At 32.5% G+C, this 60,948-nt stretch overlaps 4 protein-coding genes across 4 annotated transcripts; 1 reads left to right on the top strand and 3 right to left on the bottom strand.

Annotated features, from left to right (window-relative positions):
• Window positions 1-13,212: 13,212 nt before the first annotated feature.
• LOC135963794 (enhancer of split m8 protein-like) lies at window positions 13,213-14,049 on the bottom strand. The gene has a single exon (XM_065515779.1). It carries the CDS (start codon window positions 13,976-13,978, stop codon window positions 13,439-13,441), a length of 540 nt encoding a protein of 179 aa, XP_065371851.1. The 5' UTR covers window positions 13,979-14,049; the 3' UTR covers window positions 13,213-13,438.
• Window positions 14,050-25,091: 11,042 nt separating this feature from the next.
• Window positions 25,092-26,030, bottom strand: E(spl)m7-HLH (Enhancer of split m7, helix-loop-helix). Its single transcript, XM_065515776.1, is given in 2 exon segments — window positions 25,092-25,731; window positions 25,734-26,030. Coding segments are annotated over 2 exon segments (591 nt in total). The 3' UTR covers window positions 25,092-25,437.
• A 15,284-nt stretch (window positions 26,031-41,314) lies between these two features.
• LOC135963789 (enhancer of split m5 protein-like) lies at window positions 41,315-42,055 on the bottom strand. Its single transcript, XM_065515774.1, has one exon. The coding sequence runs from the start codon at window positions 42,053-42,055 to the stop codon at window positions 41,525-41,527; it is 531 nt and encodes a 176-aa protein (XP_065371846.1). The 3' UTR covers window positions 41,315-41,524.
• Window positions 42,056-43,710: 1,655 nt separating this feature from the next.
• Window positions 43,711-44,261, top strand: E(spl)m5-HLH (Enhancer of split m5, helix-loop-helix). The gene has a single exon (XM_065515773.1). It carries the CDS (start codon window positions 43,721-43,723, stop codon window positions 44,258-44,260), a length of 540 nt encoding a protein of 179 aa, XP_065371845.1. The 5' UTR covers window positions 43,711-43,720; the 3' UTR covers window position 44,261.
• The last annotated feature ends 16,687 nt before the right edge of the window (window positions 44,262-60,948 follow it).

Below are 60,948 nucleotides of genomic sequence, written 5' to 3'. Positions count from 1 at the left end.
GGTTTAGAGCGAAAATAATGAAAATCTGTGATCACTGATATTTCCCAACAAAAATCAATTTTTTAGTGCACAATTCCAAAATAACTAAAATTGCTTATATTTCGTTAATTAAGAGGTTTAGAGCGAAAATAATGAAAATCTGTGATCACTGATATTTCCCAACAAAAATCAATTTTTTAGTGCACAATTCCAAAATAACTAAAATTGCTTATATTTCGTTAATTAAGAGGTTTAGAGCGAAAATAATGAAAATCTGTGATCACTGATATTTCCCAACCAAAATCAATTTTTTAGTGCACAATTCCAAAATAACTAAAATTGCTTATATTTCGTTAATTAAGAGGTTTAGAGCGAAAATAATGAAAATCTGTGATCACTGATATTTCCCAACAAAAATCAATTTTTTAGTGCACAATTCCAAAATAACTAAAATTGCTTATATTTCGTTAATTAAGAGGTTTAGAGCGAAAATAATGAAAATCTGTGATCACTGATATTTCCCAACCAAAATCAATTTTTTAGTGCACAATTCCAAAATAACTAAAAATAATGAAAATCTGTGATCACTGATATTTCCCAACAAAAATCAATTTTTTAGTGCACAATTCCAAAATAACTAAAAATAATGAAAATCTGTGATCACTGATATTTCCCAACAAAAATCAATTTTTTAGTGCACAATTCCAAAATAACTAAAATTGCTTATATTTCGTTAATTAAGAGGTTTAGAGCGAAAATAATGAAAATCTGTGATCACTGATATTTCCCAACCAAAATCAATTTTTTAGTGCACAATTCCAAAATAACTAAAATTGCGTATATTTCGTTAATTAAGAGGTTTAGAGCGAAAATAATGAAAATCTGTGAGCAACCAAAATCAATTTTTTAGTGCACAATTCCAAAATAACTAAAATTGCTTATATTTCGTTAATTAAGAGGTTTAGAGCGAAAATAATGAAAATCTGTGATCACTGATATTTCCCAACAAAAATCAATTTTTTAGTGCACAATTCCAAAATAACTAAAATTGCTTATATTTCGTTAATTAAGAGGTTTAGAGCGAAAATAATGAAAATCTGTGATCACTGATATTTCCCAACCAAAATCAATTTTTTAGTGCACAATTCCAAAATAACTAAAATTGCTCACTGATTTCCCAACAAAAATCAATTTTTTAGTGCACAATTCCAAAATAACTAAAATTGCTTATATTTCGTTAATTAAGAGGTTTAGAGCGAAAATAATGAAAATCTGTGATCACTGATATTTCCCAACCAAAATCAATTTTTTAGTGCACAATTCCAAAATAACTAAAAATAATGAAAATCTGTGATCACTGATATTTCCCAACAAAAATCAATTTTTTAGTGCACAATTCCAAAATAACTAAAAATAATGAAAATCTGTGATCACTGATATTTCCCAACAAAAATCAATTTTTTAGTGCACAATTCTAAAATAACTAAAATTGCTTATATTTCGTTAATTAAGAGGTTTAGAGCGAAAATAATGAAAATCTGTGATCACTGATATTTCCCAACAAAAATCAATTTTTTAGTGCACAATTCCAAAATAACTAAAATTGCTTATATTTCGTTAATTAAGAGGTTTAGAGCGAAAATAATGAAAATCTGTGATCACTGATATTTCCCAACAAAAATCAATTTTTTAGTGCACAATTCCAAAATAACTAAAATTGCTTATATTTCGTTAATTAAGAGGTTTAGAGCGAAAATAATGAAAATCTGTGATCACTGATATTTCCCAACCAAAATCAATTTTTTAGTGCACAATTCCAAAATAACTAAAAATAATGAAAATCTGTGATCACTGATATTTCCCAACAAAAATCAATTTTTTAGTGCACAATTCCAAAATAACTAAAAATAATGAAAATCTGTGATCACTGATATTTCCCAACAAAAATCAATTTTTTAGTGCACAATTCTAAAATAACTAAAATTGCTTATATTTCGTTAATTAAGAGGTTTAGAGCGAAAATAATGAAAATCTGTGATCACTGATATTTCCCAACAAAAATCAATTTTTTAGTGCACAATTCCAAAATAACTAAAATTGCTTATATTTCGTTAATTAAGAGGTTTAGAGCGAAAATAATGAAAATCTGTGATCACTGATATTTCCCAACCAAAATCAATTTTTTAGTGCACAATTCCAAAATAACTAAAATTGCTTATATTTCGTTAATTAAGAGGTTTAGAGCGAAAATAATGAAAATCTGTGATCACTGATATTTCCCAACCAAAATCAATTTTTTAGTGCACAATTCCAAAATAACTAAAAATAATGAAAATCTGTGATCACTGATATTTCCCAACAAAAATCAATTTTTTAGTGCACAATTCCAAAATAACTAAAAATAATGAAAATCTGTGATCACTGATATTTCCCAACAAAAATCAATTTTTTAGTGCACAATTCTAAAATAACTAAAATTGCTTATATTTCGTTAATTAAGAGGTTTAGAGCGAAAATAATGAAAATCTGTGATCACTGATATTTCCCAACAAAAATCAATTTTTTAGTGCACAATTCCAAAATAACTAAAATTGCTTATATTTCGTTAATTAAGAGGTTTAGAGCGAAAATAATGAAAATCTGTGATCACTGATATTTCCCAACCAAAATCAATTTTTTAGTGCACAATTCCAAAATAACTAAAATTGCTTATATTTCGTTAATTAAGAGGTTTAGAGCGAAAATAATGAAAATCTGTGATCACTGATATTTCCCAACCAAAATCAATTTTTTAGTGCACAATTCCAAAATAACTAAAAATAATGAAAATCTGTGATCACTGATATTTCCCAACAAAAATCAATTTTTTAGTGCACAATTCCAAAATAACTAAAAATAATGAAAATCTGTGATCACTGATATTTCCCAACAAAAATCAATTTTTTAGTGCACAATTCTAAAATAACTAAAATTGCTTATATTTCGTTAATTAAGAGGTTTAGAGCGAAAATAATGAAAATCTGTGATCACTGATATTTCCCAACAAAAATCAATTTTTTAGTGCACAATTCCAAAATAACTAAAATTGCTTATATTTCGTTAATTAAGAGGTTTAGAGCGAAAATAATGAAAATCTGTGATCACTGATATTTCCCAACCAAAATCAATTTTTTAGTGCACAATTCCAAAATAACTAAAATTGCTTATATTTCGTTAATTAAGAGGTTTAGAGCGAAAATAATGAAAATCTGTGATCACTGATATTTCCCAACCAAAATCAATTTTTTAGTGCACAATTCCAAAATAACTAAAAATAATGAAAATCTGTGATCACTGATATTTCCCAACAAAAATCAATTTTTTAGTGCACAATTCCAAAATAACTAAAAATAATGAAAATCTGTGATCACTGATATTTCCCAACAAAAATCAATTTTTTAGTGCACAATTCTAAAATAACTAAAATTGCTTATATTTCGTTAATTAAGAGGTTTAGAGCGAAAATAATGAAAATCTGTGATCACTGATATTTCCCAACAAAAATCAATTTTTTAGTGCACAATTCCAAAATAACTAAAATTGCTTATATTTCGTTAATTAAGAGGTTTAGAGCGAAAATAATGAAAATCTGTGATCACTGATATTTCCCAACAAAAATCAATTTTTTAGTGCACAATTCCAAAATAACTAAAATTGCTTATATTTCGTTAATTAAGAGGTTTAGAGCGAAAATAATGAAAATCTGTGATCACCGATATTTCCCAACAAAAATCAATTTTTTAGTGCACAATTCCAAAATAACTAAAATTGCTTATATTTCGTTAATTAAGAGGTTTAGAGCGAAAATAATGAAAATCTGTGATCACTGATATTTCCCAACCAAAATCAATTTTTTAGTGCACAATTCCAAAATAACTAAAATTGCTTATATTTCGTTAATTAAGAGGTTTAGAGCGAAAATAATGAAAATCTGTGATCACTGATATTTCCCAACAAAAATCAATTTTTTAGTGCACAATTCCAAAATAACTAAAATTGCTTATATTTCGTTAATTAAGAGGTTTAGAGCGAAAATAATGAAAATCTGTGATCACTGATATTTCCCAACCAAAATCAATTTTTTAGTGCACAATTCCAAAATAACTAAAATTGCGTATATTTCGTTAATTAAGAGGTTTAGAGCGAAAATAATGAAAATCTGTGATCACTGATATTTCCCAACAAAAATCAATTTTTTAGTGCACAATTCCAAAATAACTAAAATTGCGTATATTTCGTTAATTAAGAGGTTTAGAGCGAAAATAATGAAAATCTGTGATCACTGATATTTCCCAACAAAAATCAATTTTTTAGTGCACAATTCCAAAATAACTAAAATTGCTTATATTTCGTTAATTAAGAGGTTTAGAGCGAAAATAATGAAAATCTGTGATCACTGATATTTCCCAACAAAAATCAATTTTTTAGTGCACAATTCCAAAATAACTAAAATTGCTTATATTTCGTTAATTAAGAGGTTTAGAGCGAAAATAATGAAAATCTGTGATTACTGATATTTCCCAACAAAAATCAATTTTTTAGTGCACAATTCCAAAATAACTAAAATTGCTTATATTTCGTTAATTAAGAGGTTTAGAGCGAAAATAATGAAAATCTGTGATCACTGATATTTCCCAACAAAAATCAATTTTTTAGTGCACAATTCCAAAATAACTAAAATTGCTTATATTTCGTTAATTAAGAGGTTTAGAGCGAAAATAATGAAAATCTGTGATCACTGATATTTCCCAACAAAAATCAATTTTTTAGTGCACAATTCCAAAATAACTAAAATTGCTTATATTTCGTTAATTAAGAGGTTTAGAGCGAAAATAATGAAAATCTGTGATCACTGATATTTCCCAACAAAAATCAATTTTTTAGTGCACAATTCCAAAATAACTAAAATTGCTTATATTTCGTTAATTAAGAGGTTTAGAGCGAAAATAATGAAAATCTGTGATCACCGATATTTCCCAACCAAAATCAATTTTTTAAAAAATCAATTTTTTAGTGCACAATTCCAAAATAACTAAAATTGCTTATATTTCGTTAATTAAGAGGTTTAGAGCGAAAATAATGAAAATCTGTGATCACTGATATTTCCCAACAAAAATCAATTTTTTAGTGCACAATTCCAAAATAACTAAAATTGCTTATATTTCGTTAATTAAGAGGTTTAGAGCGAAAATAATGAAAATCTGTGATCACTGATATTTCCCAACAAAAATCAATTTTTTAGTGCACAATTCCAAAATAACTAAAATTGCTTATATTTCGTTAATTAAGAGGTTTAGAGCGAAAATAATGAAAATCTGTGATCACTGATATTTCCCAACAAAAATCAATTTTTTAGTGCACTAAATGCACTAAAATTGCTTATATTTCGTTAATTAAGAGGTTTAGAGCGAAAATAATGAAAATCTGTGATCACTGATATTTCCCAACAAAAATCAATTTTTTAGTGCAAAATTCCAAAATAACTAAAATTGCTTATATTTCGTTAATTAAGAGGTTTAGAGCGAAAATAATGAAAATCTGTGATCACTGATATTTCCCAACAAAAATCAATTTTTTAGTGCACAATTCTAAAATAACTAAAATTGCTTATATTTCGTTAATTAAGAGGTTTAGAGCGAAAATAATGAAAATCTGTGATCACTGATATTTCCCAACAAAAATCAATTTTTTAGTGCACAATTCCAAAATAACTAAAATTGCTTATATTTCGTTAATTAAGAGGTTTAGAGCGAAAATAATGAAAATCTGTGATCACTGATATTTCCCAACAAAAATCAATTTTTTAGTGCACAATTCTAAAATAACTAAAATTGCTTATATTTCGTTAATTAAGAGGTTTAGAGCGAAAATAATGAAAATCTGTGATCACTGATATTTCCCAACAAAAATCAATTTTTTAGTGCACAATTCCAAAATAACTAAAATTGCTTATATTTCGTTAATTAAGAGGTTTAGAGCGAAAATAATGAAAATCTGTGATCACTGATATTTCCCAACAAAAATCAATTTTTTAGTGCACAATTCCAAAATAACTAAAATTGCTTATATTTCGTTAATTAAGAGGTTTAGAGCGAAAATAATGAAAATCTGTGATCACTGATATTTCCCAACAAAAATCAATTTTTTAGTGCACAATTCCAAAATAACTAAAATTGCTTATATTTCGTTAATTAAGAGGTTTAGAGCGAAAATAATGAAAATCTGTGATCACTGATATTTCCCAACAAAAATCAATTTTTTAGTGCACAATTCCAAAATAACTAAAATTGCTTATATTTCGTTAATTAAGAGGTTTAGAGCGAAAATAATGAAAATCTGTGATCACTGATATTTCCCAACAAAAATCAATTTTTTAGTGCACAATTCTAAAATAACTAAAATTGCTTATATTTCGTTAATTAAGAGGTTTAGAGCGAAAATAATGAAAATCTGTGATCACTGATATTTCCCAACAAAAATCAATTTTTTAGTGCACAATTCCAAAATAACTAAAATTGCTTATATTTCGTTAATTAAGAGGTTTAGAGCGAAAATAATGAAAATCTGTGATCACTGATATTTCCCAACAAAAATCAATTTTTTAGTGCACAATTCTAAAATAACTAAAATTGCTTATATTTCGTTAATTAAGAGGTTTAGAGCGAAAATAATGAAAATCTGTGATCACTGATATTTCCCAACCAAAATCAATTTTTTAGTGCACAATTCCAAAATAACTAAAATTGCGTATATTTCGTTAATTAAGAGGTTTAGAGCGAAAATAATGAAAATCTGTGATCACTGATATTTCCCAACAAAAATCAATTTTTTAGTGCACTAAATGCACTAAAATTGCTTATATTTCGTTAATTAAGAGGTTTAGAGCGAAAATAATGAAAATCTGTGATCACTGATATTTCCCAACAAAAATCAATTTTTTAGTGCACAATTCTAAAATAACTAAAATTGCTTATATTTCGTTAATTAAGAGGTTTAGAGCGAAAATAATGAAAATCTGTGATCACTGATATTTCCCAACAAAAATCAATTTTTTAGTGCACAATTCCAAAATAACTAAAATTGCTTATATTTCGTTAATTAAGAGGTTTAGAGCGAAAATAATGAAAATCTGTGATCACTGATATTTCCCAACAAAAATCAATTTTTTAGTGCACAATTCCAAAATAACTAAAATTGCTTATATTTCGTTAATTAAGAGGTTTAGAGCGAAAATAATGAAAATCTGTGATCACTGATATTTCCCAACAAAAATCAATTTTTTAGTGCACAATTCCAAAATAACTAAAATTGCTTATATTTCGTTAATTAAGAGGTTTAGAGCGAAAATAATGAAAATCTGTGATCACTGATATTTCCCAACAAAAATCAATTTTTTTGTGCACAATTCCAAAATAACTAAAATTGCGTATATTTCGTTAATTAAGAGGTTTAGAGCGAAAATAATGAAAATCTGTGATCACTGATATTTCCCAACAAAAATCAATTTTTTAGTGCACAATTCCAAAATAACTAAAATTGCTTATATTTCGTTAATTAAGAGGTTTAGAGCGAAAATAATGAAAATCTGTGATCACTGATATTTCCCAACAAAAATCAATTTTTTAGTGCACAATTCTAAAATAACTAAAATTGCTTATATTTCGTTAATTAAGAGGTTTAGAGCGAAAATAATGAAAATCTGTGATCACTGATATTTCCCAACAAAAATCAATTTTTTAGTGCACAATTCCAAAATAACTAAAATTGCTTATATTTCGTTAATTAAGAGGTTTAGAGCGAAAATAATGAAAATCTGTGATCACTGATATTTCCCAACAAAAATCAATTTTTTAGTGCACAATTCTAAAATAACTAAAATTGCTTATATTTCGTTAATTAAGAGGTTTAGAGCGAAAATAATGAAAATCTGTGATCACTGATATTTCCCAACAAAAATCAATTTTTTAGTGCACAATTCTAAAATAACTAAAATTGCTTATATTTCGTTAATTAAGAGGTTTAGAGCGAAAATAATGAAAATCTGTGATCACTGATATTTCCCAACCAAAATCAATTTTTTAGTGCACAATTCCAAAATAACTAAAATTGCTTATATTTCGTTAATTAAGAGGTTTAGAGCGAAAATAATGAAAATCTGTGATCACTGATATTTCCCAACCAAAATCAATTTTTTAGTGCACAATTCCAAAATAACTAAAATTGCTTATATTTCGTTAATTAAGAGGTTTAGAGCGAAAATAATGAAAATCTGTGATCACTGATATTTCCCAACCAAAATCAATTTTTTAGTGCACAATTCCAAAATAACTAAAATTGCTTATATTTCGTTAATTAAGAGGTTTAGAGCGAAAATAATGAAAATCTGTGATCACTGATATTTCCCAACAAAAATCAATTTTTTAGTGCACAATTCTAAAATAACTAAAATTGCTTATATTTCGTTAATTAAGAGGTTTAGAGCGAAAATAATGAAAATCTGTGATCACTGATATTATTTCCCAACAAAAATCAATTTTTTAGTGCAAAATAACTAAAATTGCTTATATTTCGTTAATTAAGAGGTTTAGAGCGAAAATAATGAAAATCTGTGATCACTGATATTTCCCAACAAAAATCAATTTTTTAGTGCACAATTCTAAAATAACTAAAATTGCTTATATTTCGTTAATTAAGAGGTTTAGAGCGAAAATAATGAAAATCTGTGATCACTGATATTTCCCAACAAAAATCAATTTTTTAGTGCACAATTCTAAAATAACTAAAATTGCTTATATTTCGTTAATTAAGAGGTTTAGAGCGAAAATAATGAAAATCTGTGATCACTGATATTTCCCAACCAAAATCAATTTTTTAGTGCACAATTCTAAAATAACTAAAATTGCTTATATTTCGTTAATTAAGAGGTTTAGAGCGAAAATAATGAAAATCTGTGATCACTGATATTTCCCAACAAAAATCAATTTTTTAGTGCACAATTCCAAAATAACTAAAATTGCTTATATTTCGTTAATTAAGAGGTTTAGAGCGAAAATAATGAAAATCTGTGATCACTGATATTTCCCAACAAAAATCAATTTTTTAGTGCACAATTCTAAAATAACTAAAATTGCTTATATTTCGTTAATTAAGAGGTTTAGAGCGAAAATAATGAAAATCTGTGATCACTGATATTTCCCAACAAAAATCAATTTTTTAGTGCACAATTCTAAAATAACTAAAATTGCTTATATTTCGTTAATTAAGAGGTTTAGAGCGAAAATAATGAAAATCTGTGATCACTGATATTTCCCAACCAAAATCAATTTTTTAGTGCACAATTCTAAAATAACTAAAATTGCTTATATTTCGTTAATTAAGAGGTTTAGAGCGAAAATAATGAAAATCTGTGATCACTGATATTTCCCAACAAAAATCAATTTTTTAGTGCACAATTCCAAAATAACTAAAATTGCTTATATTTCGTTAATTAAGAGGTTTAGAGCGAAAATAATGAAAATCTGTGATCACTGATATTTCCCAACAAAAATCAATTTTTTAGTGCACAATTCTAAAATAACTAAAATTGCTTATATTTCGTTAATTAAGAGGTTTAGAGCGAAAATAATGAAAATCTGTGATCACTGATATTTCCCAACAAAAATCAATTTTTTAGTGCACAATTCCAAAATAACTAAAATTGCTTATATTTCGTTAATTAAGAGGTTTAGAGCGAAAATAATGAAAATCTGTGATCACTGATATTTCCCAACCAAAATCAATTTTTTAGTGCACAATTCCAAAATAACTAAAATTGCGTATATTTCGTTAATTAAGAGGTTTAGAGCGAAAATAATGAAAATCTGTGATCACTGATATTTCCCAACCAAAATCAGTTTTTTAGTGCACAATTCCAAAATAACTAAAATTGCGTATATTTCGTTAATTAAGAGGTTTAGAGCGAAAATAATGAAAATCTGTGATCACTGATATTTCCCAACCAAAATCAGTTTTTTAGTGCACAATTCCAAAATAACTAAAATTGCGTATATTTCGTTAATTAAGAGGTTTAGAGCGAAAATAATGAAAATCTGTGATCACTGATATTTCCCAACCAAAATCAATTTTTTAGTGCACAATTCCAAAATAACTAAAATTGCTTATATTTCGTTAATTAAGAGGTTTAGAGCGAAAATAATGAAAATAATGAAAATCTGTGATCACTGATATTTCCCAACAAAAATCAATTTTTTAGTGCACAATTCCAAAATAACTAAAATTGCGTATATTTCGTTAATTAAGAGGTTTAGAGCGAAAATAATGAAAATCTGTGATCACTGATATTTCCCAACCAAAATCAGTTTTTTAGTGCACAATTCCAAAATAACTAAAATTGCGTATATTTCGTTAATTAAGAGGTTTAGAGCGAAAATAATGAAAATCTGTGATCACTGATATTTCCCAACCAAAATCAGTTTTTTAGTGCACAATTCCAAAATAACTAAAATTGCGTATATTTCGTTAATTAAGAGGTTTAGAGCGAAAATAATGAAAATCTGTGATCACTGATATTTCCCAACCAAAATCAGTTTTTTAGTGCACAATTCCAAAATAACTAAAATTGCGTATATTTCGTTAATTAAGAGGTTTAGAGCGAAAATAATGAAAATCTGTGATCACTGATATTTCCCAACCAAAATCAATTTTTTAGTGCACAATTCCAAAATAACTAAAATTGCTTATATTTCGTTAATTAAGAGGTTTAGAGCGAAAATAATGAAAATAATGAAAATCTGTGATCACTGATATTTCCCAACAAAAATCAATTTTTTAGTGCACAATTCCAAAATAACTAAAATTGCGTATATTTCGTTAATTAAGAGGTTTAGAGCGAAAATAATGAAAATCTGTGATCACTGATATTTCCCAACCAAAATCAGTTTTTTAGTGCACAATTCCAAAATAACTAAAATTGCGTATATTTCGTTAATTAAGAGGTTTAGAGCGAAAATAATGAAAATCTGTGATCACTGATATTTCCCAACCAAAATCAGTTTTTTAGTGCACAATTCCAAAATAACTAAAATTGCGTATATTTCGTTAATTAAGAGGTTTAGAGCGAAAATAATGAAAATCTGTGATCACTGATATTTCCCAACCAAAATCAGTTTTTTAGTGCACAATTCCAAAATAACTAAAATTGCGTATATTTCGTTAATTAAGAGGTTTAGAGCGAAAATAATGAAAATCTGTGATCACTGATATTTCCCAACCAAAATCAATTTTTTAGTGCACAATTCCAAAATAACTAAAATTGCTTATATTTCGTTAATTAAGAGGTTTAGAGCGAAAATAATGAAAATAATGAAAATCTGTGATCACTGATATTTCCCAACAAAAATCAATTTTTTAGTGCACAATTCCAAAATAACTAAAATTGCGTATATTTCGTTAATTAAGAGGTTTAGAGCGAAAATAATGAAAATCTGTGATCACTGATATTTCCCAACCAAAATCAATTTTTTAGTGCACAATTCCAAAATAACTAAAATTGCGTATATTTCGTTAATTAAGAGGTTTAGAGCGAAAATAATGAAAATCTGTGATCACTGATATTTCCCAACCAAAATCAATTTTTTAGTGCACAATTCCAAAATAACTAAAATTGCGTATATTTCGTTAATTAAGAGGTTTAGAGCGAAAATAATGAAAATCTGTGATCACTGATATTTCCCAACCAAAATCAGTTTTTTAGTGCACAATTCCAAAATAACTAAAATTGCGTATATTTCGTTAATTAAGAGGTTTAGAGCGAAAATAATGAAAATCTGTGATCACTGATATTTCCCAACCAAAATCAGTTTTTTAGTGCACAATTCCAAAATAACTAAAATTGCGTATATTTCGTTAATTAAGAGGTTTAGAGCGAAAATAATGAAAATCTGTGATCACTGATATTTCCCAACCAAAATCAGTTTTTTAGTGCACAATTCCAAAATAACTAAAATTGCGTATATTTCGTTAATTAAGAGGTTTAGAGCGAAAATAATGAAAATCTGTGATCACTGATATTTCCCAACCAAAATCAGTTTTTTAGTGCACAATTCCAAAATAACTAAAATTGCGTATATTTCGTTAATTAAGAGGTTTAGAGCGAAAATAATGAAAATCTGTGATCACTGATATTTCCCAACCAAAATCAATTTTTTAGTGCACAATTCCAAAATAACTAAAATTGCGTATATTTCGTTAATTAAGAGGTTTAGAGCGAAAATAATGAAAATCTGTGATCAACCAAAATCAATTTTTTAGTGCACAATTCCAAAATAACTAAAATTGCGTATATTTCGTTAATTAAGAGGTTTAGAGCGAAAATAATGAAAATCTGTGATCACTGATATTTCCCAAATTAAAGAGTGATGTTTTTTGTACATGCAATTTTCAATTGTCTTTGTCTTACAACAAATCGCACATGATCAACAAGAGGGTATTAACTCAAAATTTTAAAATTTTCAGTAGATGATAAAAACTGTTTGTTGTTACATTTTAAGAGACTTTGAAAATTTGAATACATAATAGTATATAAATTCCATTTAAAAATAAAATTACATTGTTTTTCTTTTAAATTTTCCCAATTATTGCAAACAAAATCTGTTTTTTGAGTTAATACCATTTTTCTGAAAAAATGTGAACAATTTTATTATAAAAAGAGTCACATTTCGAATTAAAATCATAAAGTAAAACAAATTTTATCAACAAAACAGTATCAACTCAAAATACAACCAAATATAAATAAAATAATTTGATTATTTTTAACTGGAATAAAGGCTCAACTCAAAATAATTCCTTTTATATGAAAATATACGATGCATTTCTATTTCAACTTTTGTATTAACTCAAAATAATACCTTTTTGTTGTATAAAAGTAGTCACTACATTATCACGAAAATGGTCTCAAATGTTGTTTTCGAGATGAAAGAGTAATCGGAATACGTTGAAATTTTTACAGTAGATAGATATTGATGTTGTTAGTTGATTTCTTGAACAAAGGGAAATTTTAAAAATTTTGAGATAATACCCTCTTGTTGATCAAGTGCGAAATGATCTTTTGTAATGTTTGATCATCAATGTTTGTCAACAGCAATTATAATGCGATAATAAATGTTTGAGAAAATTAAAAAGAAAAGACAAAAAAAGTTTGTTTTTGTAATATAATTATTTATTTGTTTTGTAATATTTTTATATTTTGTACGTTTTGGTTATTTAATTCTAGGGTTTTTTTTTGTTTTGTTTGTATCACAGTTGGCGATTATCACAGTTGAGGGTTTTGTTTATTATTTCTTGATGAAGAAGATCACAGTAGTTGAGTAGAATTTTCGGTTTGAAATATTCTTAAGCAGTTTTTTGTTTGGTTCTTGATTATTTACCAAGGTCTCCAGACAGGTTTAGGAGAAATTGCTGGGGATACTGCTGGTGAATCATTATCATCACTGTGATAACCAGAGGAAGCGGGACTCAAAGGACAGTCAATAGTCAAGGGTTGCATTTGGTGTTGTTGTTGCTGCAGCTCTCTTTGTTCATGTTCTTGCTGTAATCTATTGTAAGAACGACCCAAATGTGTCATAACAGATTTGCCCATTTCAACAGTCATGCCAGGAGTAGAAGCCAAAACACGTGACACCTCATTAACAGCATTCATGTAACCGTTGCGGAATGAATCCATGGGAATTTGTGGGGTTTGCTGTTTTTGTTGTTTGACATGTTGTCTAAGGTAGACAATGGTGGTTTCCAACATCTCAGCCTTATCCATGCGTAAAATTTTTCTATTGCCATTCAAATCGACCATTAATTGCTTAAGGCCATCCAGGCACTTGTTGATGCGAGCACGTCGCTGACGTTCCAATAAAGGTTTCTTGATTTTTTGGTAGATTTCAGTTTTTGTTGCGTATTCCATGTTGGACATGTTGTTTGTGTGTGTTGTTTTCTTTTTTTAGATTCCTTGTAGAAATGTAAACTGAAGAGATGTTTACTCTTGTGTGGTGGTTTAGTGAATGATGTCCTACTCAACTAACAGCAGTCCTTTTATACTCTTACTGCTGTTGGTTCAGTTAGGGTTGCTCTCTCTCTCTCTGTTTAAGGAATTAATGAGACACATTTTTACCCGTTTATTGTATAGTTTGATACAATTCATGTATAAGGGATGTGTATTGTTGGTTTTATAACAGCACTATAGCTTAATTGTTGTCGGAAAAGTACTTTTGTGTAACTAAAAGTACTTATGAAGAATTACTTTTGACTTAAAAGAAAGAAATTGTTTTTGAACGGATTCAGTTTTGTTTATATGGATAAGCATAAGCATATTCTAAAATTGGTCTCTCAGGATCATCAAATTCTTTTCTCAAGCCTTTGATGAAAAATTATACTCGTTTGGCCTTAATTATAGTCTGCAAAATGTGATATTTTTTCATCTTTATCAAGTTGGACTTCATTTTATCAAACTCAGATTTACTAAATTCCTATTACACCATTGGCTGAAATTGTTCAGATCTGATTGAAGTAAGGAACATTGGTTGTAGTGGCTTAAGCTAAGGAAGAGCTTAAGTCATTGACATACATTAATATTTTGGAATTCATAATGTAGGATTCACAGTAGGGCAGTATCAAAATTTGTTGGAAATAAATCTGGCATTTCTAAACGGCTGGTGCGCTCGTGATAAAATTTGATGTGGACATAGACAAGGAGAATTTGAGTTCAAATTATTAAAATGTGGTTTACAAATGATCCAGGGGCGGTGCTGTAGGGGCTCAAAATAGGGTACCTTCGACATATAAAATGTTTAAACACGTGCCATTTTTCCCATTCGATTTCAAAGATTTTTATATTTTTGGAAAGCGCACGGCTAGGTCTCTTATAATTTCCATGTTATAGACATTTCAAAATTTAAATTTTAAAATTTTGCCCTACTTTGGTCCTCTTTTTTAAAAATATAGGTCGTACTTTTGGACCGAAGGGACTCGAATGTTTGTTGTTGGTTAGACAACTAAATTAGCAATAATATACAAAAGATTTCAGAGCAATATCAATTATGGATACAAAAATAAACGATTTTTAATTTAAAAATTAAAAAAATAGTATATTTTTGCTGTTTTTTTTATTAAAAACAAAACTTTTTTTAAAAACATATAACAATTTTATGTTGTTCTGTAAGGCGTCTTTACGGAGAATATTTTGGTATAAAAAACATGTCCTATTTTTCGAATATGTCGACCCTATGCCCATCGGAATTTGACCTATCTATCTATATATATAAAAATTAAATGGTCCATGTATGTAATGTCATCACGTGAGAACGGCTGGAGCGATTTGGCTGATTTTTTTTTTATTGGATTCGAAATTTTCAGGAGATGGTTTGTAAAGAAAAAAAATTACGGCTAAAACCGGCTTTTTTGACTCCAGTCAACTGTAATAAAAAAGCCCCTAAAGTATGCAGTACAAATTTAGATATTTTATTTGCAAATAAATAAGAACAGGCAGGGTTGGAGAAACTTGATGAACTAACATTAGTAAATGCTAGTTTTTTATAAAAAATTTCAACTTTGGACCACATGTTCTTAAATCCCAAAGCAGGGATCAGAAAACCGAAAGCAGTTTTGGAAACTTTGATGTGTTCACTATTTATCCCCAAAGTATTTTCCCAGCCCCGAAGGAAATGTGGACCCTATGTAGAAAATTGTAAAAAATACCATTTTTGGTATTTTCGCTCCAATTTTTAGGAATTGCAGGATTCCCTTGGAGCATTTGTAGGGCCCATTTAAATAACTTAAAGTCGAATACTCCTTGGCCACGCCCACGTTTCGACCGATCGGACTAACCGTTTAGAAATGTCAGATTTATTTTCAAAAATTTTGATTCTGTGGGAGATTAATGAATATTAATAACAATACTTCATCCAAATGGCTACCTTGAGGGACTCCAGATATAACATGAATAGTTTTTGACTTATAGTCTCTGATTTAAACACATTAATGCCGGTTTTTAAGATACGTGAAAATCCATTTAGGGAATACAGATGGAAGACCAAGTTAGTCTAATTTATACAATAGACGGTCATGATTCACCTTCAGTTTGTAAGCCGGAATAAAAAGAAGTTATCACTGAAATGATAGATTAGTGGTAGCTGAATATACTTTTCTAAACTCATGTTGGAATGGAGACAGAAATGATGCAACTTGAAGTGATTGGATTTCAGACAATATTGTATTAAAAAAAATTAGGTTAATAACGCTCAATTTAGCTAAACCTCTATAATTAGAAATGTTGGATCTGCTGCCGAATTTAAACAAACCATTAACTATTAGAAAGTGATGCGTTAAATAAGTATATAATAACACTGCGTTTTTTAAGTCATGGAAATATAACCATATACGGACACCAGTTTGTGATAAAAGACCAAAGTCATGCATTTTTTATGGGCCCCCAAATATTTGGGACCTCGGAGTCATATTTACAACAAAGTGATCATTTTCTCAGGCTCATATCTTGCAAACCGTTCGGAATTTTGATTTACTCTCTGAGGCAAAGTTGTAGCCCTTGTCATAAAGAACAAAAATTGTGAACATACCAAATCAAAAAAACTTAATTTTCAGGATCAAAATCGCAAAAAAAATTTTTAAAGCTGCCTAAAAGTATGCTTTAGTTTATAATAATTTAATAGTTTAAGGCCCCAAACATTTAATTCCTTTAGTTTTTTCTTACTAACTTATATTGACCTACCTAAACTTTGTTAAGAGAAAACAGATTCGTGATAGCAACCGAATTTGTTGCCAATCGAATGATTCGGTTGCACACATGGAATTTTTTGGTTCTATTAACAGAAAGTCAGTTGACAAACAAGAATTTCGGTTAACGCAACCAAACTTCTGTTACACCTTTTAAAATTTCGTAGCCACAACTGTAATATTCGGTCACTAAGGTAGAATCATTCGATTGGCAACAAATTCGGTTGCTATCACGAATCTGTTTTCTTTGTGTAGTATGTTCATATGTTCTAGAAAGTTCTTTATTGAGATCTTAGGTACATTTTTGTAGTTGATTGTTTCCTTGAATTTTGAACAGTTTGCTACCTATGAACCTGAACAGGAAAAAAAGGTAAAAAATTGATTTTTTTTAAGTTTTTGCGATTTTGTTCTTGAAGATGAAGTTTTTTTTTTGATAAGAATTTGTGCTTTGAAATTAGTTATTTTATCATCAGGTACTTCTTTTTGAATCAACTCTTTGAACTGTTAAAAAAAAGTACTTAAATTTAAAGAATTTCATCCCTATTTAACATAAATACTCTATTTGCTCTCTCTTAATGTGATTTTACCCTCATGGTGCTCCCATTGTTGTTGCTGTATTGTAAACTGTATGTTTAGTGAAAGAGTATTTCCTTTTTGAGTCATCCATCTACATGTATTGTAGTGTATTGTGTGTGTATGAAGCAGCTGCAGCTGCAATCATCATCCTTAAAACATTTTCTCTTGTTGTTGTTGTTTAACTATAAGATGTTTTTTTTTTTGTATAAAAAAACTTATGGCTCGTGGCCGTGGGAACTTGGTTGAAACTAAGTTTCTCACACGGTGTTTTTTTCTGTTGTGTTCGACAATTTGAAACGACAAACACATGCGTTTGTTCGTTCATTCCTTTTGTTGTTGTAAGGATTATTTTGCAGCTGTCACTATTTCGTACATTTTGCCAGAGTGTAAGCAGAAGAAGTAAAAGTAGAATAAATAAGATCATGATATCATTCTGTTCAGAATCATCAAATTTCTTCTTGTTGCTTCTTAATTCATGTCTGTTGTTGTAGTATGGTTCAGTTCAGTTTGGTTTGGTTTAGTTAATCAGATTGTCCATAGTAGTCCCCTCTGACCACTTTGCTAAGGAGTGTATTAAGTGTCTGTCTGTCTGTTCGCCTGTTTCTTACCTTGATTGTTGCTGGTTTGCTGCTGCTGTTGTTTTTGTATGCCAAGGATTTTAAAATATCCAAGCAAGCAACAAACCAACCATTCATCCTTCCATTCATACCCAACAGTCAGTCATTCATTGATTGTTTGGTTTTTCTTTAGTATAGTAGAGTATAGTTTTTGTTTTTATCTTCCCTTCGTTTTTACAGTCCTGAACCGTGAGAAAATTTTTATTTAATTATTATTCCTTATTGTCCTTTTTTTTTTCTTTGTGAGTGTTGCAGTTGTTTTGCGTTCCTGTGTGTTGTTGTTGTTGTGTTTGTTGTTGATGTTGCATTTTAATGGGTCGTGCTTGTTGTTGGCTTCTTATTGCCTGTAAATTGTTTGTTAATCTCGTGTGTTAAGTGTGTCTGAAGTAATTTCCATTTAAAATTCTAGTACATTTGACTACTTACGTTGTATGCATTTAGGTTGAGGGCTATATGCCCAAGTATTTATGTTATGTATTTAATTGTATATGAAGTATTGATTCAAAAGTAATTTATCGATTTATTTCTTTAATAATGTGGTAAACTTGTTGCTGAACTTGGTTTGGGCTACGAGGGGTGAAAGATCAAAATTGATGGAGGGGGGCAATTGAGGAATCATTTGTTAGGTAACCTTTACAGTTTAGAGATTTTTAAATTTACAAACAAATAATTTGATTTATGTGATCTTACTCTCAATATTTAAAACTCACAAGAGCCATACTAGGCCAGGCAGTCTGCCAAGCAAATTGCTTTTCAATACCCACGAATTACTCGAACATAATTTAGACATCGATGAGGGCAAATGACCCTTTTCCTGGCATTCCTCTTATAAACTGTAAAACGCTTGTCCAACAGAAACTGTTTTAAGCTTGTGGTCCTAATATTGAGCTATTTCTGGATTGATTTGATCGATATGATGCGAATATAATTTCTAGATTCCGTCACGAGCAGATAAGGTTAACGGTATTAACTATTATAGGAACACATGTTATAAGACTGGATCTACAGTTCAACGAATATTGTAGATGTTGTCATAATGAGGAAGAGATGGAGCACAGAGGAATTTTGGTGTCAAAAAGTCAATTTTTTAAACACTTAATTTCAAAAATCAAATGATGCAGTTTTGTAGATAAATGTTTAAAGATGAAATGTACACTGATAGATTTAAGAATTTTTTTTTTTTTTTTTTTAAAATTTAAGTAAAGTCCATGCAAGGGTGTTAAGCAAAAATTTACTTATATTTTCAAGCAATTCAGTGGTTTATTTATGTATAATTTTCCTAATAATACCATTTAACTTTAACATATTCGAAAAATATAGCATTTCTCCACAAATACAAAAAAAAATTATGGGGATATCATAAACCGTTATGAAGATATGGCCATATTTATAAGCCTCTAAAAATTATTTTATTTTTGATTTTCCATGGAGAAAAAAAATGTAGCCCCACTTTCCCCCAAGCAGTTTTTATAATAAAATGAAATGTGGGTTTGTCTTGTTTCGATTATAAGAAAAAATAGTTTTCGGAAGTTTTCGGAACAGGATGAAAACTTCACATTTTTTGTCGAATAATAAACGAAATATCCAAAAAATTCTTATCTATGTATGGGTTTCGTGGGCGGTGGGCGTTACCGATTTAACTTTTTTGTATCAATAAATGTATGTACCAAATTTCTAGACTTTTGCTTCGATAGAAAAAATTTTATGCGAAAAAATCTATTTGGATTGTATGGGCAGTGGGCGTGGTCGATTTTGATAAAATTTAATTGTTTTCTTAGTTTGGTCCATATAATTATCGGTACCAAATTTCAGCGCTCTACGACCACTCCTTATAATTTTTGCAAAAAAATGTATGAAGCCATCCCTCTGTGTGGCGTCTCAGCCTGATTAGGTTAACGAATTACATCAACGTCATTTTTGCACTAGATTAATGATAACATGCAACCTGTTTTCAATTCGTTTTCAATTAGGCGTTTCAAGTACCTATTCTGCCCATCGATCAGGTTGGGTTAGCGAATTATGTCAATGCCATTTTTGCACTAGATTAATGATAACATGCAACGTGTTTCTTTAATTTCATATTCATTTAGGAGATTTTATTACTTTTCAAATCAGCAAATCAGTAGCCAGCTTCCTCTCTGAAAACACTGCTGTTGTTTTATTGCTAATTCATACAAGATTTTCTCCAGATTTAACTAATATTTGTTTCAATTAGACAAACGTTTTCCATCGACTATTGTTAATTTGACAATATAGTTTCCAATTAAGATCTTTTGAAAACTGTCCTCGAAACATTGTTAAGTTTACACAATGAAAAATAAGCGAAACTGATTCGAATTGTTTAAGAGTTCCCTTTAACACATGAAAAAAGCATTGCTACTACGAAAGCGATTTGCTGAGTATTTTCCCATATGAATACTATTGAAATTGATTGCCTCTCAACAACACACGAATTACCCTGACATCATTTAAATTCCTCGAAATTGGAGAATTTCCTCTTTGGATCTTACTACTATTCTGTACGTTAGATTTCACTTTACATTCAATTAATCGAACAGTTGTTCATTGGAATATATTCCAAAGTCTCTAGTTAAATGCACAAACAATTGCTTAACCTCAAGTATATTTTTTAATTTTATTAAGTTCAGATAACTAAATGATGCGGAACTGGTGCAATAATCCGTATTGTCGATAGCTGTAATAATATCATCGTTATGTCTGTTGGTGCCTTTAACACCTGAAATATTTTAATTTAAATTATATTAAATGGCTTGCTGTAATATTTCAAATAAGTATAAATTATTATGAGTGTCTAGAATGTCAAACTCAGACGAACGAAAGTTTTCGATCACAGATTATTACAGATATGAAACAAGACAGTTGTCAAAAAAAGTTTTCAATGGTTGTGATTTGCAGAGCGAGAGAAAAATTATAATTTCAATAGGAAACTAGTGTGAAATATATTTGTCCCTCTTTTCAAACCACAACAATTTTGATATATTCTTTTGTTATTTTTCTTCTAAAACCAGCTGATTCATATCTGTATAATTTGTGTTTTCGATATTCAGGAATTCAATTTCAATAGTGAATTTTCGTCACTTTGCTTTTTGTACAATATCAAGGAACAGACCTAAAACTCCTGCAAAGGACAGAACAATTTTGCTGGCTGGGTTATTCTGATGTTGATGAATTTTAGATTGTTGACACCCTCATGAGAATAAGCTTTGAATAAAATGTTTAATTAGCACTTTCCTATGAATGTATTTCCAACCTGGAATTTTAAGTGTAGCACTATTGGCTTAAAGATGTATCCGACAGAAAGCGTTTGTGGATTTGGGATACTTTGTGATGGCATGATAGTAATTATATCAAGTTGGCAGACAACTTTAAATGTGGAGAATCCTGTATTGATTGCCATTCAACTCTCTTCTCCATTCAATTCTCTCTTATGTCTCCTAATACTTTTCATTGCAGTATAAATGATTTTTCAATATCCCAAGTATTGGATAAGTAATTGTGGATTTAATACACAAACTGATACGAATTGTGAAAAAGAAAGTACTTCAATAAAACTCCGGCAGATGTCAGTCTACAATAAAATTAGTTACATGATAATCCGACAGGCGGTGTAACCATCATAAGATTGAAATTGCCGTCAATTGTTATTGATAAAATCGAATGTCTCCACTGAGTACTAGATAAATTATTCGACGAAGAACATAGCGGGTGAGTAGGTCAGAGGGACCCTGCTCCTCTAATAGATCCCTTGTATTATGAAATAGTCAAAGTTGTATAACGGATTAAGGATATATTACTGCTTGCGAATAGATAATAGTTGATGGAATAGTTTTGTGAATGGAAACATCTTGGATTTTAAAAGAACCTCATTTGGAGATTCTGTATTTCCACCTAAATTACATTTTCGTTTATGTTTAAAAAGGCGAAAATTTGCTATAGGAATGTTTTTCAATCTTCTGCAGACTCTATACTAATCCTAATTAGAATGAAAATTATGATATATACAGGAAACAATGACTCAATTGAGTAAGGAACAAATTATTTGACAGCTACTAAATTAGACTTTTTATAGAGGCTAAATACATCTGACTGGCCTTCGCCGCTCATTTAATATATCTAGAACTTCACAGTGAAATATATGGAGGTATTACTGTCCACAGAGGATACTTGCTGCATTTCTCAAGGCATATAACTGGAACAATTTCATTTATCGTATGGTAAAATCATGGATATTGATTACAAAATTGGATTAATAATGTGTCATTAATATTTAAATTTTTTAGTATGTAGGGAAAAAGAAGAGTTAATAATAAGGAATCATTCCAGCTGCAAAATATCTTTAAGTCATCGTGGTTTGTTTAAGGGACAAGTTTAAAATCTTAATGGTAAAAAGAGTTCTTAACAAATTCTATGACTGAGTCTTGTGCAGTATTTGAAAATTATTTTGGGCAAACCGAAAACTGTGTTGTATTAATAAACGAGATGCTTAACATTTCAAAATCATTGAGTACTAAGTTCATTTAGACAGTTATCAGTCATCAGTGGTAATCAATGTGATTACCACTGATTCCCTATGAAGATTTCATAGGGAAATTTAAATTGTTTATGAAGAACTGCTGCATAAGACAATGATTTGAAAATCTTATGAGAGTGCAATTGATTTCATCAGATATTGTTACGAATTTGCATTTGCGATTTGAATTCAATGGTCTGTAGCGACTGCCAGCAATATTCATCATGTTTATAAACATGTCCATCAGTAGAAGCTTCTACTTATCAATAATGTTGATAGCATTTAGTTATTAGCATTGTTTGTAAGTATGGAAAATGTTTATATGTTTAAGCTGCTAACATTGACATTGTAAGCCCTAGAATTCGAGTATTCTAGAGCTTTGTCCGTTAAGAACAATCGAGGCTACTCGAATGAACATCAACTGTCTTGTACATTATAAAGTGTAATTTAAGTGTGTGCATTATAAATGTGTGTATTAAAATATAGTGACTATTTAAACTGCTGTTGTTGTATATTTTAATATATAAAGAGTTGTTGCAATTTTTGCTTTTATTTGCAATCAAAAGTATCCGGTTTTTTAAACGAAAAAAACCACCGTTTTTAAAAGGTAAAAATGTAACTATATCCTTCTTAAAGTTTGTTTATCAGATCTCTTGGGACATTATTTGCAATCAAAAGTATCCGGTTTTTCAAAGGAAATAAACCACCATTTTTAAAAGGTAAAAACGGAACAATATCCTTCTTAAAGTTTGTTTATCAGATCTGTTGCGACATTTCAAAGTGATCTAGAACTCATCGAAGAACAAAGATTATCCTTGAGGATCAAAGAATCGTTACTACATTAAGACTGGATAGATTTGATGGTTCACTGCATGCAAACAATTATGTCGAGTCAATATGACTACGCTTGGATATTACCACGACACTCAATAAGATCAAGACTATGTATGCTACTCTGACGTGTCTAATAAAGTCAAATAGTCAAATAGTTCGTTCATATTGTTACGTTTTAACCTTTTCAAAACGTTTGGTTTATTTCCTTTAAATAAACCGGATACCTTTGATTGCAAATAAAAGCCGTTTAGTAGTTTGAAAATTGTAACAACTCTTTATTTATTTAAAATGTACAACAACAGAATTAAATAGTAATTCAGTGTTTTTTTATACACGTTTATTTACTTGAAAAACTCAACACACTTTAAGGCACTCAGTTGATGTTTATTCGAAAATCGTCTCTGATAAACTCACTCACGACTGCAACCTCTGCCACTATTTATAACACTGCCATCTGCACTCGAATATTCTAGATTGCTCTTTAACTGTCAAAGTTCGAATTCGAATACAGCGTTGCCAACTTACGATCAATGGTCAACTGAAAGCTTTTATTCAATGTTAATAATGCCCACAGATATGTTACAGTTTGCTATTACAGCACTGTTATTTGAAAGCATTATGCTACTTTTAAATCAGGCCTTAAAATCGTTATATTTGAATTCAAGTACAATTTCGCAACAATATTTTCAAAAAAGTTTCGAGTAATGCAAAGAAATCATTCTCACATTTTGTTTATATAAAAGTGATCTAGAACTGATCGATGAGCAAGTATTATTCTTGAGGATCGAAGAATCGTTACTACATTAACACTGGATTGATTTCATAGTTCATTGCACGCAAGTAGAGTCGATATTACTGCGTTTGGATAATACCACGACACTCAATGATATTAATACTATATTTGTTATACTGTGGTATCTAATAAGGTCAAACAGTCTAGTCCCAATACCTTAGATAGATCGTGCAGTATACGTTCGTTCAGGAGTCTGTGTCTTATTTCATTAAGATGAATAACTATTTCCTCATTTTCTTTCCATGGTCTCTGTAGCTGCAACAATTACAATTGAAACGCACTCTAAGTCTTAAAGATCGTCCAAAGATTTTGTCAACCTCGAAATTTCTTCCCGGATTCTAGTCAATAGTTCTGGTGTACGTTTGTCATTGTATTAGTTATTACCGCAGTGGCGACGGTATTCCAGCTAAATTTGTAGTATTCCATAAAAGTGTTTTTCATTTGATAATAGTTTATGCAGTTTTAAATCCAATTTGAAAAAAATCAGGTTTAAAATACTAAACAAAAATGTCCGTTATTTCAAATGTTTTACTACACTCAAATACCTGGCAACTCTTTGAATCTAAGTAGCAATGATTTACGTGTTTTTTTAAGTTAATGATATGTTTTTAATGTTTACACTTCATTTAGAAAAATCCGTTTTGAAATAAATTAAAAAAAATATCCGTTATTTCAAGTATTTCCGTTCAACACGAATACCTGGCAACTCCTCGAACCTAACAGAATCTCAGTAGCAATCATTTACCAATACCAATTAAATATAGATTTCCATCTTCTACCGCAAACGAGTACAATTTATTTTGATGAGCTTGTAATTACATGCCATCATTATTATATCCTTTTGCCATAATTGTGATAATTACAGCTTAAGCAAGAACTGAGAACTAGTTCTTATTTCCTGTTCCATGTAATTGTTTTGTAGTTAAGAAAAAATAAATAAAGACCATTTATATGTTTGTTTTTTATATATAATGAGTTATATTTTGTATAGTTTTTTTTTCTTCTTTTATACATACAAGTAATTGTATATCATTAATTATGATAAATTGAGTGAAATAATAATAATAAAAATCGCTACCCTATCACAGTTGGATTATGTAAAGCTACTACATGTGGAAAACAATAAAAAAATAAATCCTAATAATAGTTTAACAAATATTAAATTAATTATATAAAAAAAATAATAAAATCTTAAATACTAAACGAGATCGTTAATGTAATGGAAGAACTCAAGTGCACTACTGGTATTGGTTTGTTTTTTTTTATGCTGATGATGATAATTTTAGCACAATTTACCAAGGACGCCAGACTGGAGTAGAGGATACTTGTTGCAAAAGTCCCTGGGGTTGTGAAAGAGCAGGAGATGAACGTGAGTAATCACTATCGCTGGCATAACCACTGGATACTGGACTGTAGAGGCTAATTGATGAATGAGGAGTGGAGCAGGTTACTGATAGTGGGCTGTTGACAGCTGTGGGTATTTCTTGGGGAGCTTCCAATTGGCTGAGACGTAAACCCAAATGAGTCATAAGCTTAGTACCGAATTGTACATCAACCTTGGGTAAGGTGGCCATGCAGCGGGACGGGACACTTCATTTGCGGCTTGTATGTAACCGGAACGGAAACTTTGCTGAGCAGCTACATTGTTGTGGGCGATTTGCTCTTTTTGCTGCTTCAATTTGCGCAAATGTTGAACGGTTACTTCCAAGATGTCAGCCTTTTCAAATTTAACATTGTTTTCACTATTGCTTTGGAAACATTCGGCCATCAAGTCTTTCAAATCATCGAGACACTTGTTGATGCGAGCACGACGTTTGCGTTCCAATAAAGGTTTCATGACCTTACGGTATTGATAAGTTTTTGACATTTCGTATTTGGTTGCCATTTTTGTAAAAATTGTTTTTAAAAATATATAAAAATTTAAAGCGTTGAATTGAGTTGATGTTGATACTTAAACGTATGAACAGTGAATGATGTTGCATCACAGAGTACGACACGTTTATATAGCCACACGTGTCCCAGGACACACAAAAATTTACTCGTGCTCAACGCACGCTCTCTGCATGCAAGCTAAACACAAGATAAGAGAGCATAGTTTGTTATAGAGTACTTTGTTTAAGGAGACTAACTGATCCAGGTTCTTGTTGGTTTCACTAAATTTAGGGGTTGAAAAAGTACGTTACAAGTTTGGCTATAGTTCATGCTTTAAATTTTAAATGTTAATTGTTGTGCTGCATATAAGAAGTTGTGATGGTGATGATGGTATGGTGGTGGTTGTGTTGTTGGTAGACAGGTAGCAAATTATAAAAATTTCAAATCGTGGGAAACACTTTGCTAGTTAGTTTCCCACAATTTCCAATTTTTATTTATCTCGTGCATATGGGGTTGTTTTTAGTATGCAATGAAGCACATTCTTCTTTTAGGATCGTCGTATCCTTTTTGTGTTACTGATAGTGCAACCAACATACACAAAGTGTACAGTGGGTAAAAACATGACAAGTTCTCGCACATGCGAGAGTAGGGATTTTTGTATTTTTAGGCTGTCAACTTGATTTGGAATTTTCGGGTAATAGAGGAAAAAAGTGTTATAGAAAACAAATGAATTGAACTGATGCTGATACTATGAAGGAGGCTTTTTGTGTAGTATTGATGATATTTCTGATCCTTAATATTATTGAAGATTAATTCATCAATGACCTTGGTGAGGAAATTTCGGTTACTTAAGGAAGGAAGTGTTATTAGCTCTGCTGGTTTTTCAGTCTGGGTCCGCAACCCTGATGGGCGATTTCACCCCAAGTCTTTGTAATAAAGCACTTTTCTCCCAAAGTTTCTTTAAAATCCTACTACACAATATTGCCCCTAGTTAGATGCTACAAACAAAATCCATTTTTTTCTTACACTAGTGCCACTGTAACACTGATGGCACACTCAGTGTCAAATGGTGAGTGAGAAGATTAAAAACACAACTGAAACAAAGTGTAGTTTTAACAAAACCAACAACAACAACAACATTACTAATAACTACCACCTGCCCTTTCTTCAAAAAATGTTGAACGTTGAATATTGCTTCTGTTGAGCATTACAAACTCAAGTCTGACTTTAAGTTTGACAGTTACACTAGACCCAACAACTGACTGGCTGACAGACAGACAGACTAACAGTCAGTGTGTATGGTTTAAACGACGACTTGATTAACAACTCTACTACGTCTTCTTTCATTGAGAGTTCGGAGTGTGAGAAAATTTTCTTGGTTGCAGCTGTTGGTGTCATTTTAGGTTGCTGTGAATGTTTCTGTTTATTTTGTTGCTGCTGCTATTATTGGTGTTGTTTTTATTTGGCTTTTGTTTTTGTCGAGTTTCTTGTTGGGGTTTTTTTTTATACACGGTTGGTGTGTGATTCGCTCGTGTTGCAAGAACATCATAAACACAACATTGGCTTAATTTAATAGGGCGAAGAGTTGATTGTTTAACACTTGATTAGAGAAACATACAAACGCACAGCAACAATAAAATAGGTATGATTTTATAAGAATCTACATGTATTAGATTGGACCCATAATGCTGATGGTCTAATAATGAAAATTAACCACTAATATTGAAGAAAATTTAAATAAATATGAGTCGAATTATCTAAGGTAATTAGGCGAATAAGCTACTGTTCTAGAATAATCTAGGAAAGTTCTAAATTGGGCAGCAGTACTTTAAAGTTTTCTTCGGGTTTACGTTTGGATATGCTCATATATGTGGTGTAAATGTTAAGGAAATTAGGTGGAGTCAAGTAACTAAAACTGACATTAAACTGAATTCATCCAACTATCCATCAATACAGATAAAACAACATGATATGTCATGTGTTAACATTGAGTCTTGCGATCTGGTCACATGATTTGTCCCATGACTTCAAGACGCTCCAACAAGATTGCTTTATACTTGAACAAATTCGAATACGCAAATATTGTTGTCATCTGTAATATTTCGACATTTAAGGTCATTTAGAAAAATGTGGAGCATAGGAATAAGAGAGTATGAGTAAGATGAAAGAACTCATTTGATGAGATCCCATCTACAATATTTCCACATAACACAAAAAGCTCGATATACAAATAGAGAAGTTATTGAAGGTGACAAAAGCAAATAGTTGCATTAAAAGTGGCAGGATGATGGCATCACTTTATCAAGGAATATTATCTTAGAATTGAAATTAAACTTGTTAAAAATGATTACGGAAAGAACTAGAAACTTAACATTGATGATAACCTTTTAAAACCAACAACTTTTAAAACCAACAATCATCAAAGCATCATGTGATGCAATCATTGCAATCATAAGAAAACTAAGAGGCCACAAATGGTGGTATTGAAATGAAATAATACAGGCATCGATGTTTATTTAAGGCTGTTTGATATTAGATTCAAGATCTCTTTAGTGTATTTCATGCTCAACCTCCGGTGCTTTGTCAAATATTAACTCGTTTCCATGACAATCGAAACTTGCTCCGGAACAACCGAGTCACATTCGTCCAATGATTGTCAACTCGAGGAAAAAGAAAAGGTGGTTCGCCTTTGTAGCTGAGAGCTGTAGTTTCTAAACGTACTAAACCTAAATAAACTGTCTTTCTATACGCAAAGTCAAGTCCAACATAAGACTTGAATTTCTATAATGCAGCTCTCTTGTAAAAGAACTCGTGAAAAAAGTTATGTCCAGAAAAATACTTGATTTTGTATAAAGCAACACTCTTTTAAAAGACCCGGTGCTTTGTAAAATCGCAACTACTTTCCATGACAATCGAAACTTGATCCGGAATGTCCAGAGTCATTATCAACTTTCGGGGATTGCTATCATCCCCTGTTACAGAAACAACAACAAATCCGACCAAATTTGTCAGTGAAAGACTCCTGAGACAGTCCGTAGTCATAAGAGTCGAGTTTAACAACGTACTTCAGTCTGCATTCCTGCATAATGAGGCAGTCGTAATGGAGATGTTGAACCTTCTGTGGAGATTTTGAAACTTCTGCATTTTAATCGAATTCCTGTTAAAAGCCAGGAGAGTCCTGTCCCTTACCCAAGCCAACTAGAGACAGAGAAGTTTGGATATCTTGGTAATCGAAGATCTCCTGTCGCTTACCCGAGCCAAAGAGGGACAGAGAAGTTAGGATATCTTGGTAATCGAAGATCTCATGTCCCTTACTCGAGCCAATTGCCAGGCTTTTGGGTGACCGATCCTTTAGTACACTCTCCGGGTTATCTGTAAAAGAACTAAGGTGACGTCTTTATCATTGAAAGCGGATGGTTGACAAGACCGGACATGCAAACTATACCTTTTAGGGACCCAGCAGCCATCCTATGATGGTCTGCGTTTTCGAATTCTTTGAATTCCTAAACCTTCTCCTCCTTCACTCTTTCATATACACTCTATTAACTCAATCTATAGATTTCGCTTTTCTTTAAACTTATTTTTCCCTCTTCTTTCTTTCTTACTTTCCGTTTTTCACTCTCCTTTCAGGTATCACAAAGGGAACGTTTATTGCACGAGACTAAGGTTTTGGACGGCTGCCTGAATACCATACCATATCCGAGCCAATGAGGGACAATGAAGTTTGGATATCATAATAATCGAAGATCTCCTATTTGAGTATAGAAATTTTAGATATTTAAAACGGATCTTTAGGATTCGAATGACACAATTAAAGAAAAAAACATTATAGATATCTAAAAACAATACGAAAATCAGGAGATTACTGGGCATGAATATTTCAGGACAGCTGAAGTAAAGAAAATACATCTAGGTAATGATCACATGGTTGATGAAAAGAGCTTTGCACTTCATCTGTCAATGTCACTCAGAAGCAATAGGAGTTGAGAGGAGTAAATCAATTTAGTATACAAAGTATACAAATATGATAAATCTGTAGTAATCGTTGACTTTCTGAGGAATAACTATGTAACACAAAGGTCTTCTAAACTCAATCATTTAACTGTGTGAATCTATTTCTAACTTTATCCAAATATTTTCGATCGTGGTTTAACTTTAATTTAAATTATTTGATTTGTGAGACAGCACTGTTGCATAACCAACGAACAAACGGGAATATTTCAATCCTAAATAAGAACTAGTTGTCCTTTTATTAATTTAAATAAAACTTCTTTAATTATTTAGTTTGATTTAATAATTTATTAATTTTAAATTTGATTAATTTGTAACGATTAAATAACATAAACTAATGCGGTTATTTGTTAAATAGTTTCAGTATTTTTCAATATTTTTCAATTTCAATACAAATTTTAAATGAATAACAATATTTTTTTGTTTATTTGCAGGTTAGTGGCTCTTTTGTTTAAATTATCAAAACATCAAAGGTAAAATTCTAAATTTTAATTACTTATTTAAATGTAGAACATATTTTGAATTATTTAAATATACTAAGTTAAGAATTAGTGTCACATAAAGTTGTAATAAATCTATTTAACTTCCAGAATCTTATTTAAGTTTTATAATACGTTTGTAATAAGAGCTGGTATACTTTCCATAGATTATACGCTCGATAACTGATTTATATCACACCTTCATAATGTTGTGATTTGATTTCATTCATTGGAAATCCAAAAAGAAGTTGTAATGTAGCGAATGTTTGATGAATAGTGGCTGACAAATCTTCTTTATCGATTGAAGTTCTCCAAATTTAAATTTTTCTTAGGAACTGCCGTAGAATTGTCATATGTAAGTAGACGTTAAATACATTTCGCAAATAGTAGTTTTAAAGATATTGGACAGTAAACCAATTCCGATGATTTCTCTCAATCCCTTGGATTAGATTAGATGCAGTTGTGTATTCTTGAACTTTATACTCCGGTTGATCCAAAGACTTTTGAAATTTCTTTCACAATTTGATCATGTTTTAAATGACGCTTTTGTAACGGTATAAACAAAGTTGAACTAAAGTCCATTAAGTAGTTGCCTATGAACCATTAAGCACTACAAGTAGATTGCATTAAGGACATTACATTTCAAATTCTCCACATTTTTCTTTAATGTTTCCTATATGTATGCAGCTCCTCCATCCTCATTTTCCATACTCGTGAATGTATTAAGCACATTACAGGCTTCGTAGCCAACTTTTTTATGAATGACCACCAACCAACCACTCTCTGGCTGAACAACATGGTGAATGGGAATGGTTTGTTGGTAAAAACCTGTTGTTGCATACTTTTACGCTAAAAATCATTTTCATTCACACATTTTCATTCATTTAAGACGACTGTTGTTGTGGAGTGTTGTTTACGTTTTAAGCAAAAAATATAAAGGGTCCTTGTGGTTAGAGTTCTGGTTCTTGTTGTAGATTCTCATGAAAACCTTAAACACTCATTCTTCAATGAACCTAAATACAGGCATTGGCTGGGCCAGAGTACATACATGCCAATGCATTCATTCAATGTGTATGAAAGTTAAAATCAGCAAAGCTATCACGTTGCATGCCACATTCCCAGTCCCAGTAAAATGAGCCAACTGTAGTCTCAATGGCCAGAACATATGGTTGCTGTTGCTGCTGTTTCTGTTTTTGCTGTGAAGCTTTCAATAGACGTTCGTTGGCCTGGTTTTGTTCTATCTCATTGGCAAAGGAACATTTGTTGTTTACTGGAAAATTATAAACACTTGTAGTATTATTATGGTTTTCTGTAGGTTTTGTATCCTTGCTTAGTATTTGCTTAAAGATTTTGCACACCGCAAATTTAAATTTCACCAAACAGCATTGAATATTTTCTTTTTCTGCAGACATTTTCTCCATATTTTCAGCAAACATTTTCGTTATTATTATTTATTTTGTCTTGGATGTTTTCACTTGCAACGTTTATCACTAACTGTGGTTTATCCTAGAGGAGTTGTGGTTTTTATAACGGTTGTCTCTAGTTAAAAATTTTAGTGCGTTTGCGCAGTTCAAAATCCTTTTGACAAAATTATGTATTTCAATTATTGTGGCACTTGTCGCTGTAGCCGCCGTTCAATGTTGTATTACACGTGCTTGATTTTAATGAACATGCACTTGTTGTAAGTGAATGATTGTGTTTCTTTGGGTCTTTTTGCAATATATGTACAACTTTAACGAAGTACTTTAGGAAAAAAACCTTCCCAGCCATCGTTGCAACACACGTTCATACACAATGCCAGACACACTCGCACACAACACTCCTCACCCCTATTTTGGCAACGCAATTGTTTTGTGTGCTTGGCCCTTAGGTTTTCTTTCTCATCACTGTACTCGTATCGTATCTCATGAACAACATTTTTAGGACTGAGAGCAAACAAATTAGGGCACACATGGTTTTTGTTAGGCAATAGTTGGTTCTAAAAAAGGATATTTGAGAAAATCTAAAGCAGATTCATTTAAGGTTGGGTTGTAATACCCACAAGAATATAGAAAACTTCTACCATAATCCAAACAAACCCAAGAATCTTGAGGTTCCTGCAGGAACCAACCAAATTAGTAAACGACAAATATAAAACTGTCACTATTGCTAAGCATTTTCATATATATTCCTGTAGATAGGAAGCTTTTTAACTGATTTGTATTCTTCCTTAACTTACAGTTACGTAGGAAATCTATGTATGTCCATTCAATCGTAGTGCCTACGAGAAGTGCAATTAAATCTATTCTGGTTTGGTAATCCAATTTTAGGAATATGGGTAGCAAATCATGCATTAGTTTTGTCCAAAACCGATCCATTTTCCTTCTATCTCCCTCCTATGAGTCAGGCCAGAGAATGAATGCAGTGTATTAAATACTTCACCACGAAAGGACGGAATATCCACGATTGTTGTCTCCAAATCCACTCTTGAGATCCACTACGCAGCTACGTTAGTATCCCAAATTTCCACTGGTATGGTCTGAGAGACACATGATATATTGTCAATATAGGGTCTTCTTCACTCCTTTCGCCTACCAATTTTCAGGATGACGTTGTCCTGGAGCGCTTAAGTGAAGACCTATCGTAGACCAACTATATTTTCTCTCATCGATATCGTTTCACAATTCAATCAAAATGGATATCACTCAATATGGGTACCAAATCATGCATTAGTTTTATCCAAATCCAATCCGTTTTCCTTCTATCTCCCTCCTTTGAGTCAGGCCATAGAATGAATGCAGTGTATTAGTTTTGTCCAAAGACGTCCCGTATCACGTGACTGTCAAGTGAGACTGACAGTTTAGTCTGAGAGATAATTGGAAGTTTCTTCGACATCACTTCTTACGTCTCCCAATTTCAAGAAAGACTTGGTAAAGCTCCTCTAAAGTTTGGAATGAAGAAATATAATATATATTTCGCTTCATCGATCTTGGTTAACAATACAACCAAACGAAATGTGGATATCATTACGTGCGTTAGTTTTGACCAAAGACAATCCACTTATTGTACATCTGTTAATTTATTCCCCCGAGTACCCTTCTCTCCTGGAAGATATATGTCTTAGACGGACTGCAGAATGAGTATTTCTCCAGTTAGGTATTGGGAGCCTTGATTGCTTTAAGAATATCCACATGAATTAACAGTTCCTAGATCCTCAGTGCAGCTACATTAGTAGCCTACTGTATTGTGCAGTCTGAGGGATACTAGGACATCTGGTCCTGGTCCGCTCTAATGAGAACTGGATTATCGATATCGATCCCAATTTCAAGGAAGACTTGGTAAAAATCCTCTAAAGTGAGGACTGAAGAAATATAAGATAGAACACAAGTTTTAATCGTTGGCCAACGATATTTCATTCCGTGCATTAGTTTTGACCAAAGACGAACCACTTATTGTGCAACTGTCAATTTATTCACCCAAGTACCTTCCACTCCTGGTAGATTGAAGTCTTAGAAGGACCGTATAATGAGTATTTCTTCAGTTAGGTATTGGGAGCCTTGATTGCTTTAAGAATATCCACATGAATTAACAGTTCCTAGATCCTCAGCGCAGCTACATCACTACCCTACTGTATTGTGCAGTCTGAGGGATACTAGGACGTCTGATCCGCTCAAATGAGAACTGGATTATCGATATCGATCCCAGTTTCAAGGAAGACTTAGTAAAGTTCCTCTAAAGTGAGGACTGAAGAAATATAAGATAGAACACAATTTTTAATCGTTGAACAACCATATTTCATTCCGTGCATTAATTTTGACCAAAGACAATCCACTTATTATGCGCCTGTCAATTTATTCACCCAAGTACCTTCCACTCCTGGTAGATTGAAGTCTTAGAAGGACCGTATAATGAGTATTTCTTCAGTTAGGTATTGGGAGCCTTGATTGCTTTAAGATTATCCACGTGAATTAACAGTTCCTAGATCCTCAGCGCAGCTACATCAGTAGCCTACTGTATTGTGCAGTCTGAGGGATACTAGGACGTCTAGTCCTGGTCCACTCTAATAAGAACTGGACTATCGATATCGAAGGACAATTCAACCAAACTAAATGTGGATACCATTCCGTTTCCTATTTATCATGTGTCTGTCATCTTACTCACCCGAATACCCTTCTTTCCTGTAGGGTTGTCGACTTAGCCGAGCTGGAGAATGAAGTTTCACCAATTAGGACCAAAGATCCTTGATTGTTATAAAAATTTCCACGTAGATATCAATGGCCGACTTCTCCAAATTTCGTTTTTACTGTCTGAGAGATACTTAATACATTTTTAATACACTAGGATCTTCGACCTCACTCCTTTACAGGATGTTTTAGTCGTGGTCCGCTAAAATAAGGACTGGATAAATTAAGATATACTACAAGTGTTATTCGTAAACCAACTATATTCCGTTGCATCGATTTCGGTGGACATTCCGAAATGTGGATGTCCAAAAACGATCCGATTATTACGCGTCTGTCAATTTACTTAACAGAATACCCTCAATTCCTGAACTTCTTATACGAGTCGGAGAATGAAGATTTCAAATCCAGTTACCACATCCTCTTTCAGCTGTGCAGTCTGAAGGAGACTTAATACATTTTCTATGCCCTAGTTTGAGCGACCTCACTCCTTAGCTGTGTAGTTTTATCTACTTCATTATGTTTACTTTAATTTTACTCCTATTACTTGCTTACCACACCCTGCTGCTATTTAAACACAGTCTATGTCGACGTCTGTCGTTCGAACGTTCGCACACACATACACACGCACAAACTTACAATAAACACATTTATAATTCTTCTTTTTTTTCCACTGATGAGCAGTTGCAGTTCCCATGGTAAAGAAGTGTGTTGAATGTACGAGTAGAAAGAATCATCATACTTAATAATAATAATCGTTGTATCGTAACGTAAATTTGTTGAGAATATTTTTATCCCACGGTCTTTAAGTGGAGGTGACAGATGTTCACAGTTCTTGTTCGCAGTAGACCAGGGCAGCAGAGTAAAATAAACTCTCATACTCAACTCGTATTCGTACGTATGTTATTGCTGCTTCTGTTTTATATGCTGTGGTTGTTGTGTGCTGTGTTGTGTTGTGTTTTTACCAACATAATTTTTATAATAGTTGTTGCAAATATGTGTAATTAATTAAGAAAAAAATGTTAAATACAAAGCTAGCTAGCCAGCCAGCTAGCGAGTAAGTGTGTGAGGCAGAGAAGAGGTTGTTGGCCAGTGAGTGCTGTGTTTGCTCCATTATGAATGAATTTTGTATTGATTGCTGTGCTGTATCAGGTGCTTGCTGTTTGCTGACTGCAGTACTCATACGTCGCGTTGCATAAAACTTTAATGTAGTCACGTGTGGGCCACACTTTTTTTTAGAGTTTTTCGGTGAGTTTCAAATGGTGTGAGGCGCACACACGTTGGCAACCCACCGCTCTAATTTGTTCATATTCACTAAAAATTATTAATTTAAATTTTTAATCATTGCCAGACACGTGCTTGAATTTGGTTTTTCTTGATTAATCATTTTAAATGAAAATGCTTAAAGAAAACTTTAGAAATTTCTGATTGTTTTTAGATTGATTTTATGGATATGGAAAATTTTGGGTTGGGGGAGGGAGATATTATGATTTTGGGGAGGGTCTAGAAACAATAGGATTCTTGTTCTAAGCTACTATTTTCATTAAAGTAATGAAATTGTTACAGATTTGTACTGTTCGTGGGCATGTTAAGATAGATAGTCATTGACATTCAAGCTGCCATTAAGTATATAGACGAAACTGTAAGGTCTCAAACTATGTTTGGGACATTGAGATCATTTGGATTATGGTATGCCGATAGACTAGATGATAATTTGTTGGACTGTCAGTATGAGGGTTCAATTCCCGCCAAATACTCTGGGTGTTTTCTGGAGACAAGCCAAATGGCTTCGCTGTTTGTGTTTGTTTTAAAAGATAAACGAATAGTTTAACAAGATATCCAGCTATCATCGCCATTTACAAGCAGCCTTCATAAAAAACAAAACCATATTTAAAAATTAAATTAAGAAAAAGTTGTGAATAATTTGTCACCAGAACAACAACAGTTTTTTGACGATGATTCATCCAAATCACAGAAAATCCTGATAATCAATAGACCAGTTCTAAAATATCATTTCAGGTCATACTGAATTTGAAACATATATCGAAGATTTGTCCTTTTGAGCGTTGAGGAAAACGAGATGTTGGATCTACTCTCAACTTTGTGTAAGAAATTTATAGATTTTTATCTTCCAACGATTGCTTTTTTTAAAGCAAGTAATCGTTAGTTTTACAGAACAGGCCGAAACGTAATGACAATGATAGAAAAATAAATCAGTCATTATCCTAAAAAACAAGCTGAAATATAACTTCACCTTACTTCAAAACTATTTGTTTTACTCTTGATATAATTCCAAAAGTAGATGCTTCAAAGCGTCGAATTTCACGATGTTTCAGTATCAAATTGAATTGGTGGTTTAAGGCGCGTGGAAATTCTCATTCAAATTAATTCATTGTTAGCCAATGGCTTATTGCGATGACCGTAGAATGCAAAAGTCTATATCCACTGCAATTATATCAGTTAGATTTCGAAGCCAGGCAGACCTTTTCCCACAAAGTATACAGAGGTGTCACGAGTCAGAAGATAAATAAGCTTTTCAGAACTGTATTTTGTTTATATTTTGGGCTGCATGTAACACAAAGCGATTTACTTTAACACACAACAAGTTACGCACCAAAAATTATTATACCTTTCTCATACCATGAGAATCTAAAATCAGTTTCCAATGATTTTAGATTCTTTGAAACGTCAAAATTGTCTCCTTTGTATACTTTGTGTCTTAACTTTATTTCTGCATAAACATTAATGCGTTGTTTAATTGTTAATATTTCCAGGAGTGAAATTGCCAAACTCTTGATATGTCAAATCTAAAAGCAAATGTTAACAATCATGTAATGTTAAGTAATTCAAATTCATTCCAAAGCATTGGAAATTCCTTTCTAATACATAATTATATTTGAAAGAGAAATCAAAGCCGAGTTAAATTATAATTAAGAGGAGTCCACTCCTTCGTTTAACTAGCCGCTAATACGAACATTACGGTAAGTGTTCAATTAAACTAGCTACATTATAAATAATACAAAGAATCAACAAAACGACATATTGTGTAACGATCTGTCAAATGATCTCTTAGATATAGCAGTCATAGAGCAACATAGAGCGGAAACTATAAAAAAACTCAAATGAAAAAATTGTTCAAAATAATCACACATACGAGTGTTGTTTTTGTTTTCACATAGTTTTTTCTACTAATACATTCTCACCACTTAGGTTTCTGACAACTGAGTTAGGTCTTTGATAGGAGAGTTTCCGCTCTATGTCTATTCTCTATGATTGCAGTCCCAACAGGGATTTAAAAAGGTGTTGGATATCAATATTAAATGAAAATCTGTTTCACTCTCAATAGAACTGTGTGGTTACGAATTTAAATGGAGTGTTCCCAAATGTAACGGTCATAACATGAATGAATAGTTGAATAAAAAGGATTATTATGGTTAAATGAGGGTAAATTTAGTTCTATTTGGAAGTGAAATCTAGGGATACTTAAGCTTAGAATGATTTGCATTGATTATCTTCAAATCCGGCTAATAATAAGCCAACTTTATGCAGCACTTGCGAGAAGCAATCAATAAAATGGAATTTGTCTGTGATTGGTGATAGGACAATATGAGATACAATGAATAATAATATTATGTTTTTTGCAAAAATATTGTGTGATATTCAATAATAAACCTATGGAGAATTTGTGGAAGACTTTGAAAGTTACTTTCAAGTGAGGACTGAAGAAATATAAGATATAATACAAGTATTAATCGTGTACCGCATTCATCGATCCTGGTTAACAATCCAACCAAACGAAATGTGGATATCATTCTGTGCATTAGTTTTGACCAAAGACGATATGTTTATTATGCATCTGTCAATTTATATATTCGAACACTCTCCATTCCTGGACGATTGCCATTTTAGCCGGACCGTAGAATGAGTATTTCTCCAGTTAGGTACTGGGAGTTAATTATTTGAAACGTTCTTGCTCCATGGCTTATCGTTTTGCAGTGAATCTTATTAATTTCTTGATCACTGTAATACTTAAAGCTTTGTTCAATCAGGTTAGTTCAGTGACCTGTCACAGAGTATCTGAATATTTTAAATTTTCCTATCCTACGAAGACGTCATTTTAAAGTGTCAGGTCGCCTTCATTTAAAGTATTACAACTAGAACTTGCCGCTATTTCTGAGAAAACAACCAGAGAACAAATTATTACTGAGTTAATTTAAATATTTCTATTGATGCTTTTACTTTATTGTAATAGTGTTACAATATTGAATATTAGACATTTTATATATTGGGTGTATGACTTATAAATGAGGGATTTTTTTAACATTTTAGCTTTTGTTTTGAAACATTTGTACTACAATATAAATTTATTTAAAGCATTGGCTATTGTTAGCTATGATCTTTCCCATCTTTCTGGCAACATATTGATTTCGAGGCAAAAGAACTGCTCATTTTTTGAGGCCTAGAACGAATTAAGCCAATATCGCATACTCTATTCCAAAGTGAAGCATATCCCAGAGGGAGCATTCTGCTTTGATCGAAACAAATAGTAGTTGGACGGAGCAAGGTCTGGACTATAAAGCGGCTGAGCTAAAAATTCCAAACCACTTCATTCTAAATACTTTTTAACAGGTATTGCAACATGTGTTCGAGTATTGTCATGATGGAATATTACGGTTTCATATCTGGCCGCATTTTCTGGGCATTTTTCGGGCAATAATCGCTTCAAACGAATCTTTTTCAATTGAATCGATTCATATTCCCTGTGATGGTCTGGTCGGATTTTAGCAGCTGATAACATATAGGTCCCTTTTGTTCCCACCAAATACAGAGAATTTCCTCAGCTTCATGGATATTTGGCTTTGGTGTTGGCAGGTTGGCTGGGCATTACATACGATCTCTTATACTTCGGGTTATCGAAAGGGATCCTTTTTTCATCGCAAGTCATGATTCAGTGCAAAAATGATTTTCTTTCAAGGTCACTCGGTTTCAATTCTTATGGTATCCAATTTCCCTGCTTTTGGATGAATGCTTTGAAACTTTTTAAAATTGTTGATTGTGAAGCTCCCAATCTTTATGGAATAATGCCTCCAATTCTTGGTCTTCCAACTTGGCTGGCCTGGTAGATTTTTGTCTTCCGCACAAAGCATCTCTCGCATATTGAACCCGATGGAACACAAAGATTATGGTGATCTTTGGTGATCAATCGGTGTACTTCAGCGTCACTTTTTTTCAATTAAAAAAGTAAAACAAAACTTCCCGCATATGACACAAAATTCAACATTTTCGAAGGAAAAAGAAACTTTGTTGTTCAATATTTTCAATAACTAAGTGAGAATAAATGACAGATATATACCCTGAAAAATGCCAAGTAATTTCTTTGTTTAAAGGTTACGAGTATATAGCTATTTCTTGCTCAATCCTATACAAGTCCAATTGAAATTTTTTTCTGATATTTTATAATCCAGCAAATACTAATACGAGATTTGCCTGATGACTTTTTTTCTGACTTTAAGTCATGGCATTATTAGTTTGTTGGCAAGAGAACTTACTCCAGCAATTCAAAAACAAGTAAGGGAGTATGGTCGGTCAAGCCCGACCATATAATACCCTACACTAAGTAAAAGAGCAAAAACATTTTTCTTTTAAAATTTCAATAATTTATACTTTTGAGTGATTTTCGTAAGTGGGCCTTATATGGGGGCTATGACCAATTATGGACCGATCACCATGAAATTAGGTCGTGTGATTTATGTCTATATTAAAGTTAACTATGTTGAATTGTGTGTGTATACCAACATTTTTAAGCGATTTATGCACTTTAAAGTGAATTTCGGAATCGGTTCTATATGGGAGCTATGACTAATTATGGACCGATTGTAACATAAATTGGTGACATGAATTTTGTGTATATAAAACTTATTTGGAGTGAAATTTGTGTAGATACATATATAAATTAAACATTTATGACCGATAAAGTCCAATTTCGGGGGGACATTTGTATGGGGGCTAGGTGAAATAATGGACCTATTTCAGCCAGTTTCAATAGGCTTGGTCCTTGAGCCAAAAAAGTAATATGTACCATCGAAATATCTTCAAAATTACGACCTGTACTCTGCGCACAACGTTTACATGGACAACCAGCCAGCCAGCCGACCAGACGGACGGACGGATTCTAAGTCGATCGCTATACTTTAAGGTGGGTGTTAGACTAATATTTTTGGGCGTTACAAACATCTGCACAAACGCATTATACCCTACACCACCATGGTGGGGAGGGTATAATGAATCTCGTAAAACTTAAATTGCAAAGAAAAATTTTAAGATGAACTGAAACATTGTGAATGTTGAACTTACAAACTTTTTTCAAATTTGCAGTTTCCCTAAGCACTGGATTTCCGAAACAATGGTATATCTCCCACCACTGAATTCAGCGTACCCGAATTAGTTTAAGCCGATGGGTGCCCCTCTTGACAGAAAAAATGTTAGATCATAAGTAATATTTTCAAAATATTTTGAACATTTCTTTGGATTAAAGTTGTCTATCGAAGTCAAAGTGTTTTTTTCTACAATTCTGTGGATTGAATCCAACAGTATCTTAAAAACTTTTATCTGAAAATTTAGAAATTTAAATAAAAAGACAAGAGAAATTTTTGTTTTTTAAATTATATTTGTATATTTTTGTTTGTGTTTTTTTTTTCTTAAAAATTATTAAAGCTTTTGTTTAAAAACTATCAGTTCTTTTTTGTTTGTTAAACTTAAAACTAAATTGGTTATCACAGTTAGAAATATATCGCAGTTGAGTTGATTTCAATTAAAGCTGAGGCATTTTTGTTAATTCTATAGCAGTATAAAATAAACTACCAAGGACGCCATACAGGAGCAGCAACAGCGGGTGAAGACATGGAACTATCTTCATCGCATTCATCACTGTGATAACCGGAAGAAGCAGGACTCATGGGAGCAGAGCTGGCGATTTGTTGTTGTTGATCTTGTTCAGCGGATGTTTGCAATTTCAGCAAACGATTGTATTCACCGCCCAAATGTACCATAACAGATTTGCCAACATGAACATTCATGCCGGGAGTGGCGGCCATAACACGTGATACCTCGTTGACGGCATTCATGTAGCCATGACGGAATGAATCCATAGGTATGACGGCGGGAACTTTTGGTTTCTTAACTTCTTTTTTGATAAAAGTCAAAGCACATTCTAGCATCTCAGCTTTATCCATGCGTAAGATGGCATCGTTGCCTTGAAATTCAGCCACCAATTCTTTGAGTTGATCCAAACACTTGTTCATGCGTGCACGACGTTGACGCTCCAACATTGGTTTCTTAACTTTCAAGTAGTGTTGGGTTTTTGAGACGTATTCCATTTGAGGTGCCATTTTTAAAGAGTTTTTAATTTTTTGTTACTTTTTTTAAAAGTAGATGTTTACAAGTTGTTGGTTGTAGTGAGAATGAATGCAGGTTAGTTGTGCAGCCGGTTTATATAGCCGGCCAAGTTGATTGGATTTTCCACAACAACCCCTATAATGAGAGTGTGCATGGTGCATGCAAGAGAACGTGAGCGCTAGTAAGTGAGAGAGAGAGTATCTGACTGTATGCTATAAGCGTGCTAAGCATACATAGAGTTTTGTACTCGTATGATTCTTATTTGATTTGATATGTTTTAAGGAAGACTCATACATTATATTCCCTTTAGCTAGGCTTGCTTTTCAGTATAAAGAAGCTTGATTTTTTTCTGTTTGTAAAACTTACTCGTACTCAGTTTTCTTGAATTAATATTCCAGACATCAAGTTTTATAATATTTACTCCATGTGTTTCTTATAACTTGCTTAAAGAGTTTGTGTGTTTGCAGAGAGAAAAACTTTTGAAAAGAGCAGAGAACGAATCGGTGGCAAATGAGTATCTGTAGAATACGCGTAATGTAGTAGTTTATTATGCACACGCCATCCAACAACTTTGGGTTAAGCTCGTGTCTGAATGCACACAGTAGAGTAGAGGCAGCAAAAGCATCAAAACTAACCACCACCATCATCACCATCAATAAGCCACATATACTCGTTGGAATATTTATTTATTTATACGAGCATAAACATTTTATGAAGCTCTAATAAGAGTCAGTTGCTTGGCTGTTTGGTTGCTTGTAGCAGGAATGAAGCATAAGCAACAAAAAAAAAATATAGGCAGGTGTTCTCATCGCGTGGGAAACGCACGACAAAATTGGTTCTCACGATTTTGAAAACCAACCAACTCAAAAGACAGACGGAAACTTAAGTATGTTGTATGGCTATCATACCATACGACCATAAGATACGATATCAACAACAACAACTACAACTCTACTGCAATCTGTTAATGGTAATCTAAACTGACATACACTAATATGAGAGGAGAGGCCAGGAGACAAACAGACAGACAGCCAGCCAGTCAAATCGACTTACTTACATTCATATTCATATAATGCATTAAAATGCTGGCTCACAAATAACTATGCACAGCCCAGCACACAGTCATTGAATTTGTGTTATGACAGGATTTTTTTTGTAAGAAAATTTTTCTGATTACAAACCTTAAGACATAATTTCTTTTATATTTTTTTAAACTATACAAAACTAACCAATTTATCCAAGACATCCTTTTTCCTTTCCAAAAAAAAAAGAAGAAAATTTTTCATTTCGAAAAATTTTCCCATAGGATTGAATAATAGTTAGTAATTTATTACAACAAAAGGATAGAAATTTTCTTTTAAAAAATTTCTCTAGCATTTAACACAGATTGTTTTGAAACTACCTGCGTCTGATAACAATGCAGACTAGAAAACTACGTTCCCACACTTTGAGTTTCCTTTACAATTTAAAGAAAACACCAACAAAATCTTATCCTTAAAACCTGCCTTACTCTCCCGGAGTTTGTGAGATGCTCAGCTATAAAAGCCTCAAACTCTCAGCAGAACAGCATCATTCTCATTTCATCTTTCCTCATAACAACATCTCAAGTAATTTTTACTTACACACACAACTCAACAATTCAAAAAGAAAGAAGAAAAATGGCTCCTCAAACAGAATTCGTTTCAAAAACACAACACTACTTGAAAGTGAAAAAACCCATGTTGGAACGTCAACGTCGTGCACGCATGAACAAGTGCCTAGACTCACTCAAAGAACTAATCGCTGAATTTCAAGGCAATGATGCCATTTTACGCATGGACAAAGCTGAGATGCTGGAATCTGCTTTGGAATTTATGAAAGTGGAGTGCAAGAAACCCCTACAACCCATTACAAAAGCTGCTGTTGCACCCATCGATTCATTCCGCAATGGTTACATGAATGCTGTCAATGAAGTATCACGTGTTATGGCTGGCACCCCGGGCATGAGCGTTAACATGGGCAAATCTGTTATGACTCATTTGGGCTCAGAATTCAATCGTCTTTTGCAAACACAACAAGTGCCACAAATCAATACATCCTCATCGGCTAGCAGCAAAGCACCTTTAAGTCCTGCTTCATCTGGTTATTGCAGTGATACTGAAGATCGCCAATCGTTGGCTTCACCCGCTCCCGCCCAAAGCATGTGGCGTCCTTGGTAATTCATCACCTATTTACAAATTTAAATAGTTAATTGTAACTGCAGCTTTAATCGATTCATCAATCGTCTTCCTAACTACAAACTCTTTATGGGTTACTCCTGTGATAGATCAGCTTTATATAGTAAGTATTTTAATCTATTTTTAAGTATTTTAATTTTATACAAGTTTTAAATAATTGTAATTGTTTATATGTAATTCAAAAGAAATTAAAAAAAACACAAACGCTTTAAATTGTTAATAGCTTAAGTATGTAGATTTAAGAACGTTTAAAAAAGAAAATAATAACACAAAACAAATTTCAAATTTAAACAAACTGCATTTTCAATACCCTTAAAACAACAAATTTTCACAATTTCAGCTATTTCTCTGCCTAATCCTGAATATAAATTAATTCATTTTCAATTTTCAAGATTCATTTATTAACCTTTCAAAATTCTGTGTTGAATTTAAATGTTTCCTATCAAATACTTGATTTTCTAGAATCTTCCTTTCCTCTTCCCTGAATCTTTTTAAAAACTCTTCTTTGTTGCATTGAAATCAAAACATTTAAACTCTACTTGTGTGATGACTGTACTTTGTGGTCAGACAAACTCAAATTAAATTTTATTTAGACAAGTTGTGTTGCATTTTCAAAAGATTTGTTGTGAGCTCTTGAAATAATCATAGGAGTTTGAGTTTTAACGCTGCTGTATAGGAGAATGATGAAAAATAGGATTGCTTGGTTCTTTGTGAGATGACTGTACTTTTAGAACAAATATGGAAGGTTGAAATCCCTACTTGATAGATTTATAAAACAAAGAATTTGGAAATCTTGCTATGATTTAAATGTTTGAATTATTTACGCTTTTAATTAGTTTTTTTAAATTCTGTAATATGTGAAGAAAGGATTAAGGGATTGTGTCTTATTTTCTGATGTTTAAAAATGCTTTAGATATTGAGGAAAGAGGATCGTTGATCTTTTTGGTAGAGGTTTAAAACTGTCTTCAAGTTCGATCAACTGCAGAAGGATAAATTGTTTGGGAAATTAGCATAAAGATCTTAGAAGGTTGCGAAGCAGATGAGGTAAATATTACCAAAGATGGTTCAACATTACTAGTAGAAAAAACTGGGAATTGCTTAAAACGGTGACAACAAAATGTTGAATTTATTTTAAATTAGTGCTGAGTACTTAAAATGCGGAAGTTCTTAAACAATTTTATATTATTTTTCGATCGCAAAATGATTTTACTTTGCCAATTTGGGAAGTAACCTTGCAGTCAAAATTTTGCTCACACATATGGGACTTTTAAATATCTATGCGACAAAATATTGCAGTTTAAATTAAATTAACATCGTCTTCATTTATTAAGTAAAACTTGAAGTTAAATTAAACATATTTTCCAGGATCTCTGAAAGTGGCAATATAGATTAAAAGTATGATTATTTGGTGTAACAAACGAGTGGTAAAGAAATGTTAATAACTTTAATATTTCAGTGCGTTATTTGAGTTTTGGATATTCAAACCAACCGAAATAATTAGAGAATTGATGTATACATTGATATAATGAATTTAGCAAGTATTGGATCTTCAAAGCTATGATTGATATGATGTCATAGTATGAAAAGAAGGTGGCATGTCACAGTGTCCATTGACATAATGTCCATGGACAATAAAAAATTTAAGAACTTTCACTTCAAAAAAACACTTTTTAATAATTTATTTACAAGAAAGGCTTTATTTAACGAAGCCGCCTGCTGCGTTATATGGAGGAGAAGACAAAGACAAGTTTTATGCACTCAGTAGCATGGCGAGCAACTATTCGGTATCGCAGAAAAAGGTATTTCTTATTGGCGGCCTGCGGCCGCTTTTAGAGGCTTTCTCCTCCATGGAACGCGGCAGTTTTCTAATATATGAAAATATAAACTGTAACTAGGATCAACAATTTTACAAAAATTACTTTTTCTAAACAAAATTTGGACATTATGACACCTTAAAAGAAGCAATGGAAAGGATAGTCTATCGTAAATGCCTTTAAATGAACTCTTGGTTAATTTTGAACCGTACAGATTCGTTCGACGATATAAAAACTGTTACTTTTAAGTAAAAAGGAAAGGATCATAATGCTTGTCTTATTACTGTTCTGCAAGCAAATATGTCTTCCATGAATGGTATAGCAAATTGGCCGAGACAATATATAAGATTGAAGTATATTTACAGACAATTGAGGTTATCAAATTGACATCTTCATTCAGTAATAATTGTCAGGCTATGAATAGAATTGCTGGGCTTCCACTTGTATTTGACAGATTAATTCTGAAGAAATTTGATGAACTTCTTTCAGCACGATGAGTTTGTAACTAAATAACGTGGTTAAAGTCAAATATCTAACAGACTTAAGTCAATTGATCATTGTTAACCCATAGATGGCAACAGATTCCCCACCAACTCGAGCTCCTTATAAAGACATAATTTACTCCAATTTAGTATACGAAAATCAGACAGCTTGTCCTATGAATACCGCTCGTTTCCTCGGCAACCCAAGGCAGTAACATAAGAAGTGTTCAAGGCTTTAATCTACGAATCTCCGACATATATCATTATAGTCAATATTCAGATGTTGCCCATTCAGACCTTGTCTTGTTATCACACATGTCTCCACAGAGATATGAGATGAAATGTGTCTCAGATTTGAGTGAGCACCTGTCTCGAGGGACTTATCTCACTGTGGTCCAAACGCCGGATAGAGACAATGCGTCTAACAACAAAGCATAAACCCCTTGCTCGAGAGCTCGGTCTATCTAATCCCTGCCACCCATAACTAGCTAGTCAATTAACAAGCCCAGTCCAATATATGATCTCAGACCCGGAACACAACACACAAAATCGACCTCGACCGAAAACCAAGCCCACAACCAGTATATCACGAATTCCACTACAATAATACATTTCTGCTACTTTCAGTGGCTTTGTTGGATCGGCAAACAACACCAAGTAAGATACATGTCCCAAAGTTTGCCACTAGCATAAACATCAGTACTTAAACCAACAATATTCTTCCAGCTTTGGGTTTTAACCACAGCCACAGCGTACTCACCGAAGTGACCTCGCCACGATCCAACAGGAAAAGTCTTGGGGCCAATGGATCCCCGCTGTACTAGATAAGACTCTAGTCAGCTGCGAATTTAAAAAAAAATAAATTCTTATCAGGAATGAGTTCCGTGCACCTCAGGAGCCCCTGTGTCGCCTCATAAAGCCGTTTCCAGCTGGTATCACAGGTTACAGTTGCCTGGCTATCCAGTAACCATTCGTTAATGTTCTCATACTCGCCAACTTGTGTTTAGGAGGATAACGATTCTTTTGAGATTCTATCACTTTGCTGCATCATTATTCGCTCTTCTCAGAACATTTTTATACCCTACACCACCATAGTGGGGAGGGTATTATGCGTTTGTGCAGATGTTTGTAACGCCCAAAAATATTAGTCTAACACCCACCTTAAAGTATACCGATCGACTTAGAATCACTTTCTGAGTCGATTAAACGATTTGGTAAATATTATTTTTTCGGCCCAAGGACCAAGCCTATTGAAACTGACTGATATCGGTCCATTATTTCACCTAGCCCCCATACAAATGTCCTTCCGAAATTGGACTTTATCGGTCATAAATGTTTAATTTATAAATGTATCTCCACAAATTGCGCTCCAAATAAGTTTTATATATACAAAATTCATGTCACCAAATTTTGTTACGATCGGTCCATAATTAGTCATAGCTCCCATATAGACCCGCTTCCGAAAATCACTTTATCGTGCATAAATCGCTTAAAAAATTTGGTATACTCACAAAATTCAACATAGTAAACTTTCATATAGACATAAATCACACGACCTAATTTCATGGTGATCGGTCCATAATTGGTCATAGCCCCCATATAAGGCCCACTTACGAAAATCACTCAAAATTACAAATTATTGAAATTTTAAAAGAAAAATGTTTTTACTTTTTTACTTAGTAGGGTATTATATGGTCGGGCTTGACCGACCATACTTTCTTACTTGTTTTGTCTCACAGTTGTGCCGTTGTCTCTAGTAAAGCATAATAGGACCAGCAATGAGCGAACAAAAGTAAGCAGGTCGGGAGCTTGGATGCCTATGAAACCCAAACTATACAGAGCTTATTATAAAGAAACTACTAAATCGTCTTGTAATAGACTTCTTCTGCTGAAAGGATGATTAATATCAAGAGAAGATACTGGAAACTGAATAAGAACATTTAACAAAACCAAGTTATTAGAAGACGGATTAGGAATAAAACGTTTTTCTCAAAGAAAGTCATCTTAATGCTTTACAAGTTGCGATGGGTTCCACAAATGCTCAGTTAAAGATTTCCGTAATAGATAAACTTCCTTCAATTCCTTTAGATTTAAGATTAAATGTGTTTTGAAAATAAAAGTTCCATCAATACAGGAGTGGAGACAAAACAAAGACTCCGGAGTTTGAAAAAGCAAAAGTTTTAAAAGAAAGCCATTTTGAAAATATCAATAATTCAAACAATTGGAACCTAATTTCAGACACCTCTATTGAAATGATATTTATGCAACCTTTGCCTACCTAAAACTCCCAAAAAACAATAGAAACACTTGTTTTTCACTAAAGGAATTTTGTTATCTAAACGAATTTTAATGCATGACACAATTAAGGGTAGTGATTTGACAGAAAAACAATAAATAAAACTTTGATTTAACCTAATAACGGCAAGTGGTTTAAGGGTGGTTTATAAAACGGTATTTATATCTGAGAATACAGTTCGTTCCTTTAACCAAACACTTGTTTTATTGTCTCATCGTTTAAAAAGGGACTAATCGAATCGATCAACTCTACGGGGGTTGCACATTCAATGATTCACCTAAAAATACGTTATAAATTTAGAAGCCTTGATTAAATCAAAAGTAATAATATGATGATGGTTCCCATTTACATTATACAGAAACTTAAGGGTGGTTTGCACGTGTTGTTTTGTAACGGAATAAGTATTTGAGAACAAATAAAAAGGAATATTATTATTTTTTTTATTGACCAGGGGGTAGTTTTAGTTTAGGAGACAAACGATCCTCGTTTTTGTGTTATATTTTCTTTAGCACATTCGAATATTTTAGCTGCACGTGTGATTTACAAACTAAATTCTCATAAGGACAACAAGTACACAACAATTCGTTGGGAATGAATTGAAACAAGTAATTGTTTTCATCAGCATTGTATTTATTTTAGGTTTAATGGAATCTCACTCTCCCATTGTATGGGAAGGTTGGCAGTTTGTTGCTATCAGTGATGTTATTTTAACGAAAAATGCTGATACACACAAGTGTTAAAATTGATTGTTTATTTTAACTTGTACTCGTTACCCAAAGGTTCTTTCTATTCTAACTATTCCAATACTTATTGTTTCATTTAACACACCATTCATACAATATTCAAATTTGTGTAGTTTTAGTGTTGTGTAGGGGTTTGTTGTTTTTATTTCAAAGTATTTCAAAGTAATTCCTTGAATTAATCACGTGTGGTGTTTGCTGCCGATGATAATGATCGTGTCGATGATGGTGTCAATAGTTGTGATGGTGGTATTGCTTGGTTGCATGGTCTTCTGCGTGTTGCAAGTATTGTGTTTGACATGTAATACTATGCCACCACCGAGATTTTAAGAAACAATAATAATAATAAAATAAAAAAAAGACCAACATGAAGTTTGTATTACAACAAGTGTATGTATGTAGGAGAATGTATAGATTATTTCGGCATCTTAGGGATCATATTATGCTTGAATGTCACGCATGATCCCCCTTTGCTATTGTATGTAATTCCACTGATGGCACGTATTTTAATTTTTTCTTCATTTAATGTGTTTAAGCATGTCATGCTTGGGTTTGTAGTTTTTAGTAGTTGTTTGGTGTGTAGTACACAGACAAATTTGTTACTAAATACTTTTTTGTAAAAAAAAAAATAATTTCATTAAATTGATTTCATGTTCCTTGGGGAGCGTTAAGAATTGTTTTAGTAGAAATTTAATCTGATAAAGTGTAGTTTTTTTTTAATGGAAATTAGTATATAATGAAAAGATTTTTATCTTGGAGTACATAAGTAAAAGTAAGAGAAAGGATTTGAGAGGCTTAAAATCTCCTATTCGTTTCCTAAGAATTTTAAATAGTTAAAACATAAAATGTCTTTTTAAGAAATTCATTAAATATTTTAAAATCAAAATTTTATTTTCATTCAATAGAAAGTTGTGGAAATAATAATCTAATCTTAATGTTTTTGAACTACGGGTTTTATCAAAGTTCATGAATCAACCTAATCAGAAGATTTAGGTAAAGAAGCAATAGGACAACACAAGAATTCTGGATTTTCTCGTTGCTGTAAAGGCTCCAAAACTGCATAATAAGTTAAAGATCGTGAGTAGGCACAATCAATAGTTTCGAGTCTTGTGGTATGTAATTTAGCACTTATCAAATGCTGAATAATTTTGTCGATTCTTTGCGACTTAACCAGATCTTTTCCTGCCTTGGGAAATGTAAGCTACATTGATATTCGTTCTTCTCAAAACACTTTCAATTTTATTTAATAATTTCCACTCGGATTATCGCCTTTCACTCTGGGTTCGCTTCGAAATCTAATTGTCTTCTCCAGGTCTTTTGCTGCATTGCGAAATATTTTATTATCTTCTCAGATCATGGTCGATTCGCCTTCAATTTCCTTTGATGATTTCCACATGAGTTGGGTTTGGGATCTATTTGACTTCTCCAAAACTTTTCCTTCGCTGAGAAGGAAAAAGGTCGATCCAACATCATTTTGATCTAGTAATTTTTCTCTGGCTTTTTAAGACTCTTTTTTTGTTTGTAATGATATTTGGCCAAAATATTTTAATTTGCTTCTCGCTATAATTGTGAATCGTTAGCTGAGTTATTCCACAATATACAGCAGTACAACGAAATAGAACTCACATTCATGTAGAGGATTGATAAAGACTTGCAATGATTGTAGATCATTAGCTGTGGTATTCCAGGATCCACAGCAGTACAAAGAAACAGGAACACATGCTGATATAGAAGTAGTGGAGCTTAGATTTGTGACAATCTTCACACTATTAACGGTGCTTTGAATGGCTGACTCGCCTTTTTGCTGCGTTTTGTTGCTTAAGTAAGGAAAGGATGCATTTCTTCCAGTTGTGGGCGAGGAAAGATATACCATCAGCGTAGACGAAACCTTCTAGCTGACCATATATGCATCATGCGAAGCCTCCATTATGGTTGGCTGTATGGAGCATTGATTTAATGAGTGCAGATCATTAGCTGGGGAATTCCAGGATCTACAGCCCTAGAACAACAGGGAACTCATGTTTAAGGAAACATTTCAGATTTTCGATTTAAGTCAATCTCCACTATTACAGTACTTTGAATGAATGCCTTGGTACATGAATGATGTTAAGTTCCTTATTATCCTTAGTATTTCTGCGTTAAAACTTGGTCTTTCGCATGCGATTGAGTATATTTCTTCCAGTTTGGCTAATATTTACGAAAAGTTGTAGTTAAGGAGACACTGTCGGGATCTTCTTCCCAACCATTTAGGCTGAATGTCATGAAATCCAGCATCACATGCGTTCGGGTGTATTTATACCAGTTGTGGGCGAGGAAAGATATGCCATCAGCGTAGACGAAATCTTCTAGTTGGCCATTTAGGCATCATGCGAAGCCTCTTATACTGGTAGTTGTCTGCAGTAGTGATTTCAATGAATATAGATCGTTAGCTGTGGAATTCCAGGATCCACTGACCTAGAACAACACGGAATTCTCGTTTAAGGAGAAATTGCAGATCGTAGATTTGAGACAATCTCCACGATTTTATAGTACTTTGAGTGAATGATTGGACGTTGTTAAGTTCCTTAATATCCTTAGTGTAAAAATTTGGTCTTTCGCATGCGATTGTGTATATTTCTTCCAGTTTGGATACCATTTACGAAAAGTTTTCGTTAAGGAGACATTGTCGTGATCTTCTTCCCAACCATTTTGGCCGAAGTCCAGCATCATATGCTTTCGGGTGCATTTCTTCCACTTTTGGGTGAAGAAAGATATACCATCAGCGTAGACGAAATCTTCTAGCTGGCCATTAAGGCACCATTATTAATTGTCTGCAGTAGTGATTTTAATGAATCTAGATCGGTAGCTGTGGAATTCCAGGATCCACAGCCCTACAACAATAGGAAACTCACGTTTAAGGAGAAATTGCAGATCTTAGATTTAAGGCAATCTCCACTATTTTACAGTACTTTGAATGAATGCTTGGTACATGAATTATTGAACGTTGTTAAGTTCCTTAATGTCCTTAGTGTAAAAACTTGGTATTTCGCAAGTTTGGTTGCCATTTATGAAAAGTTCTGGTCTAGGAGACATTGTCGAGATCTTCTATCCAACCCTTTAGTCTGAATGTGATGAAATCCAGCATCATATGCATTCGGGTGCATTTCTTCCAGTTGTGGGCGAGGAAAGATATATCATCATCGTAGACAAGACCTTCTGGCTGGCCATTTAGGCATCATGCAATGCCTCTTATATTGGTGGTTGTCTGCATCATTGATTGCAGATTGTTAGCTGTGGACCAGGATCCATTGACCAAGAATACAACGAATCTCACCTTGAAGATAAAATAGCAGATCTTAGATTTGAGCCAATCTCCACTTTCTTTGATTGATATTTCTTCCAGTTTGGATATCATTTACGAAAGTTGTGGTTAAGGAGACATTGTCGCGATCTTCTTCCACACAATTTAGGGTCAATGTAATTATTTAGGCTTCTTCGCTTGAGCAGCCCAAGTACAGAAAATATTGAAGAAATGGTCTTCACTTCGAATATGTTTTTCTTCCTATTTGGTCGCCTTAACCGAAAAGTTGTGATAATATGTCGTCAGCGTATTCGAGATCGTCTAGACGAACATTGAAAACCAAAATGATGCTCCTTCTTATGGTGATTTCCTGAAACATTATTGTGTCGAGTAGTTTATTAAAAAACATTGTAGATTGGTCACAACACTGCCGAACTTCTGAGTTTACGCTAAAAAGCCACCGATATTTGGTACATGGCACTAATCAGTTCGATTGTTTTTGAACTGATCACTACACTGAAGTACTTGAAAATAGAGACGATGATAAAGAGGGAGTGGAAACCAATCGCATACATTGTAAACAAAATAATCGTGGATCGGAGAGATTAAATTCTATACAAAATACACGAAATCTATATATTCCGAGAAGAACTGCAAATTTAAAATTGTGTCTAGAAAAAAAGGTTTTGGATAAAAGTAATTCAGCATCTCTTTAAAACCCTTTGTGTTGAGAGAATTGTTTAAACTTTGGACATTCACAACATTGATGATTTATTCTACTTCAAGGAGATTCCGGAAAAATTCAATTAATTCTATAAAATTGCTTGAGTTGCAGTAAGGACAACTTTTTGGGGTCAATGGAGAAAAGAGGCTGCTAATACAATCATAATAGAATACCTAGTTTCTATTCGCATTCTTTTTAGTTTGATGTGAATCTAATTCAATGTTTTTAACAAATTTAACGAAAAAATTAAAGTAATTTTAAGACCTTCTCCAATATATAACAGTTTTTTAAGAACGAAAATTTATTTATCATTCCCAAAACTTCCTGCAAACTAATGAAGATCTAAAAATGTCTGGTTGAATTTATTCATTAAGGAACATAATCTCAAATTTCCTACAAAACCAGCTAAATAACAATGTTTCCAAGTGCTGACACTAGCAAGTCTCGCCTTACAATTAAGGGGAGTTAACTTGTGCTATTTTCAACTACTTACATGTTTTCTCCTTAATAACTCCAAAACCCGAGTCAAGTGTTTCCAGACGTTGCAATTCCAAGTCTCAATCGTTAGTCACGGTTTACATTTCATTCATCCAAAGACATAGGTTACTCGATGTCGTCCTGGCATTTACTTCCACATATGTTTACAAGATCTTTGAAGCACCAAAAGACAACTCTTGAAGGGAACACGTGTTTTACGTGATCAATTATCTACTAAACAAGACAGAGAGAAACTACGATAAGTGTAAATGTGATGTTATTTGTTATTATTACCTCCTAGCAGTCCATAGCGGACCACAATTAGGAAATTTTTTACTGGTTAGTTTTTAAACTTTACATATGTTTCTATTTAGAATTGGAACGAGTACGTGTCATCCCAGTGTTTTACTGTGTAGTTGTGTTGTGGTTGTGCTGGTATTTGGAAATTTCGGCTTGTGGGTTTGGTCAGTGAAATAGACACTAGTGCACAGTAGGATAAATTTAAAACATGTGTTGTTTAATTTTGCATGAACGTGTTTAAACATCGAGTGATACAACTTTTCTAACTGTCGTAACTATATGTGAACAAATTGGGAAATTTTTGAAAAATGTTTAGTCTGGTTGTTTGAAAGAATGTATGGCTTTTAACATGTGCTAAGTTTGCGAGACAGTGTTTGAATCTCAGATGGTAATTTCCTTTTGCACAGGCAAGTGGGAGTACAATTGTTTAGTTTTTCACTACAGTTTTGTTTAGTCTGGTCAGTGTTTGGGAAAATCATATTAATTTTAGTTTTGTTTATAGAGGCTGCAAAAGAGAACGTGTCTTTTTTCTATTTTTGGCTGTGTTCTTTTCCAAGTCGGTGTCTGGAACATGTTAAAACATGTGCTAAGTTTAGCAAGAAGCTGAGAAGGCATACGGTGATATTGTCTGGTATTGACTAAAGGAAAATTTGGATAGTTAGTTAAAGGTTAATTTTGTCTCCTTTTTTCCAAGTCAGTGTCTGGGACATGTTAAATCATGTGTTTAGGAGCTAAGAAGACAGTGTTTTCTTTGCATTGATAAGGTGTTGAATACAGGGAAAATTTCTATTTGTAGTTTAAGGTTTGTGTGGAATTTTGATTTGGTGTGAAACAAAGTGGGAAACTTTGATATTTTATTTAAGGTTTAAACAGTGTTTGGAATTTCAGAGAATTGTGTGTATGTTAAGTTTAGAAAGAAGCTGAGAGGGCAAACTGTGGTATTGTTGCTATTGGTCTGATGCAGACTAAACGCAAAATTTGGATATTTGGTTTAAGGTTGAATGGTATTTTTAATTTGCTGAAACATGTTCATAAATTTTGTTTCAGTTTTCACAAGTTAGTGTCTGAAATATGTTAAAACATGTGCTTAGACTCTAAGAAGACAAAATGTAAGGTTTTGAATCAAGGGGATGTTTTAATTTTTTGTTTAAGGTATTTAGGGAATTTTGAATTTTTAACAACATGTTGAATATTTGTAGATCTTAGTAGGGTATGAACTAAGTAGGACACATCGATTTTGTGTCTATAGTTTGAGCAGTATATTCGACAGAACTTGTTAAAACATTTGCCAAGTTCAGTTAGAAGCTGAGTCGTTAAACTGCAATTTTGTGGGATTTGTAAGGTGTGGAATTAATGGAAAATTGTAATATGTTGTTTAGGATTTAGTGGAATTTAGTGAATTTACTCAGCTCTTTAGCATGTTAAGATTTGGTGTTCTTTGTAAGCAATGTAAGACTTCTTTGTGAATTTGGAATTTTACAGAACTTATTGAAACGTGAGCTTAGTAAAGTTATAATATGAGAAAGCATAGTGCGATTGTTTGGGATTTGTATGGAGTTGAGGAATAATCTTTAAAATATTCTTTTCAAAACTTTGCTTTAAAGAAGTGGCTGATCAAGTATGGTTCAGAGATGAAACCGAAACATTTTGAAACTGCAGTGAGTATTTGTGGTCCTAATTTTCAATTTCCTTCAATATTTTAAGGGGAAATTTACACCATCTTCATTTGCGTTGGCTGCTTGAGGAGGAGGATTTCGAATAGCTAAGATTCCCTTAGTTTTTTATCACTATGTTACTCTGGGAAACACAATAAGATAACATTGTCCTGGATACCTGGAAATATGGACTATTCTGGACACGACCGGGCTGATTCTTTCTTAAACTCAGAGGTTTCGATTTATTTTTGTGAAATATATTGTTTGTTATTTGGCATACGTTTTTTAGGTGAGACTGTGTTGATACTGTGAGTTGCAAAACAAAAACTCGGAGCATTTAAAACGAGGTATTTTTTAGGTTTCATATTGGCTCCAAGGAAAGCTTTTTGTACATAAATATAGGCTTCATTCTTGAACTAAATCTGTTGCTGAAATTAAAGAACTGTACAAAAGAACCATCGGCTCGCGTAGCTTAGCCATATTTAATATTTAAGCAATGTATTTGTTGCATCATACAAATACCACGAGATGAGATTTTTAAAAAAATGCTTGTCAGTTTCGAAGTAATCGAAGCTGCAGATTTCAGTTTACTTCTCTACAGTATGAGACAGTGTCGGAAGAATAGTTGAATGCTCTGTACTTCATACTGCTTTCAGCAGATCCAGTAAAACTTATTATGTTAAATGGACAACAGCAACGCGTGTAGACTAAATACACAGTATCCATTTATTACGTTTAATAGCCAGATATTGAAAATTAATTGATTTATATCAGTGGTGTCCAAAATCACAATTCCCTAGCACGCGTAATAGGGCAAGAAAATTCTGCTGACGTTACTTTGATACACATACACTATAAGCTTACTTGTGCGTTTTCTTATAATGATCATGTGTTTTTTGTTTTGATTTCATCTCACAGAACAAAATCAAATCAAATTCTCCGCTGTTCTTATAATGATCATGTGTTTGTTGCTTTGATTTCATCTCACAGAACAAAATCAAATCAAATTCTCCGCTGTTTTACCAACACAACCAAAGCTTGTGTTCGGGCACCACTGATTTATACTAACATTTCCCAGATCCCGTAAAACTCCTAATTGCAAGTCAAGCAAGCAAGCTCATTCGGTCTAAAATGTCCCCATATGACACAGTGAACCAAATGATAGCGACGATGAACTACTCAGCCATTTCCATTATAGCCAAGGCATGTTTTTTAAACCGAAACATATAAGAAATATCGTTCAATCTTAACCAACAAGGCACAATAATATTCCTAATATATTTAAACAGTCTGAGCCCCAACAATATGTTAACGAATTATATATTCACGAATCCTAGATCCTAATGTTACCACCTTCAATTAACGATGTGATGCAGACCATTAAACCTCTTCAAGACTGTAAAACTTCTGTAATCCATAATATCCCCATTGAAGTCATTAAAGAGCCAGAGACATCAGCAATCATTTTCCTATTTCGTGCGATTGTTAGATTGGATTGAAAGGTCATAATGTATTATCCTGGAGTAAGTGAAATAATGAAATCACTACACCTTCTTTGTAGACTTCATTACATTCTTTGTTTTCATGTACAATTATAGCATTTGGAATGCCTAACACTTTTTGAAAATGTTCTTAAAATTCCTTAATTTAAATGCTGAATACTCCCTATAATAGAACTAAATACTTAAAACAGAGATCTTTCTTCTGACAATAGAGGCTGAATTCTCTTACAATGATACCACCTAAATTCTTTGCAAATGTATCCAACATGCAGATAAAACTTAACCACTTGGATATCAATTAAACTGTGGTATCTGTATTAATGATGTCGTCAAGAGAATACAAGTCAAGAGAATACAAGTAAAGTAATTAATCGCATAATAATGGAAAATATTGTTGTACTCAAAGTCTTTCTAATTTTCGTTTGGGATCATTCATATTCTAATTCAAAAAGCGGAAATCTTTTATGTATAACTTCAAAGTGAAGCCTTTTCATACTTTTGCTTACAGCTGAAAATCGTCTGTCGCAAACTCGAAAGCTATTTCTGCTTTTTCGTTTGCTCTCAATATTATTCTCAATCACATGGAAATATCCTCACTATTTTATTTCATTTTAGGAACCTCTTCCTATCATTGTCATGGTCGTTATATTAAGTATATATCTATATTACAACATCTTCTTCCTCATTGTTAGTTAGTCGCAAAATAATGGAACATATTCAGCCCAATTATGAATAAAAATTCCGCGGGAGTTTTCTCCCTTTTCTCATTTTTCCTATTCAAATTCAATGGGAAAAAACTCCCGCGGAATTTTTAATTCATAATTGGGCTGATTGTTTCACTTAGGGTATTCCTATTTCTCGTTCGAAATCATTCAAATTCCAATTCTGACCATGGAATATACCATAAAAGTGGTATGCTGCAGTTGCAAAATTCTCTCTAAATACTTTAATGAACTAGAGATGTGCTGTTGAGACCTACTAATTCAATATTCATTAAAGTGTTTGAAGTTTTACTACTCCAAAAATATGGAAAGTATGGTAAACTATCATCAGGTTAAATATTTGGAGTCCAATAATTTACTTAACTATAGCCAATATGGCTTTCGTAGAGAATGCTCCTCGGGAGACTTGCTAGCCTTCCTATCGAAAAAAATGGTGTAGTTCCATTCACCGTTTTATTTCCAAAGCGTTCGATAGAGTATGGCATGGTGTTCTTTTATCAAAACTTATTGCCTTCTCTCGATTTATATCGAGCTTTCTCAGAGATCGCACTATACGAGTTGTTATAAATGGGATCTCATCAAACGAATTCAAGATAAATTCAGGGGTATCGCAAGGCTCCGTTATTTCTCCTGCTCTATACCTTATCCTGCTCTCCCAATCCTATCTATTCTTTTGCAGATGACAGCAATATTTGTCATTCATATTCATTCAGTTATAGAGCAAGCCTGTCGGAGATAGGAGCAATGATGCAAAATATGAATGATTCCCATAATCGGAGCTTTGTGACAATCTTTGAATGGGGTCGTGCGAATATTGTCGCTTTCATCTCTCGCAAGAATGTTGACACAAAAACGTACGATTGACCAAGTCGCTTCATCTGTATTTATGGGTGGTGTAAATATTTTTTTTACAAACACAAACTGCGAGTCTCTGGCGGGAATCGAACCCGCAACCCTCAGATTAATAGTTCAGTACACTATCGACTGGTATGTAGGGGCACCCCCGATAGACCATGTGGAATCGGATGCTCTTGATGTTCTGGGCATAAGCTAAACACATTTTCAAAGAGTCGAAAGAAGCATTCAAGTGTCTCGGTAGGAATTACTTCTCTATATCTGATTCCTCAAGTTTTTCCTGTCATTTTTAATGAAGTCTTTCCTGTCATTTTCAATGAAGTCTTTCCTGTCATTTTTGTAGGAATGTTCAAATCGAATGTCCACAAATACTACTTCCACTTTCCTGCTTCCCGTATCCTATTTTTCTAGTTCCAATATATTGCATTGCATTAGTAGGGGTCATCTACTTTCCGAAATGTATCTTCAAATAAAAAAAATAAGTTTTGGTCATCTCATTTAGTGGATAGACAAAGCTGTTGCAATAGTTTTGTTTAACTCTCCTGAATCTTACCAAATTACTTGCGAACGATCCAAAATAGAACAAGAAATGTAAATAAAATACATGCTTCAAACATCTTGTTTAGTGGACAGGAATTGTAAGTTGAGAGACACTTAATTTTAAATAACTTATTGAATGTGGATTTAACTATCTTTTTACTTTCCCAAATGTATCTTCAAATAACAAATGTGGCTTCGGATATTTTGTTTAGTGGACAGGGACTGCAACAGTTTGGTTTAACTATCGCTATTATTTCCAACATACTGTTACGTTTTAACCTTTTCAAAACGTTGGTTTATTTCCTTTAAATAAACCGGATACTTTGGTTGCAAATAAAAGCCGTTTAGTAGTTTAAAAATTGTAGCAACTCTTTATTTATTTAAAATGTACAACAACAGAATTAAATATCACTCAATAATGTACACAATAATGGACACACTTTATAATGTACACGAATTCACTTGAAAAACACAGCACTCAGTTGATGTTCATTCGAAAAGCGTCTCTGATAAACTCACCCACTACTGCAACCTCTGCCACTATTTATAACACTGCCATCTGCTCTCTAGATTGCTCTTTAACTGTCTAGAGCTTTCCAATACATACGCCATCTGTGGTGTACTTTCTACAATGTTCTTTAACTGAATATTCGAATTCGATTATACGGTCGCAGCAAACAGCGTTGCCAACTTACGATCAATGGTCAACTGAAAGCTTTTATTCAATGTTAATTATACCCACGGATATGTTACAGTTTGCTATTACAGCACTGCTATGTGAAAGCATTCTGCTACTTTTAAATCAGCCGTTAAAATCGTTACATTTGAATTCAAGTACAATTTCGTAACAATACTTTTGACGTCGATGAAATTTGTCCAAATCTATCCACAAATTACAAGATAGGCTTTACAGATATATTTTGATGGTTTTGGTTCACAAACATTAAAATTTAAATAACTTATAGAACCTGGTTTTTTCCACTCTTCTCATTTCGAAAACAGGAATAGCAACAGTTTTGTTTATCAGTCCCGAGTTTTCCAACACACTAGTGACATGAAACAAATTTGTCAAAATGTATCTACAAATAACAAGACAGGCTTCAGACATCTTGATTGGTGGGCAGGCATAAGTGTCCTAGTTTTCTATAATAAACTTATGATAAAGGTTTTTAAATTAGCTAGGTAAAGGAAAATCTCAATTTCAAATGTCCAAATTTGCCATAGACAATCAAGTAATGTATAAAGGAATATGGATCAATATATCAACAATTACTTTACCATAT

This window comes from Calliphora vicina, chromosome 1, assembly GCF_958450345.1.
Source record: "Calliphora vicina chromosome 1, idCalVici1.1, whole genome shotgun sequence".
Taxonomy (NCBI): domain Eukaryota; kingdom Metazoa; phylum Arthropoda; class Insecta; order Diptera; family Calliphoridae; genus Calliphora; species Calliphora vicina.
The sequence above is the reverse complement of the archived record's forward strand: the minus strand, read 5'-3'. Positions and strand labels throughout refer to the sequence as shown.

Coding starts and splice junctions, on each gene's coding strand:
- LOC135963794 (XM_065515779.1), bottom strand. CDS start 13,978: ATGTCCAACATGGAATACGCAACAAAAACTGAAATCTACCAAAAAATC.
- LOC135963789 (XM_065515774.1), bottom strand. CDS start 42,055: ATGGCACCTCAAATGGAATACGTCTCAAAAACCCAACACTACTTGAAA.